At 42.8% G+C, this 72089-nt stretch overlaps 1 protein-coding gene across 1 annotated transcript; it reads left to right on the forward strand.

The window, feature by feature from the left end:
* Window positions 1-13594: 13594 nt before the first annotated feature.
* On the forward strand, window positions 13595-45010 carry RP1L1 (RP1 like 1). The gene is made up of 3 exons (XM_044290936.1): window positions 13595-14218; window positions 35433-35598; window positions 39756-45010. The coding sequence occupies exons 1-3, from the start codon at window positions 13595-13597 to the stop codon at window positions 45008-45010; spliced, it is 6045 nt and encodes a 2014-aa protein (XP_044146871.1).
* The last annotated feature ends 27079 nt before the right edge of the window (window positions 45011-72089 follow it).

The raw sequence follows: 72089 nt of genomic DNA on the forward strand, positions 1-72089 counted from the left end.
TATATATATATATATATATATATACACCCCCAAATTGTACAGTGAGTGTAGACAATATTGGGGGGTCATTTAATAAGGGTCTTGTGACTATTTTAGAAGAAAAATTGTAGCAAATTCCTTTTTTTAACCGGACATGCAACAATATTTAGTCGCACGGCTGATTTCGCACCAGGGATGGCACTTGGGTGGGAAAGGGCACAGCATTGGGGGCTGTGCTAATTTACTAACATTTAGGCGTAAATGTTGTGAAAAACATATTTTTTCTGCCAGGTGCAAGGACTGCCGTAAATGTGCCTAATTTATGACAAGGCATCCGTCTCCTCATAAATTACATGATTCTCGGTGGCAGCTCAAGTGGAAAACTAAGAACGGCATAAAAGCTATGCTCCTATGGCCCTGATTTATCATGCCTTCACTCCAGAATTATGGCTTCAAAAAGTCACAAAATGTTTTTTTTGCGACTTTTTGTCCTTACCTGCACAACAATTAGCAACTTTTTGCATTTTTAAATTGCTCACTCCAGTTTTGAAAAATGGGTGGGAAAGTAGACGTAGTTAGCTATGTTAATGAGTTTCACTCTAGATTTATCACTGAGACTTTTTTTTAAAGTCGCAAAAAAGTCGCAATTTCACTCCAGTAGGAGAGTAGAGTAGGAAAACTGGAGAAGCATGGGCATGTGCCGGCCCCAACAGATCAGGATGTTTTGTCCGGCGCATGTGCAATAAACGCTCGGATGCTGATGCTCATAATGGGTAATGCTGTACGCAGACGCGGTGATTCGGATGCACGGCGCAGGTGCGGGATTTCACACTGAAGGGAGAAGGTAATCAGAAGAACCTAGGGTGGGCCAGAGTGGTAAAAGGGGAGAGGTTTCAGATGAATAGCGACGAGGGCCCTGGGCACCGGCTGCTTGAACGCCGCCACTGGGCACCTTCTGACCTAATTTGCATATTGAATAAAAAGTGTTTTTTGAAGAAAATAAGCGACAGACAGCTAAACAGTAAGTAGCGCTCACATATGGGGACTATAATGCTGATAATGGTGTTAGTGTTCTATAACAGTCAGTATAGGTGAAAGACTCCCTTTCAAGTTATCCTCTCCACACCATAGGGCATAACTATATGATTAGTGGGGTCCGATTCTGCGACCCCCACTGATCCCAGGAACGGTCCTGTTCCCCCTTTTTGATGGAGTGGCATGCCCTGCTGCTCCATTTATTCTCTTTGGGACCACTGGAAATAGCCAGCGCTGTATTCTGCCATCTCCAGTGACCCCATAGAGAATGGATGGAGAGGCAGGGCATATGCTCGACCTGCTACTCAATCAAGAAGGGGGATCAGTGGGGGCTCCAGCGTTCATACCCCCACGGATCACTTAGTTATCCCCGATCCTGTGGATAGAGGATAACTAGAAAACTGGACACAGGCCCTTTAACAGGCGAGCATTTCTATTTTAGTTTGATACTGTCATGCCCTGCTCTGACTATGTGCGGAGGTCGGCCAGAATAGCAGCACGTGTTTAGTGTTTTGTTTTGGAGTCGTGCTGGATCCGCCTCCCATCAGGTGCACTGGGTGGGGTCATTAGTTTAAATAGCTCTCAATTCCAGTGCTCTGGGCGGGTTTTAGAAATCAGTCTGGCCTTGGAAGCAAGAAAGGAAGGTTGTCTGTTCCAGCTCAGAAAAGATAAGTGTGGTTTCAGTTTTTGTTGTTTGCTGTCTAGGTTGTGTTTGTGTCATCTCTCCCATCCAGGTTCTGTGCGAGCAGGCTGCTCCTATTTCCCCTTTTTCACCATTTCAGGGAATCTAGGGTGTTTTAGCCCAGGCACGGGGACACATCATTCCTACCACCAAGGTCTGAATGTGGGCTGAGCAGTGCAGGGAGAGAAGTCAGGGATTAGCTAGGAGGTGACCCTTCCCCTGCTTCTCACCTAGAGCCTGGTTGTTGGTTTATCTGTGTGTCTGAGTGCCCGTCCGCCGTGACATTATAACCCGCCAAACTTTGACTGTCATTGCTCAGCGGTTTTGTGATGGCGTCAATTGATGCGTTAGTTGACCGCATGCAGGGGCTATCCCTAGAGGTTGCGGAGCTACGTGGTTCGGTCACACGGCGTCAGAATGCTCTGGCATCAGGTGCAGGTCAAATTTGTGTGGAGCCTAAAGTGGCTCTTACTGATCTATTTGCAGGGGGTATGGATGACTTTATCCGTTTTAGAGAGTCTTGCAAATTGTATTTTCGGCTGCGTCCATCGTCGTCAGGTGATGAGAGTCAGAAGATAGGTATAATCATTTCTCTGCTTAAAGGGGACGCGCAATCCTGGGCCTTTTCTCTGCCGCCCGGTTCTCGGGCCCTCCGGTCGGTGGAGGAATTTTTTAAGGCTCTGGGATTAATCTACGATGACCCAGATCGGGTCTCGATGGCGGAGTCGAGACTACATAATTTATTTCAGGGTGAACATACTGCAGAGGCTTACGGTGTTGAGTTTAGGAGATGGGCTACTGAATCAGAGTGGAATGATCCCGCGTTACGTAGTCAGTTTTGTCAGGGGTTATCTGAGAGATTGAAGGATTCCCTCGCTTTTCATGAATACCCAGACTCTTTGGAGAATGCCAAGTCTTTAGCAGTACGGTTATTAGATAGACGTATCAGAGAAAGGTGTAGGGCTCCCTCCGCGCAAGGGATCCCTTCTGTGAGTGGTTTCGTCTCTACTGCCTCCCCGGGTGATGTTACAGGTAACTCTGGGGTAGCGGAGGAACCCATGCAGCTGATTCAGGTTTCTTGCCATTAGAGACTTTAGGAAATTGCACAAACTGTGTTACTACTGCGGAAAGAGTGGTCATTTTATTTTTGCTTGTCCTTTTGTTAAACCGCAGGTGGAAGAGAAAAAGAAAAAAAAAAAAACTTCCCTGACACTTAGTAGCGTGAATGGTGTGGTGGAGCAGGCAGGTATGCAAGCTCCCTGCAGTTCCCGTTTTCTCCTTCCAGCTGTGGTGGCGCTAGAGTCAAGAATTTTTTGTTGTTGAAGTATTCCTTGATTGTGGTGCTGGGGTAAACCTAATTGACTTTCTTTTTCTTCAAAATCTGGGACTAAGTACTTGCACTTTGGAGAATGAGATTCGAGTTTTTGCAATTGATTCTTCCCCTCTTTCTCAAAGGAGTCTTACTCACATTGTTCATGGTATTCACTTAGGGGTGGGTGATTCACATGTTGAGATTATTTCTTGCTTTGTCATGAAGGATTTGCCAGCTCCTATAGTTTTGGGGTTGCCATGGTTGGCAAGCAAGACAAATCATTGGTTGGAGTGAGTTTTGTTCGGATAATTGTCTTGGCACATCTATCTCTGGTGTGTCCACTACGGCTTTGCCTCAGTATCACTCAGATTTTGCGGATATCTTTTCGGAGGGTGGGGCTCAGGAATTGCCCCCTCATTGAGACTATGATTGTCCAGTTAATCTCATCCCAGGGGCTAAATTGCCAAAATCTCGGCTTTACAACCTTTCTCAACCTGAAAGAGAGGTCATGCGAAAGTATATCGCCGAGAGTTTGGCAAAAGGTCATATTAGGCCATCTAAGTCTCCGGTGGCAGTAGGCTTGTTCTTTGTAAAAAAAAAAAGGATGGATCGCTGAGACTGTGTTTGGATTTCCGGGAATTGAACCGTATTACGGTCCGGGATTCATATCCCCTGCCTTTGATTTCTGACCTTTTTGATCATATTGTTGGAGCCAAGGTGTTCTCCAAGTTGGATTTGAGAGGGGCCTACAACCTGATCAGAATCAAGGAGGGGGATGAGTGGAAAACGGCCTTCAATACGCACGAGGGTCATTTTGAGAATCTGGTTATGCCTTTTGGGTTGACGAACGCGCCAGCAGCATTTCAGCGATTCGTCAATGACATTTGTCATCATTTGGTGGGGAGGTTCGTGGTGGTTTATTTGGATGACATTTTAATTTACTCTCCTGATCTGAAGACCCATCAGGATCATGTGAGACAGGTTTTGACGATCCTTCGGGAGAATAAATTATATGCTAAATTGCAGAAATGTTTGTTTTCGGTGCAGGAGCTTCCGTTCTTGGGATATCTGCTTTCTGACTCTGGTTTTCGTATGGACCCCGAAAAGGTCCGGGCAGTTCTGGAATGGGACCGACCAGAGAATCAGAAAGCTTTGATGCGGTTCTTGGGGTTTACTAATTATTATAGGAAATTTATTTCGAACTATTCAACCATTGTAAGACCTCTTACTGATATGACTAAGAAGGGCGCTGACGTCTCTGTCTGGTCGGATGAGGCATTGCAGGCCTTTTCGGCTATTAAGGAGCGTTTTGCGTCTGCTCCCATTCTGGTGCAGCCCGATGTGTCTCAGCCATTCATTGTGGAGGTTGATGCATCTGAAGTGGGGTTTGGATATGTGCTGTCGCAGGGTTCATCTCCTGGCAAATGGGTCCCATGTGCTTTTTTCTCCAAGAAGCTCTCGGTCGCCTAGAGGAATTATGATGTTGGAGATAGAGAGTTGCTGGCTATCAAGTTGGCCTTTGATGAATGGCGTCACTGGTTGGAGGGGGCGTCTCACCCCGTTACGGTATATACAGACCATAAGAAATTGGCTTACTTACAATCTGCCAAGCGTCTGAACCCTAGACAGGCCAGATGGTCACTGTTTTTTGCCAGGTTCAATTTTGTGGTTACCTTTCGCCCAGGGATTAAGAACGTCAAGGCAGATGCCTTGTCTTGCAACTTTCCTGGGGGAGGTGGTTCAGAGGATCCTGCTCCGATTTTGGCTGATGGGGTGGTGGTCTCCGCTCTGTACCCGAATTGGAGATGGAGGTGTTGGGAGCCCAGGAGGGGGCTCCTGGTTCTTGTCCCCCAGGGAGGTTGTTTGTTCCTGAGGGCCTGCAATACAAGGTATTCAAGGAACATCACGATACTGTCCTTGCTGGACATCCTGGTGGTAAGTCCACCTGTGATCTGGTGTCCCGGAGGTTCTAGTGGCCAGGGTTGCGTAAGAGCATTGAGGATTACGTGGCAGCTTGTGAAACCTGTGCTCGGTCAAAGGTTGCTCATACTCGACCGGCTGATTCACTTCTTCCATTGTCTATTCCGTCTCGTCCCTGGATGCACTTGTCTGTGGACTTTATTACGGATCTGCCGAGTTTCTCCGGGAGAACAGTAATTTTGGTGGTAGTTGACCGTTTCAGTAAAATGGCTCACTTTATATCTTTAACTAGTCTGCCTAACGCCAAGATTCTTGCGCAGATTTTTGTGGATAATATTGTGAAATTGCATGGTATTCCTTCGGATGTGGTCTCCGATAGGGGCACGCAGTTTGTCTCCAGGTTTTGGAGGGCGTTCTGTTCTCGGCTGGGCATTCAACTTTCGTTTTTTTTTCGGCTTTTCATCCGCAGTCGAATGGACAGACAGAGCGTACTAATCAAAACCTGGAGACCTACTTGAGGTGCTTTGTGGCTGAGAATCAGGAGGACTGGTCCTCATTCTTGTTTCTAGCAGAATTTGCTTTGAATAACCGTAGGCAGGAGTCCATGGGTAAGTCGCTGTTATTTGGCGCATACGGCTTTCATCCTCAGTTTGGTACCTTTTCTGGGACTGGTTCCTCTGGAATGCCAGAGGAGGAGAGATTTTCTTCTGCCTTGTCTTCCATCTGGCGGAGGATCCAAGGGAATTTGGAGAAGATGGGTGAGAGGTATAAGCGAATGGCTGACAAGAGACGTGTGACTGGTCTGGACCTGTGTGTGGGTGATCTGGTATGGTTGTCCACTAAAAATATTAAGTTGAGAGTGCCATCTTGGAAACTGGGTCCAAGATTTATCGGTCTGTACAAAATATCTGCGGTGATCAATCCAGTAGCTTTTCAGGCTGGATCTTCCGCAAACTTGGAGGATCCATGATGTGTTCCACAGGTCTTTACTAAAAAAATACGTGAAACCGGTGGAACCATCGCCATTGCCTCCTCCTCCTGTTCTGCTCGATGGAAATTTGGAGTTCGAGATCTCCAGGGTTCTCGATTCTAGAGTTCTTCGGGGTTCCTTTCAGTATCTGGTACACTGGAGGGGATATGGCCCTGAGGAGAGGATGTGGGTTCCGGCGCTGGATGTCAGTGCCAGCCGTCTGGTGAGGGCGTTTCATAGATCCCATCCGGATAAGGTGGTCCGGGGTGTCCCGGAGTCGTGCTGGATCCGCCTCCCATCAGGTGCACTGTGTGGGGTCATTAGTTTAAATAGCTCTCAATTCCAGTGCTCTGGGCGGGTTATAGAAATCAGTCTGACCTTGGAAGCAAGGAAGGAAGGTTGTCTGTTCCAGCTCAGAAAAGATAAGTGTGGTTTCAGTTTTTGTTGTTTGCTGTCTAGGTTGTGTTTGTGTCATCTCTCCCATCCAGGTTCTGTGCGAGCAGGCTGCTCCTATTTCCCCTTTTTCACCATCTCAGGGAATCTAGGGTGTTTTAGCCCATGCACGGGGACACATCATTCCTACCACCAAGATCTGAATGTGGGCTGAGCAGTGCAGGGAGAGAAGTCAGGGATTAGCTAGGAGGTGACCCTTCCCCTGCTTCTCGCCTAGAGCCTGGTTGTTGGTTTATCTGTGTGTCTGAGTGCTTGTCCGCCGTGACAGACACATATTTTGGGCCAGATTTTTATTTATTTAGTTTATTTTTATTTTTTTACACCCAAAGAAAACCTTTAAGGATAGGGAATGTGAAAAGGTCCAACAGCTATGACACGACAGGTGATAAGTGTCTGATTGATGAGAGTCTGACTCCTGGGACCTCCATGATCAAGGGAACATGGTCTTAAGACCCTTGTGTACATAGATTGGTGGTAATGTAATTGAATGTCTCAGGAACCCTTTTTTCATGATCAGTGGGTGTTCCAGCAGTCAGACCCCAACATTCTGATATTTATCATCTATCCTGTAGATAGGCAATAGGTCATTATGGTAGGACTACCCTTTTAATTATAATGTAGATCATATACAATATGAGGATGTTAAGATTTGGTAAATTTCATTGATTGTCCGTATTACCTCCTTTCCATCACATTATACACAGCACGTATCCGTGGTTATTACTACTGTGAAATCCAGCAGCGGTGGCCGTGCTTACACAGTATAGGAAAAGGATGGAAGTGCTTATAGGCCAACACCTTTATCTATAGTGTGTAAGCACGGCCACCGCTGCTGGACTGTAGAGTGGTCAAAACCATGGATACGTGGTGTCGCTGCACGTGTCTTGTTTCTGACTGACTTAAGTGCAGGATATCCATATATGTGTAAATTCTGCCACATGTATGTTTGTGCATTTTGCTGTGAATGTCTGCCATCATACTTCATCTTTAATATTTCTGTTATTACTGTAAGTGCTCCTGAACACGACCGTTGGATGTTTTGAAGTCTGCAAATTGCGTATCCGCAAAACATGGATACTGGGTTTGTGCATTCCACATTTTGCGGAACAGAACAGCCGGCCTCTGATAGAACAGTCCTATCCTTGTCTGTAATGCCGACAATAATAGGACATGTTGTATCATTTTGCAGAACGGCCACGTGGACATACAGACACGGAATGCACACGGAGTCATATTTTTTTGTGGCCCCATTGAGGTGATGTGAACGGTACAGACACAGAAATTAATTGCCAAAGAGAGCAAAACTAACCCTAAAATGTTTTTCAATTATATAAATGGTAAAAAGTATAAATCTGAAGGTGTCGGCCCTCTACAGAGTAATAGGGGGGGAGTTGCAGAGAGCAATGAGGAGAAAGCAAAGCTATTAAATATTTTTTTTCTCCACTGTAGGAAAATAAACTGTCAGATGAAATGCAGAATGTAAAAGTTAATTCCCCATTAAGAGTGCCCTGTCTGACCCAGAAGAAGTACAACAGTGACTTAAAAAGATTAAAATAGACAAATCGCCAGGACCGGATGGCATACACCCCCATATCCTAAGAGAATTAAGTAATGTCATAGCCAGACCCTTATTTCTGATATTTAACTTCTTAACACAAAATGCTTTGCATGTTCAGCGGTGGATGCTGTGCCAGAACACATTCCGCCGTACATGCACGGCGGGCTGATCGGGCGGGTGCAGGAGCTGCACCCGTCCAATCACCGCAGGGGTCCAGCAATCCCTGGTAGCCGGGGCCCTGCTGTATCCACCGTTATCGCTGTTTACAGCGATGCCAGTGGATTAACCCCTTCTATGCCGCGGTCATCGATGACCATGACATAGAAGTGGTTTGCGGCGGGTGAAGGAGCCCATCGGCCCCCGCGCTGCTGTGGCAGGGACCCGATGTGTGACAAGGCAGCCCGATGCCGTGCAGAGGCTGCCCAATGCCTTGCCCACGGCATCGAGACTTGCCTTTTATGGCTTCTGAGGAGATCCAGCCTCAGGCCCTGTCTCCTAGGCAACCTGTTAGTGTATTGCTCAGTGTAATCCACTAACAGGAAATGCATTATAATCCAGATGTATTGTAATGCATTGCAGAGGGGGTCAGACTCTCAAAAGTTGAAGTCCCAGAGTGGGACAGAAATAAAGTTTAAAAAAAAAAAAAGGGTTTTCAATAAAAAAATTAAGTTTCAAGTTGAAAAAAGAAAAAAACGCCCCTTTCCCCTGATTTTATAATAAACACACACACATATTAGGCATTACCGCGTCTGTAACGCCCGTAACGGCTGACTCGATAAATATATCACATGATCCACCTCATCCGATAGACACCATAAAAAATATAAAAACAGTGTCAAAAAAAGCCATTTTGTCACCTAAAAGTGCAACACCAAGTGATCAAAAAGGCGTATGCCCCCCAAAAAATAGTACCAATCTAACCGTCACCTCATCTCGCAAAAAATGAGCCCCTACATAGGACAATCGCCCAAAAAATAAAAAAAATATGGCTCTCAGACTATGGAGACACTAAAACATGATTTTTTTTGTTTCAAAAATACTTTTATTGTGTAAAATGTAAAAAAAATAAAACCCCTCATGTGAATACCGTAAAAAAAAAAAACGATGTAAAAAAAGCTATTTTTTGTCACCTTACATCACAAAAAGTGTAATAGCAAAAAATATATTATTGTGTAAAACTTAAATGAAAAAAAGTATACATATTAGGTATTGCCACGTCTGTAACGACCTGCTCTATAAAAATATCACATGACCTAACCCCTCAGGTGAACACCGTAGAAAAAAAAAAGAAGTGTAAAACAGTGTCAAAAAAGCAATTTTTTTGTCACCTTACATCACAAAAAGTGTAATACCAAGCGATCAAAAAGTCATATGCACCCTAAAATAGTACCAATCAAACCGTCATCTCATACCCAAAAAAAAGTCCTTAAATAAGACAGTCGCACAAAAATTAAAAAAAGCATTCAAAAATGCTTTATTATGTAAAACTGAAACAAACAACCCCCAAAAATAGTCATATTTGGTATTGTCGCGTCCATAACAACCTGATTTATAAAAATAGCACATGATCTAACCTGTCAGATGAACATTGTAAATAACAAAAAACTGCTATTTTCTTGTTACATTGCCTCACAAAAAGTGTAATATAGAGCAACCAAAAATCATATCCTGTAGTTTCCAAAATGGGCTAACGTTTTTGGAGTTTCTCCTCCAGGGGTGCATCGGGGGTCTTTAAATGTGACATGACAAGGTAAACTTATTCCAGTGAAATCTGCGCTCCAGAAACCATATGGCGTTCCTTTCCTTCTGCGCACTACCGTGTGTCCGTACAGCAGTTTACGACCACATATGGGGTGTTAATATGCACTACAGAATCAGGGCAATAAATATTGAGTTTTGTTTGGTTGTTAACCCTTGCTTTGTTAGCGGAAAAAAATGATTAAAATGGAAAATCTGCCAAAAAAAGTGAAATCCTGAAATTTCATCTCCATTTTCCATTAATTCTTGTGGAACACCTAAAGGATTAACAAAGTTTGTAAAATCAGTTTTGAATACCTTGAAGGGTGTAGTTTCTAAAATGGGGTCACTTTTTTGGAGTTTCTACTCTAGGGGTGCATCAGGGGGTCTTCAAATGGGACATGGTATCAAAAAACCAGTCCATCAAAATCTGCCTTCGAAAAACCATATGGTGTTCCTTTCCTTCTGCGCCCTGCCGTGTGCCTGTACAGCAGTTTATGACCACATATGGGGTGTTTCTGTAAACTAGAGAATCAGGGCAATAAATATCGAGATTTGTTTGACTGTTAACCCTTGCGTTGTTACTGGAAAAAGTGGATTAAAATGGAAAATCTGTTAAAAAAGGGAGATTCTGAAATTTCATCTCCATTTTCTATTAATTCTTGTGGAACATCTAAAGGGTTAACAAAGTTTGTTAAAATCAGCTTTGACTACCTTGAGGGGTGTAGTTTCTTAAATGGGGTGGTTTCTATTATGTAAGCCTCACAAAGTGACTTCAGACCTGAACTGGTCCTTAAAAAATGGGCTTTGGAAATTTTCTGAAAAATTTCAAGATTTGCTTCTAAACTACTAAGCCTTCTAATGTCCCCAAAAAATAAAATGGCATTCACAAAATGATCCAAACATGAAGTAGACATATGGGGAATGTAAAGTAATAACTATTATATGAGGTATCACTATCTGTTTTAAAAGCAGAGAAATAGAAATTTGGAAAATTGCTAATTTTTCCAAGTTTTGGTAAATTTGGTATATTTATATAAATAAAAATGAAATATTCTGATTAAAATTTACCACTGTCATGAAGTACAATATGTGATGAGGAAACAGTCGCAGAAATGCCTGGATAAGTAAAAATGTTGTAAAGTTATCACCACATAAAGTGACACATGTCAGATTTGCAAAAATCAGTCTGGTCCTTAAGGGGAAAAAGGCCCGGTCCGTAATGAGTTAAGGACTCTATACTGACAGGGAATGTTCCACAGGATTGGCGCATGGCAATTGTAGTGCCAATATTCAATAAGGGTCCAAAAACAGAGCCCGGAAACTATAGGCCGGTAAGTTTAACATCTGTCGTGGGTAAACTGTTTGAAGGTTTTCTAAGAGATGCTATCTTGGAGCACCTCAATGAAAAGAAGCAAATAACGCCATATCAGCATGGCTTCGTGAGGGATCGGTCATGTCAAACTTATTTAATCAGTTTCTATGAGGAGGTAAGTTCTAGACTTGACAGCGGCGAATCAATGGATGTCGTGTATCTGGACTTCTCCAAAGCATTTGACACTGTACCACATAAAAGGTTAGTATATAAAATGAGAATGCTCGGACTGGGGGAAAACGTCTGTAAGTGGGTAAGTAACTGGCTCAGTGATAGAAAACAGAGGGTGGTTATTAATGGTAAATACTCAGATTGGGTCACTGTCACTAGTGGGGTACCTCAGGGGTCAGTATTGGGCCCTATTCTCTTCAGTTTATTTTTTAATGATCTTGTAGAAGGCTTGCACAGTAAAATATCAATTTTTGCAGATGACACTAAACTGTGTAAAGTAATTGACACAGAAGAGGACAGTATACTGCTACAGATAATAATAATAATAATAACATTTATTTATATAGCGCCACCATATTACGCTTTACAAATTCATAGGGTTCATGTACAAAACCAAAGTAACTGGCTAATATGCAACTGAAACACTGGGAGTCAGGGCCCTGCTTGCAAGAGCTTACAATCTATGAGGAATTGGGGGTGACACATAAGGTAGTTGATTGTGATAAGTAGGATTTGAGCCATTATTGAACTGACAGGAGTGGTGCCGGCCGATCTGCTTCGGGTTTGGGATTACTAGAGGATCGAGTTTAGGAAAGAGGAGTTGGTGGGGGAAAGGTTTAGTCTGGGAAAAGTCATTTTAGGTAGCTTGATAAGCCTGCCTGTAAAAATGTGTTTTTAAGGCACGTTTGAAGGTGGAGAAGTTGTGAATTGACCTAGTATTCCGGGGAAGAGTATTGTAGAGAGTAGGTGCAGCTCGAGAAAAGTCTTGAAGACGGGAGTGAGAGGTACAGATTATGGAGGTTATTAATCTTAGGTCGCTACTCGCTAACAGAACGGAGAGCATGAGTAGGGTGGTAGATGGAGATGAGGGAGGAGATGTATGGAGGTGCAGCACTGTGGACAGCTTTGTGGGTGAGAAGTTTGAACTGTATTCTGTGGTGGATGGGCAAACAGTGAAGTGACTAGCACAGACTAGTAGCATCAGTGTAGCAGTTGGAGGGATAGATGAGCCTAGCTGCAACATTTAGAACAGACTGAAGGGGGGAGAGTTTAGTGAGCGGGAGACCGATTAGTAATGCGTTGCAGTAGTCAAGACGAGAATAAATCAAGGCAACAACAAGAGTACAGATGGATCTGGATAGATTGGAGGCTTGGGCAGATAAGGTTTAACACTGACAAATGTAGGGTTATGCACATGGGAAGGAATAATGCAAGTCACCCGTACATACTAAATGGTAAAACACTGAGTAACACTGACATGGAAAAGGAATTTTAGTGAACAGCAAACTAAGCTGTAAAAAAACAGTGTCAGGCAGCTGCTGCCAAGGCCAATAAGATATTGGGTTGCATCAAAAGGGGCATAGATGCCCGTGATGAGAACATAGTCCTACCACTTTACAAATCACTGGTCAGACCACACATGGAGGACTGTGTACAGTTCTGGGCTCCTGTGAACAAGGCAGACATAGCAGAGCTGAAGAGGGTACAGAGGAGGGCAACTAAAGTAATAACCAGAATGGGGCAACTACAGTACCCTGAAAGATGATCAAAATTAGGGTTATTCACTTTAGAAAATAGACTGAAGGGAGATCTAATAACTATGTATAAATACAGTATATCAGGGGTCAGTACAGAGATCTCTGCCATCATCTATTTATCCCCAGGACTGTGACGAGGGGACATCCTCTGCGTCTGGAGGAAAGAAGGTTTGTACACAAACATAGAGGAGGATTCTTTACGGTAAGAGCAGTGAGACTATGGAACTCTCTGCCTGAGGAGGTGGTGATGGTGAGTTCACTAAAAGAGTTCAAGAGGGGCCTGGATGTATTTCTGGAGTGTAATAATATTACAGGCTATAGCTACTAGAGAGGGGCATATTTTTTTTTTTTGCCTTCCTCTGGATCAACTTGCAGGATAACAGGCCTTATATACTATGTTACTATGTAAATATTCTCATCATGATAAATTCTCACTATGAATGCGGAGAACATGTTATTAGTTTTGAAGTGACATAACTAATGAAAAATCTAATGTTTGTTTGTCCTGGAGGCCAAAAATGACCTGTTCATGAAGGGTTAAAAATAATCATGAAATATTTTTGATAACTAAAAAGGATAAAAAAAATCTGCCCAAAATACAAACTTCATACTCACCATGTTAAACATCCAGGCCTAAAAGAGAGAAGTTCTTGTGATTTATATTTTGATTATAAATCCATCAGTGCGGCGGGCAGTAGGATGCTGTGAAGATCTAAATGGTGATCATTCTTCCCGGGGGCTGGAGAGGGGTATCTCAATAATTTATCTTGACATTTCATTGTGACATCTGGATATAAATTTTTGTAACTGATATGACAGTAATCACAATTTTTTGTAAATCCCAATTCCAGATTAACCACCAGAATGAATCCATCTACAGCAGAAGGTTACTCGGCCCCTCCAACCTGTCCAGAACAGCCTTTTCCACCAGTGGTTCGATCACATGCAGTCTCTGAAGTGACCCCAGCGAAGAAAATAACCTTCTTCAAAAGCGGAGATCCTCAGTTCAGCGGAGTAAGGATGGCCATTAATCGTCGCAGTTTCAAAAGTTTTAGTGCCCTCATGGACGACCTTTCAAACAAAGTTCCATTGCCGTTTGGGGTTCGGACGATTACTACTCCTCGAGGTACACATAATATAAGCAGACTGGAGCAGCTTCAAGATGGAGGAAGTTATATATGCTCTGACAAAAAATATGTGCAACCCATGGCTGGACGCAAAGTGGGAAATCAAAGAGCCAGTCGTCCAGTCAGTGCCCGAAGGCAAGGTCAGCATGAGGACCCAGACGAGGAATACTCTACAACTCATTTTCAACAGGTACCGAAAGTACGGAAGAAACTTGTTCTAGTAAGGAATGGGGATCCGACCATTAGACGGTCTATCATCCTCAATCGGAAGAATGCTCGGAACATCAGGACCTTTCTCGAGGATGCCTCAGATCTCTTGCAATACACTGTGAAGAGGTTATATACTGTAGATGGAAGAAGAGTAAGTAGTTAGTTGGTTCTATAAATCAATTAATAAATGGTTCTTAGCTCTGAAATTTCTTAAGATGGCTACATATGGTATAACATAATACAATATACAAAATATGGTCAAAGTATGGTCTTTCCAGTTGCGGGTTCTTTGATCGCTATGTGAAGCTACTAAGAGACCCTTGATTGCTCTTCAAGTAAAAGTGGGTATTTTGCTATTTGCCTTACTACAGTTTAGTTTATTGTCAACTTGGTAGTGGTGGTAGTAGTGTTGGAGGGTCATTCTTCAATTGTATTATCTACTGTATACAGGGGTGGACTAGAAACTTAAAGTAGCCCTGTAAACAACTAACAGTGGCCCTGTGTTGTAGGCAGGTCCAAACTGTCGGGAGGCAGGGACAACACAAGCAAGTGAGGCCAACACAAGTAGGCAGTGTCAACACAGGGTCAGCAATACCATAGTGCAGCACAGTAGTGGCCAGAGCTAGCTGCCATGTTCTGTCCTCCTGAGGAGGTGAGACACTGGCCACAACCCCGAGCTAACCCTGCCTTTTAACCTCCTGCCTGGTCTTTCAGCACTATCAAACATACAGGAAAATACAGCACTACAAACTCACACCTATTTAATCATCCTCTCCATTCGGCCAAGAGCGCCATAATGAATTCTTGCAGCCTTGTCCTGTCTCTGCAGAGCGTGGCACACAGATTCCTCACTTTTCCATCATCTTCCCCACTTTTTAAACTCAAACTCCCAATCCTGGTGCCCCAATAGTGTCGTCCTGCTGCCACCCCCAATACTGTGTCTGTTGTGTTCCCCAATGCCCCCAAATACTAGTGCATCAAGTAGTAATAGTGCTTCCCTATTGTGGAAATATGCTCCCCCAGAGTAGCTTCATTAGAAATAAGGCCCCCTATAGTACGTCCATTAGAAATAAAGCTCCCCATAGTGAACCCAATAGTAATAATGCCTCCTATAGTGACCCCCAATAGTAATAATGCCCCCTATATTGGCCCCAGTATTCTAGTATTGATGATTCCCCCTATAGTGCCTCCAGCAATAAAAATGCCCCCTATAGTGTCCGGAGATACAGTTAAAATCAGGAGGCCACCTGCTGCCGCTTGCCTGATGCTCCCAGTGTTAACTTATACTGTGGTTGTCTGGCTGTTATTTGCCTGGCCAGCAGCCATGAGGAGGGTTTGGGCGGTCTCCTGGTCATTGGTCCATCAGAAATTTTCCCAGTATGGTCTATGGCCAATCCACCGCTTATTGTATAACAATCCTACAGACCAATTATTGCATAGGGTGAGTAGTGTCGGCCAGAGGCATTGCTAGACTTTCCTTCACCTGGGCCAAAGATTCAGTTGGCTGCCCTAAACCTGTTTCTGAATACCCTGAACAAGACACTATGACTTCTTGATGCCCCCCCAGCACAAATGCCATGCTAGGCCAAGCCTCTGGGGTGCGACTTCTGGATCGGGATCCTCATCTCTTGACCACATTAATTGGTTGCTGTGTCCATAGTGCTTGTAGGGTGTGATTCAACAATGTCACTTCTTTCTTTGCTGTCCCGGGACAGAACCTCTTCTGAGCATGCACTGAACATGTCCAAGAACATGTCCTAGAATGACACCGAAAGCGGCGATGTGGAAAGAAGCATGTGACAGCTGCCATCTTGCATCATATAGACGCAGCAGCCAATGAATGTTGCAGTTTATAGATTAAACAGATTGGATCTGAGACCTTTTGCTGCACGGCAGAAGGTCTGCATGTTATGGTGTTATATACAGATGTATGATACACCAAAAGTAGGAAACATTTGTCGAAATTGGCCAACCCCTTTAACATGAATGAACACTATGTGCTTTGTGGTACTGTACAGAAAGTGAACACTTACTGCCGATCTCATTAAAGGGGTTCTCAGGGCAAAAACAATATGGACAAGAAGCCTCTATGGCTACAAATAAAATATTGTACTATATGTCATGTAAATTCTATGCTATGGCTTTTTGTTATTGCAGGGTGACAACGTTATGTCCAACTGGTGGCATAACATTTTTTCCCAGAGTGTTACAGTTCAGAAAACCCCTTTAATCCTAGGAGTGTAAGTGATTTCATAAAAAGTTATGGCAAGTACAAAATATATTTTCGTGTGGCACAAAGACATTTTGTACAGAGCCGTAATTGGGCTCCCATAGTGCTGCATGAGGCCTCAGCTGTAAGGCTGGCTATACCCATTTGATGGCTCTCACTCCCGGCACCTCCATACACAGGAAGACCACTCAACTTTGGAAAAATGTAGAGTGACAACGCCAGTATTGTGCCACGTTCGTTTTTTCATTGAGCCGCACCTGTAACCCCACCCAATCCCTATCCAAACATATTTAAGTCCCTTTTGTGCCCCCGAATAGTAATAGTGCTCCTTGTGCACCCCACAAAGTTATGATCCCCCTTAGTGCATCCTACACAATGTGATGCCCCCTTAGTGCTTCCCTACACAGTATTATGTCAACATAGTGCACCCACCTAGTATGGCGACACAGTATTATGCCGCCTTAGTGCCCCCCATGTAGTATTATGACTCCTTTAGTGCCTCCTCATACAGTATTTTGCCAATTTAGTGCCTCTCACCTAGTATGATCCCGCTTATTGCATAAATTATTATTGGTGTTCCCACAACGAATGGAGCTAATCCCTCGGTGCAGGCCTCTTCTGGCTCTCGGCAAGCGCAGTGACGTCATGGCACCGTGCCTGTGCCAAGCTGCTGACAGCAGGTGTCGCAGGGTGAATGGTCCTTGCTTCATCATTGTACTCAACTGTATCTACATCTGGAGGATGCAGATACAGTTGAAATTGGGACATGCTGCAGCCCTCCTGGGGCAGTGCTTGAACTTTGGGACTGTCCTAGTGGATCTAGGACGGTTAGTAGACATACACATGCATGTTCAGCTCAGCCAAGCATGCATGTTTGCCTTGAGCAGGTAAAGGGGAGAAAGCAGCTGCCAGACTCCTCTGGAAGCGCCTTATCTCCCCGAAAAAAAAATCCTGGGGAAGTTGAAATCCAACTTTACAATCCTTATCTCCTCTGATGACCATAGAAATTCAATGGTTGGCTGGTCTGAAGAAATCGTTGGGTTGAGACAGTTGACAGTTACCTGCTGTTCATGTTTAGCTTAAGGCCTCATGCACACGACCGTTGTTTCATTCCGTGTCCGTTGTTCCGTTTTTCGTGATTTTCTGCGGTCCCATTGACTTTCAATGGGTCCGTTGAAAACTCGGCTAATGCACCGTTTGTCATCCGCGTCCGTGATCCGTGGTTCCAGTCCGTCCAAAAAATATAACCTGTCCTATTTTTTCCACGGAAAACGGTTCGCAGACCCATTCAAGTCAATGGGTCCGTGAAAAAACGCAGAGGCACACAAGATTGTCATCCGCGTGTCCGTTTTTTTTCTATCATTTGCATGGCAAACTTGACTTAGACTTTTTTTTACTTTCCTTCATGTCTGGTGATCCTCCAAAAATAAAGGAAGACACACGGAAACAAAAACAAAAACGGATCACGGAACAACGGAACCCCATTTTGCGGAACGGAACACAACACAACAACGCTCGTGTGCATGAGGCCTTACTCCAATTTCATACAGAGAATTTATCAGTAATTTTCTAGGCAAAACAACATGCACTGCTTCTTGGGTAGAATAGCTCTGTACATACGTCATCTGACAGAGGCCATGTGGCCCCATACCCGGGAACCGTACAGGCTTCATGCTGGGGTATTGCGGCAATCAGCAGCAGTTCTGTTTGGTAGTTAGTGATTAGTATTACTACTGTCATGTGAAAGATAGAGAATAAAGGCCCTTTTACATCTCCAGTTCACAGGCAACTATCGGGAACGAATCGCTCGCTCCTGATAATTGCCTGATCAGGAGATCATTTACATGCTGCAGTCTTCTCCTCTGTATGGGAATGAATGATCTACTGCGATCATTCATTCCCCATTATGTTTCTGAGCAGCAGGATGGTCCTGCCGGCAAACGCTGATTTATGGTGCTGCATTAAAGAGGAAATCACACAACAAAAGTGTGCTCGTTCATTGAATGATCAGTGGTACATTTACATGGGGGCAGTTATTGTCAACAAGTATTCCTAAAAGGGCTCGTTCTCGATGACTGCATTGATTCGCAGCCCATGTAAAAGGGACTTAAGAAAGAAAAAAAAGAACATACCGGGGGGCACTAAAAGTTTTTTTTTGTACTGGAACACATCTTAAGGGAGCATTTTTTGTATTGGCACACATTGCAAGGGGGAATCATTTTACTGGCAAACATTATAAGGGGTCATTTTCTGTACTGGCACACATTATAAGGGGTCATTTTTTTGGACTGGCACACATTATAAGGGGTATTTTTTTGTACTGGCACACACTACAACGGGGTATTTTTTGTACAGGCACACATTATTGGGGTAATTATTATTACTGAGGCACTAAAAGTTTTTTTTTTTGTACTGGCACACATCTTAAGGGAGCATTTTTTGTACTGGCACACTTCTTAAGGGAGAATAAACCTAGCCAACACAGGCAGAAGACCGCCAAATTTATTAAGTGGTGCATGCAGTGTGATAGATTTGATGCATCTTGTTTGACATGTTCAACACTGGCGCATGTAGTAAATTTTAGGACTCCACTTAGTCACCTCCCCTTTTCCAGAAACTTTGGTTTTGTGTCTAGTAAGGCACAAAAAATGTCTAAAACAATAACAAATCTAGTCCATGGCATGGATGCCAATTTTTTTTCTTTCACAATTTTGTCATAGTACATCTGACCCGTTGCACATATATTATATATTATCTAGACCACAATTAGAATTGTTTTAGGGAGTGTTCTCAAACTTACAAATTTGCTTGACCAAGTTCAACCATTGTGCACTAGACACTGTAGGGATCTGCCCCAATGGTAGCCTTCAGATACAGTAAGTAAGAGGAAAAAAACAGGAGGCTGCGCCTCAGGTGTGGTGCTGTTTGGTAGTAGAATAGTAACATCAGAAATAGTTGAGCTTACCCTTTGTTGTTGTGACCAGTCACAACGCTTCGCTGGTAATTATCCAACCAGCCTACGGAGTGCCTGCGCTGCTGCCTGGGTTTCTACCCGTGGCGGTAATGCGGACGTCGGGATGAAGCGGTCAGTGAAAGAAATAGAAGAAAGCTTGGAACCTCTGTATCGGTGCTGTCAGCAGGGATGCAGTACCCGGTAAGTATTGGTAAAAGCAGATAGTAGTTTATTTGCGGTCAACGCTTTTCAAGGGCGAACAGCCCCCTTCCTCAGGACTATTACATTAAAACACACATGCTACATTTTTAAAAGCAAGTTTTTGGGCACGCAGGCCGTGGTTAGGGGAGGAGAAACGGAGTGGCTTAGTGAAAAATCCTTCATTGTGGGCTGCTGTGGGTTTCAAGTGTCCATCGATCCATGCAGGGGCAACAATGTATCATATTTGTTTCTAGAATGTCTCAGGCTCAATAGTAATATAAAAAATATAAAAAATGATAATTGTTACAGCAGATAGAACATGTAGATAGAGATAAATTAGTCCAAAAAGGAAACATAATCAAAGGCTGTGTATATTGGTCTATTATAATTTATCTATCTCTGGTCTATCTTAGGTATAGTTGTAGTATAGGTAAAATGTAATAATAGTATATCAAATAGTATAATAAAAAAATAAATAAATATTGGATTATGTAAAAAAATACATTAAAAGATAGTTTCATTGCTTTCATTCAGCCCATGTGGCGTAAGGGTATCCAATTGGTAGATCCAGTATACTTCTCGTTTTTGGAGGCTACTGAATCTATTGAACTGTTTTCGGGTATGTAATCATTGAGCACATTTTTTAGCTAATGTTTCTCTTTGTCGGGCATGGACGCGCAGTGTCTAGAGACACTGTGTTTTTGATATTGTCGTTGGATGTTGTACTTGTGTTGTTTAACACGACAATGTAGTGCTTGTGTCGTGCGACCAACATATTGAAGGCCAGGGGCGTTGCTAGGGTCTCAAAAGATCTGGGGCACAAGCCCCAATGAATATGGCCCAATTCTCTCAGTCGACCCTCCGTCCCACACACCGCCATTTGCCGTACTTTCTATACAGCAGCACGTACCTCTCACATCCAGGGCCTGCCAGGTGACATTTCCTCTGATGTAGATCTTCTCTGTCATCATCTTCTCCATTCGGTCCGTACAACTTCTTTTAGCCGCCTCATCTCTGTAGAGTGTGACACACAGACATTTTAGCTTCCTCACATCATCACTCCCCTACCTAGAGCCCCTCAGTAGTAATAAGGCCCCCATAGGGTTAGTAGAAGATCAGGGCCCCGAGCCTGTCTGCAGTTCTCTCCAGCAGGCTGTGCCTCTCTTAGTAGAAATAAGGCAGATCTCTAAGTCCCTCCTATAGCCCCCAGTAGTAATAAGAACGCCTATAATGTCCCCTGGATTTAAAATACCCCTACAGTGCCCCCAGTATTTATAATGCTCCTTACTGTAACAATGCTCACCCTGAAGTGACCCAGTATTTATATCGCCCCCTCCTGTTATAATGGTACTACAGTGCCCCCGGTATTTATATCGCCGCCTACTGTTATAATGCTAGCCCTGAAGCGCTCCCAGTATTTATAATGCCCCCTGCAGTGCCCCCTGTAGTTATAGTCCTCCCTTTAGTGTTCTCAGAAATTTTAATTCCTCAGTCCCTCCACCATACAGTCCCATGTAAATAACACTATTTCCCTCCCTCCACCGTAGAGTCCCATGTAAATAAAACATCATGTCCCAGTAGCCATAGGCCCCCCTATCATGTGCCAGTAGCCAGAGCCCCCCATCATGTGCCAGCCCAGTAGCCACCAGTATTGACAACAACAACAACAAAAAAATACTTATACTTACCTCCATGTCAGCGATGCGATGCAGGCCTCTTCCGGCCTGTGTCCCGCGCTGTACGGCTCAGGGCTCAGGTGACGTCATTGCGCCGCCTGCGCCGGCCTCTGATAGGCTGCTGGTACTAGGCCGGCAGCCTATCAGAGGAAGGGACACACCTCTCCCTCCCCTGCCTTGCTGCACAGCCATCTGTATTGCTGTCCTGAGGATGGCGATACAGATGACTGGAGATGAGCGCTTCCACAATGGAAGCGCTCATCTCCGTGTGACACGTGTCCTGCCTATAGTTAGTTGCGGGCCGGTGCGGGGGGCCCATAAGGACTCTATGGAAGCGCTGGCCCTGCTTACTAGAGCGGCGGCGCAGCATGAGGGGCGCCGCCGGCCACTTAACCACACGGTTCCGGTGCCCCTCTGCTAAATTGCGCCCTAGGCGGCTGCCTAGGTCGTCTTACAGGTGGCGCCGGCCCTGACTCCGATACAACCTGTATATCACATAAAGGAGGGCCTCATTCACATTGTGGTACGATTGTTCAGGTATTGGGACTCCTACACTCATAAAGCCTATACACTAAGTGAAAGGGCTGCCAAAAATTACAAGGAACCGTCACTCCAATACAACCTTTATTACACATAAAAGAGGGCATCATACACACCCTTGAAAAATTATGATTGATGGTCTGCTAGTGACCCTCAAAAACATTAGTAGCAAGGGCCTGCTGGTGACCCTCTAAAACAGGTATCCTCAAACTGCTGCCCTCCAGCTGTTGTAAAACTTCAACTCCCACAATGCCCTGCTGTAGGCTGATAACTGTAGACTGTTCGGGCATGCTGGGAGTTGTAGTTTTGCAACAGCTGGAGGGCCGCAGTTTGAGGATGCCTTCTCTAAAACATTAGGGGCGAGGGCCTGCTGCTGATCCTACCATCTAAAACATTAGGGGTGAGTGCCTGCTGCTGAGCTGACCATCTAAAACATTAGAGGCGAGGGCCTGCTGCTGAGCTGACTATCTAAAACATTAGGGGGTGAGGGTCTTCTGCCGAGCTGACTCTCTAAAACATTAGGGGCGAGTGCCTGCTGCTGATCCTACCATCTAAAACATTAGTGCCTGCTGCTGATCTGACCATGGAAAAAATTAAGGTTGAGGGCCTGCTGCTGAGCTGACCATCGGAAAAATTATGGTTGAGGGCCTGCTGCTGAGCTGACCATCGAAAAAATTATGGTTGAGGGTCTGCTGGTGAGCTGACTCGCTAAAACATTAGGGGCGAGGGCCTGCTGCTGATCTGACCATGGAAAAAAATATGGGCGAGGACCTGCTGCTGAGCTGACCATCGAAAAAATTATGGTTGAGGGTCTGCTGCTGAGCTGACCCTCTAAAACATTAGGAGCAAGGGCAGCCTAAGGCCTCCTGCACATGACCGTTGTGTGCACCCGTGGCCGTTGTTCCGTTTTCCGTGATTTTCTGCGGACCCATTGACTTTCAATGGGTCCGTTGAAAACTCGGAAAATGCACCGTTTGTCATCCACCTCCGTGATCCGTGTATCCTGTCCGTCAAAAAAATAGGACCTGTCCTATTTTTATGACGGACAACGGTTCACGGACTCATTCAAGTCAATGGGTCCGTGAAAGAACACGGATGCACACAAGATTGGCATCCGTGTCCGTGATCCGTATCCGTAGGTTACTTTCATACAGACGGATCCGAAGATCCGTCTGCATAAAAGCTTTTTCAGAGCTGTCACAGACCTGTCACTTACCAGTAGGAGGAGCTCCCGGCCGGATACAGACATCGCAGCAGCCAGCAGGTAAGTATGATGCTTCTACTATTGCTAAGTAACCATGGCAACCAGGACTGCAGTAGCGTCCTGGTTGCCATGGTTACCGATTGGAGCCCCAGCGATTAAACTGGGACTCTGATCGGAACTCCGCTGCCACTAATGATCTTATTACAATAGAGGGAGGGAGGGGGGGCCGATGGGGGGCGCACACTGTGCCACCAATGTTCTTATTACAATAGAGGGAGGGAGGGGGGCCGCACTGGCCACCAATGATATTCAAACTGGGGAGGGGGGGTCTTCCCCCTGCTGCCTGGCAGCCCTGATCTCTTAAAGGGGGCTATGATACGCACAATTAACCCCTTCAGGTGCGGCACCTGAGGGGTTAATTGTGCTGATCACGGCCCCCTGTAAGAGATCGGGTGCTGCCAGGCAGCAGGGGGCAGTCATGTACACAGTTTGTAGTATATTCTAACTAGAAGCGTCCCCATCACCATGGGAACGCCTCTGTGTTAGAATATACTGTCGGATATGAGTTTTCACGATGTAACTCATATCCGACAGTATATTCTAACATAGAGGCGTTCCCATGGTGATGGGGACGCTTCAAGTTAAAATATACCATCGGATTGGAGAAAACTCCGATCCGATGGTATAATAGGGACTCCTGACTTTACATTGAAAGTCAATGGGGACGGATCCGTTTGCAATTGCACCATATTGTGTCAACGTCAAACGGATCCGTCCCCATTGACTTGCATTGTAATTCAGGACGGATCCGTTTGGCTCCGCACGGCCAGGCGGACACCAAAACAACTTTTTTTTTATGTCCGTGGATCCTCCAAAAATCAAGGAAGACCCACGGATGAAAAAACGGTCACGGATCACGGACCAACGGAACCCCGTTTTGCGGACAGTGAAAAAATACTGTCGTGTGCATGAGGCCTAATAAGCATGTTGATATGGGGAGGAGGACGAGAAAAGGAAGATTGAACCATATACCCTTTTTTGTGGTGGAAGGGGTGCATGGGAATACAGTGTATTTAATACACCATAAAAGCCACATTTAAAGTGCCTTTATGTTCAGTCACTTTCCTCTGGTGGAGTAGAGAAGTCAGGGGCAATCCAGGCCTTGTTTATTTTGATAAGAGTCAACCTGTCAGCATTTGACAAAACGCTGGTGGCAGGGCAGGCCAGCTCCTCCAAGGCGTAGAGCACCAGTTCGTGCCTCGTGTCCAGCTTGAACACCCAATAGTTGTAAGGCACAGAGGGATCATTGAGGATGCTGACACGGTCTGCTACGTACTCCTTCACCATCTTCCAAAACTTTTCTCTCCTTGTGACACTAGGCCAGGCATCAGGGTAAGGTTGCTGGCAGGGTGTCATGAAACTGTCCCAGGCCTTGGAGAATGTTGCCTTGCCTCTGTTGAAACTGCTGTGTGTTCCCCTCCCCTCCCCTCCTCCGTTGCCCAAGGAACTACGTACTCTGCTGCCAGTGTTGTCAGCTGGAAATTTTTGGAGCAATTTTTCCACAAGGACCTTCTGGTATTGCACCATTTTGCTAGTCCTCTCCACCACAGGAATGAGAGATGAGAAGTTCTCTTTGTAGCAGGGGTCGAGAAGGGTGAACAACCAGTAATCGGTTTTGGCCAAAATGGCCATGTGGTGAGGGTCACGGGAAAGGCAGCATAACATAAAGTCAGTCATGTGTGCCAGAGTCCCAACAGACAAGACTTTGCTGTCCTCATCAGATGGATGACTCTCAATCTCCTCATCCTCTACCTCCTCTTCGGCCCATCCACGCTGAACAGATGGAATAAATCTGCTGTGGGTACTATCCTCTGTAGCAGAGGCAACCATCTCCTCCTCTTCATCAACATCCTATTCGCGCTGAGAAGACGAATGGAGGGTGGTCTGGCTATCACCCTGTGTACTGTCTTCCCCCATTTCCACCTCTTTCACATGCAAAGCGTCCGCCTTCACAAAGCCTGGCCAACATCTGGAACTGGCCACACACACAGCGCACCTTCACCAGCAGCTCAGGCAAATTGAGGTAGGTTTTGAGAAACTGCTGAACCACTAAGTTGAACACGTGGGCTAGGCATGGTGTGTGTGTGAGCTTGCTGAGCTCCAAAGCTGCCACCAAGTTACGGCCATTATCAGACACAGCCATGCCTGGTTGTGGGTTGAGTGGCGAGAGTCACAGCTCAGTCTGGTCCCTTATACCCTGCCATAGCTCTGCGGCGATGTGCTGTTTGTCACCTAAGCAAATTAGTTTCAGCACGGCCTGTTGCCACTTCCCCACTGCAGTGCTACACTGCTTCCAGCTACTGACTGATGCTTGACTGGTGCTGCAAGATGATAATTCATAGGTGGAAGTGGAGGAGGAGGTGGAGGAGGAGAAGGGGGGTTGCAGCCACTAATGTAGGTGGTGGCGGAAATCCTGATGGAAGTAGGACCCGCAATCCTTGGCGTTGGTAGCACCTGTGCCATCCCAGGGTGCGACTCTCTCCCGTCCTCTACAACGTTCACCCAGTGTGCTATCAGGGAAATGTAGCGTCCCTGGCCAAAAGCACTTGTCCATGTGTCAGTCGTTAAGTGGAACTTCCCAATAACTGCGTTGGTCAGGGCACGGATGATGTTTCAGGACACATGCTGGTGTAAGTCGGTGGCTGGGTATTTGCGCTTTCGTTCAAAGGACTGGGGTATGGACATCTGTATGCTACGCTGGGACACAGAATTGGATGTGCTAGCTTATGGTGCTTGCGAAGGTCCAGGTGCAGGGCGGGAGGCATCCGGGCCTGCGTCTTGAACAGGGGATCGGCCAGCACGTAACAACACAGGGAAAGAGGAGGCAGTGGTGTGACCCGCAGACACTGATTGTGGACCCAGGCGTTCAGACCACCTATTAGGGCGCTTTGATGCCATGTGGCGGATCATGCTGGTGAGGTTGCTAGTGTTCACGCCCCTGCTCATTTTGGTTCAACACAGGGCTCAGGTTGCAAATGACAATTCTTTTATCGTCCGCGCTTTCCTCAAAAAAGCGCCAGACTGCGGAACACCTACCCCTTGGCAAGGGAGATTGCCACAAGGGGGTGCAACGGGGAACAGTTGCGGGCCTGTTTGGTGTGGCTGCCTTCTCCCTTTTGCCACCCCACTGCTTCTTCCAGCCTGTTGCGGTGCTGCGGATCCCTTCCCCTCTGTACTGCTGTCTTTGCTCGGCTTGCCACCTTCCCAGGTTGGGTCAGTGATTTCATCGTCCACCACCTCCTCTTCCACTTCCTCACTCTGGTCATCCTCCTGACTTGTTGACCTAACAACAACCTCACTTAGTGACAACGGTGTCTCATCCTCATCATCGACCTTTTGAGACACTAATTGCCATTGACTTATTGGCAACTGTGTCTCATCATCATCATCCACCTCGTGAAACACTAATTGCCATTCCCCACCGTCATCTTCTTGTAACTGTGGATGCTCAAGAGTTTGGGCATCAGAGCACACAATCTCCTCATGTCCCTCTTCAAGCGGGCTTGTCGAGAGGCCCAAATCAAGTAATGGCGATAAAAAGAGTGCAGAGTCCCATATCAGTGTATAATTGGGACACTTTAAACATCTGATTATTTATGTTTTTATCTAATGTATGGTATTTCACATTATCAGTCCGGCATTGTCATTCCACCCATTCACCCCTAGATGCAGCTGGCACCACACTATATATAGCTTTGGGTGTGTCTAGCTTAGAGCAGAATGTAGAGTAGAACAGGAAATGAAGTAGTTAGTGAGAGGAGAAGCAAGTTCATGGAGGAGAGAAACAGGCCTAAATCAACATGTAGCTGTTTTACTTTCCTCTGGGCCCTGATCAAGCCTGGAGAAGACAACCACAGCAACCAAGCACCAGACAGTGAGTCTATGTCTAAATATGAAGAAAGCCTAGTGAGGGTTATAGCTGAATCTAGCTTATGGACCTCATCAGCACAAGTGCCTGAGAGTAACTTTCCAAGTGCCGGGACACGTATGGATAATTAGTGCACAGAATTGTCCTTATTCACTAGATGCCTTCCGGGATATAGTGGAAACCTAAACCTTTTTAGAAGAGCGTCCTGCAAATAATGTAGCAGAAGACTGATGCCTGCCAGGAGGGAGAACTCCCTTATAGGATAGCTCAAAGTAAACCGAAACCAGCATATTTAGTACTAGAGTGCTATAGATTAAGCGTAGAACTATTATAAGAAGTCTTGCCTGTAAAGTGTTAACCCTAAAGAGAAAACTTCTCAACTGACAATTGACTAAACCTGATAAGTGGAATACAATTGAACTTATTTCTGAATCATCACTTATGTCATATGAATTCACTTTATTGATGGACTGTAACATCTGCCTTGAGACTGTTGATTTAAGTAAAGGTTGAAATTGTTTTACAACTGACTCTTCATTATTACTACTACGCTCAACATTTGCACCTTACGGTGCTGGCGTCACGAACACAGGGGCCCAGCCACTAAAGCACCTTAAACACCTACACCATCAAGGGCACCTCAACTTCCATCTGGCTGGTGTTCCTTGCACCCGAGAGTGCCCCGGAGGATTTAGTGCTGTCTTCCCATCCACTGCACTGCCGGCCCAGGGAGGCTCTGCTAACAGTGAGTACATGAACTGCTACTCCCATCGGCCCACCGTGAGCCTCACGTGTTTCCCTGCGGTCCGTCTAGCTGCATAGAATTGGCGTCACGAACAGGATCCAAAATCCTCTGCGCCATATGCAAACTATGGATGAACAGGATCAAAAATCCCTTGCGCCTTATACAAACAGGATACAAAATCCCTTGCGCCTCTTGTGAACAGGATGCAAAATTGTAATTGACTGTGTGCCATAATATTAGTATCAAAAGATATACCTATGATATTGTCACGTAGCCCAAATCGGTCCACTTACCGAATAACTACTTCAGCCATCTGCTCACCAGTGCCTTTCAGGGCAACAGGTACACCAAGAAAATGTTCAAAATCTTTGCCAGGCACTAGAACTGCAACTCTATCTTCCAAAGTTTTGACACTCCCATGGGCAACTGAGGGCAACAGTTTACTATCCCAATGCAAGACCAAATGAGGAGGATTTTCAAAGTGACTCTTCGATTTTCTTTGCCATTTTACTTCTATTAATCGCCCGAGCTCGGTAAACGGTAGATGGAGATCTGGAAATTTTTGAAACATCGTGGCCAAGGCTCTTTGCAGTTGCTATAAATGAAGTACTTGCTTGTCGAACCCAAGTAGACGTGAGTGTCTGATCAAGAGGTTTTAATGTAGGATTTGAAATTAATTTTTTGGTTGCTGGAGGCAAAAACTCAGCCTCTTCCTCACTAGGTGCTAATGTCTTATGTCTAGTGGCTAATGTCTAATGGCTAATGTCTTCCAGTATAACTGTCTTATTGGTTTCAGCGATAGCTTTGTAATGTTTATTCTTATATGAATCATTTTTTTCTTCTTTTGCACACTTCGTTCGTTCTTATTTTCGAGGCGAAAACCTTGTCTACTCCACTCATTGATGAACTCATATGATCTTTTTTTTGTGACCTAAGAAATTCTTTATCTTCTTGTGATACGCTAGTCATGTCCATCACATTTTGCTGGGAAATGTCAAATAACTCGATGAGATTACCTTTCTAAATCTGCAGTTTCACATTTGCTTTATCCGTGTTTCTCGATTTCAGGGATACAGTATTTGCTTTCCTCCACACTTCCTGCAGTTTAGTACTGGTAGATTTAGCAGCATCCGAAAGTGTTTCTTTCATTTCCTTGTGATGGTAAATAAAAATTAACAGTACTTGTTCCTTTGAAGAGAGCCGAGCTCCTAAAAAATCACTAATTGGCACCTTTTCTAGCAGCCAAATTCCTCTTTTGGTTCCCATTTTAAAGTTCAATTACCTGCAAAAGATGAAACAAATACATGAGAAGCAGGGCCGGCCTTAGGTGTTCAGGCGCCCTGTGCGAGCTAACCTTGTGGTGCCCCCCCCCCCTTACACTAGTGCTGAATAATGTGGTAGTGTTACCTGCAGTCCTATGTAAAACCACAGATAACACTAGTGTAGATCATGTGGAAGTGTTACCTTCGTCCTTAGTGTGCCTCCCTGTGTCTATCGCACGGACTCCATGCTGGCGGCGCTGCCTCCTCTTCCATCTTCTTCTTCTTGCCCCGCACAGAACGTTCTGAAGCAGCTGCATCAAGACATAGGAACACTGTGGGCATGGTGATACACACAGGGATGGACACACAGACACACACACACAGGGATGGACACACAGACACACACACACACAGGGACTGACACACACAGGGACGGACACACATACATACAATAAATATGATCACCACACGGCTCCTGCCTGTCTGCTTTGGTAAAGCAGGGCATAGCTGGGCTATGCCAGGCTTTAGCAGAGTGGGCACAGGACAGTGGACACAGGGCATGATATGTATGCGAGCACAGCCAGCTGAGCGAGTGCAGGGCAAGGGCCCGCATACACATCGCCCCTCCTGCCTGTCATACCACCCCCCCACTGGGCATTTTGGGGGGGCATTAGGGGTTGGATGATGCAGAGTGTGCACATAGCCACCAATCATATCCCCCCCCTCCTAAAGGTAACTGATGTGCTGGGGGGAGGGGAATATGATTGGTGGCACGCTCAACATCAGCAGCAAGGAGTTAAAGTCCAACCCTTAAAGGGCTTCTGTCACCCCACTAAACAGTTTTTTTTGTGTACTTATAATCCCTATACTGCGATTTATCCATACATAATGTGATTAATCATTTTGGTTCAGTAGATTTTGCTAAAAACGTACTGTTATAATATGTAAATTACCTGTCTACCAGCGAGCAGGGCGTCTACTTGCTGGTAGCAGCCGCATCCTCCTATCATAATGACGCCCCCTCCGCATTTTGATTGACAGGGCCAGGGAACGGGATCGTTCTCTGCTGGCCCTGTTTGCATTCAAAATCTGGTGCCTGTGCCGTACCTGTCTTCAATCGGCGCAGGCGCACTGAGAGGCGGATGCTCGCTCGGCCGCTCCATCCTCAATGCGCCTGCGCCGATGACGTCACATCTGGGGGGGGTTGATGTAGTAGCAGGAAAGCACACTGTCCCCCTGTCATCTATGAGCCTCCCCCCCCCCATGGCACATTTCTCCCACTCCATGATGGGCCAGTGGCAGATGGGATCCATCCAGTTGTTATCTTTGTACAAAATTGTACTACTAAATACCTGTAACTTATGGTGGAACTTGGCTCAGGCTGTGGCTGCTGGCTGGCGCTCAGGCTCACTCCTTACTTCTTCTCTCTGGGCCCTGGGGGCGGAGCTCAGTGGCAACATCAAAAGCTGTGCGGCAGCTGCGTTACGCTCCAGCAGCCACTGGTCTGCTCTCTTAAAGAGACAGGAGGCCAGGCAGCAGGGCGGAGCTGAGAGCGGCCCCGGGCCCCGCCCCCTCCTCACTCTTTCTATAGTCTGTGCTGTTAGTTGGCCGGCGGGCGGCCGCAACAAAATAGTAAGTAGATTTAGTTTGCGGCGGGCTGTCGGCCGCCCGGCGCCCCTGTTGCTATGGCGCCCTGTGCGGCCGCACAGCCCGCACACCCCAAAGGCCGGCCCTGATGAGAAGCCCATTACTACAAAGCACTTCAATATTAGAAATTTCACTAGTTTGAGATAAACATGATCAATGTGTGCAACCCCTAAATATTATCCAATGTTCTTGAAATTTGGCATATATATATATATATATATATATATATATATATATAGAAGAAAAAATCCTGAGGGAGCACCACCCTCAATGTGGGTGCAAAATCCACAAGGGCAGCGGCAAAGCCCCAATAATATAGTTGAAGAAAAATAGGACTGCACTCCGAATAAAAGTGAAGATATGTGAAGCTTTATTCACCCATGGTATGGCAACTCAGCGACGTTTCGGCTCACAAGAGCCTTCTTCCAGCATAGAAACAGTGAAAATGACGACATATAAAGGCATGTCTAGGATAACTAACCAATCGTATTGTGGTTACAATCATGAATAAATTAAACACATGTGATACATATAAATAAAGTGCAAGTGCATGATTATATAAGTGCTTGAGAGATATACATCACAGGAACTTTCTCCCTATGTGCTAATCATATAAATAAATAATATATAAATTATACAGTGTGTACAATAAAGTGAGTAGTACATTGGATAGAGATCGTAGATATCGCACCTCTCGATGAAATGGCGTCCGCTTACAACTTCGTGTTTCCTTGAGCGTCTCTATTCATTCACTGCGCATGCCTGGAAACACGAAGTTGTAAGCGGACGCCATTTCATCGAGAGGTGCGATATCTACGATCTCTATCCAATGTACTACTCACTTTATTGTACACACTGTATAATTTATATATTATTTATTTATATGATTAGCACATAGGGAGAAAGTTCCTGTGATGTATATCTCTCAAGCACTTATATAATCATGCACTTGCACTTTATTTATATGTATCACATGTGTTTAATTTATTCATGATTGTAACCACAATACGATTGGTTAGTTATCCTAGACATGCCTTTATATGTCGTCATTTTCACTGTTTCTATGCTGGAAGAAGGCTCTTGTGAGCCGAAACGTCGCTGAGTTGCCATACCATGGGTGAATAAAGCTTCACATATCTTCACTTTTATTCGGAGTGCAGTCCTATTTTTCTTCAACTATATATATATATATATACACTCACCTAAAGAATTATTAGGAACACCTGTTCTATTTCTCATTAATGCGATTATCTAGTCAACCAATCACATGGCAGTTGCTTCAATGCATGTAGGGTTGTCTCCTGAACTCCAAACTGAATGTCAGAATGGTAAAGAAAGGTGGGCTACAACAGCAGAAGACCCCACCGGGGACCACTCATCTCCACTACAAATAGGAAAAAGAGGCTACAATTTGCACGAGCTCACCAAAATTGGACTGTTGAAGACTGGAAAAATGTTGCCTGGTCTGATGAGTCTCGATTTCTGTTGAGGCATTCAAATGGTAGAGTCCGAATTTGGCGTAAACAGAATGAGAACATGTATCCATCATGCCTTGTTACCACTGTGCAGGCTGGTCGTGATGGTGTAAGGGTGTGGGGGATGTTTTCTGGGCACATTTTAGGCCCCTTAGTGCCAATTGGCCATCGTTTAAATGCCACGGGCTACCTGAGCATTGTTTCTGACCATGTCCATCCCTTCATGACCACCATGTACCCATCCTCTGATGGCTACTTCCAGCAGGATAATGCACCATGTCACAAAGCTCGAATCATTTCAAATTGGTTTCTTGAACATGACAATGAGTTCACTGTACTAAAATGGCCCCCACACTCACCAGATCTCAACCCAATAGAGCATCTTTGGGATGTGGTAGAACGGGAGCTTCATGCCCTGGATGTGCATCCCTCAAATCTCCATCAACTGCAAGATGCTATCCTATCAATATGGGCTAACATTTCTAAAGAATGCTATCAGCACCTTGCTGAATCAATGCCACGTAGAATTAAGGCAGTTCTGAAGGCAAAAGGGGGTCCAACACCGTATTAGTATGGTGTTCCTAATAATTCTTTAGGTGAGTGTATATATATATTACATCACTGAGACTTGGGGCGTAAGCAAAGTCATATGATAATCACATCTTTGGAAAAATGAAACACCCTAATGTCCAAACGTTATACAGGAGATGTAGCGCAGGTAATGTCGCTGCTGTCACCAGCGGTTAATAAAAAAATACAGGGAATGTCACAGCTATTTGGGATGCACAAACGTTATACAGGAGATGTAGTGCAGGTAATGTCACTGTCCGCAGCGGACACCGTCTACGGAAAAAGTACACTGGATGTCACAGATATTTTTAGTATGCGCACACGTTAAACACGAAATTTGCGCAGATAATGTCGCTGTCCGCATCGTCTACGAAAAAAGTACCCTGGATGTCACAGATATTTTTAGGATGCGCAAATGTTATACAGGAGATGTAGCGCAGGTAATGTAACTGTCCGTAGCGGACACCGTCTACGGAAAAAGTACACTGAATGTCACAGATATTTTCAGGCTGCGCACACGTTACACAGGAGATGCAGTGCAGATAATGTTGCTGTCTGCAGCGGCCAAACAATTGCAAGCTATTTAGTGCAGGTTGCGCTAAAAATATATATTGCTGCCAGATACAACAATAGTCCTTAAAAGGACTTTTGGGTCTCTAACACCAACCCTGCCTAACAAAAAAATGTAATTCAATTCCCTACACTATCTGTCCCTTCTACAGCACAGCTCTCCCTGACTAAGACTGAGCCGAACGACGTGTCATTGGGTGCTTTATAGCACCCGATGACGCGTTCCGTCCAGCCAATCACTGTAATGCCAGTAACCAACATGGCTACGGCATTACAGTGAGTGGCAGTACCTGCCTGCACGTTTATTGGCTGCGTAGCAGCCAACAAACGTGCGCGGAGGAGACTCGAGCATCGTGCTCGAGCACACGCTGTATTCGGCTGAACACCACGATGTGCCGAGCATGCTCAATCAACACTACTTAAAGTGCATAACAGTATTTGCATGTTTTGTTGTACACATAACACGACAAACCCACAAGTACAATAAACTTTATGAGTTTGCTGAGGAACAGAATAAGAGAGGGCCCTAACCTTGGAGTCCTAGATTCGACGAGGAGACAGCCTGGGGCGTAACTACCATAGCATCAGACCATGCGACTGCTATGGGGCCCAGGGCAAGAAGAGGGCCAGTCTTAGTTGGGATTATCTCCTCTTCTACTGGAGACACAAACTTGGTCAGGACTCTACCCTCTAAAGGAACAACTTTTAGCAAATGAGGCAGTGGAAAAATGGCGCAAGGGTCATTGAAAAGGGTTTAGGCAGAGATTTTTCTGTCCTGTTTGGGGGCTCCTACTTTTTTATGTACGCCACTGGAAATAGCATATACAGTTGTGAAGTAGAGACAGATTATTGTAGGTGGAAGCTTTTCTGAAGACGACACTTTTCAGGTTGCATTTAAAAGTCTAAAGGGTGGGAGAGTCTGATTTATTGGGGTATCGCATTCCAGAGTATGGAGAAAGCACGAGAGAAATCTTGGAGATGATGAAGTGAGGAGGAGCAAAGAGAAAGTAGAGAAAAAGGTCTTGTACTCTTCCAAGTCAAGCGGGCCTTAGCCTGCGTGGAGTGACAGAGCGAGCCTGCCTGGAAGGTGGTAGAAGGAGGGAGATCCAGACCACAGGGTGAGTTTAACACAACAGCGGCTTGCTGCTGAAACACTTGCACTCTCTACGTAGGTTTAAACAGGCCCTGCTGTTGTTCTGTATGACTGCCGGTATTCAGGGAAACATAGGAAGGGGCAACACCTTTACTAACCCCTGGCCCCTTTACCCAACCTTGACCCATAACAAACAACACCGACAACTGTGTCACTTTTATTGCTGGGTGGTGATCGGCCACAGCTTATTTATTAAAGCGGCAAACCTTAATAAACCATAATATCGGAGCAGTATGTCAAACACTGGACTCCCAGCGGGCAAGTTAAACCGTAATCATCAGAGCAGTATGCCCACAGCTGGACTCCCAGTGGGCAAGTACGCCATCTGCTCCCACCATATCTCCGCTGTACTCAAATGCCGCCAGCTGTGACTTCATAGACTCAACCAGAACTTGCGGCTCTCCAAAGCCAAAATCCTCGGAGCGATATCCAAACTGCTAGACTCCCAGTGGGGGCTCTGAAAATAGAAAAAACAAAACAGAATAACCAAGTATCCATAACTGATCACAACCGAGCACCTCGCCCGCCTCTCAATGATAACCGCAAAGGGAGGGAGGGACAATTTTGCTTCCACTTGCAAGAGGAAGTACCGGAACAGGGGAGGGGTATATGTAACCTTCAGGATTCCTGCACCGCCCCCATCCTGTCTAAGGAGGATCCCCCCAGAGAATTAACCCTTAACAGCCCCCTGATCTACCACCTTATTTAACCATTAACATGCGGGGCGATCTCACTGAATGCCCTGAGGGGAAAAGGGGCAATGGGGGTGACCATCAGTCCCTAAGCACCCTCCCTATACAGTCGGGCGCTTGCAAAAAGGACCTTCACAGGAGGGTCATGCGACCAAAAGGTCCTAATGCATGTACCAAATGCAATAACATAACACAGTTTGGGCACTAGATGGCAGCATAGCAATGGACATAACAAACCATACATACCCCAGGCTCTATGAAACAATAAAGCTCATTTACTGTAAGAAAGAGCTTTCCAGAGGAAGATGGCTACCAATTTAAAGTCACAATGACATATAGACCACCTATACATGTGAGTTTAGTCTCACACCATTGGAAACAGGTTTACAGCTACCCGTGAGGGGTGAAAATAGTACATTTTTGTTTAACTTTATATATTGTTTAAAAAAGGATTTAATGTTTTTATGTCCATATACGATAAAATTGATAAGCATTGTGCCTGTGCTCTGTGCCCAACAGATTGAAAACATACAAGGCGTTCTGCAGTCTGCCGGCATCCTCATCTGTGCAAGGAAGGAGCCTTTTAAGTCCATCCACATGGAAGATGTGCATAAAAGTGACAAGCTTCCAGGCCTCCGCTCTCATCCAAGCACCAATACCGAGGTGATGGACAATAAGAAAAATGGTGAGTGCCTGTATAGTAGTCGTGGCCTTGTGGTCTGAGATAATAGGAGGTTTGACCGGCGTATTTTCATCTCTCACATCAGTGGCACGTAGTACACCACGTCTCTTATTCACAATGCTGCCGGTTGTCCACTCACCGTACACTTTCACCACAGCAGCAGAGAACAGTTCACACTGCGCAGTTTCACAAATCTGACAAGCCAATAACTATCCCTTTTTACAGCTCTAATAAATCTCCTCTTTAAACCCATGACAGAAGTAAGGGATATGTGTGCAGACAGTCTATCACACATCTTATATACCCACCAAGCCAGCTCAGCACACGGGACTTCCTTCATGAGCTACGCTCTTCCAAAAACTGGGAAGTGGTCAGACTAATGGGACTGGACTGTGTATATACTGTACCTCATGGTGCAAAAAAACACAACATTCCCCCTTCCTCTAAAAAAAAAAGTATAGTTTAGCTCAATGAAACTATGTGTCCCTGGACTGCCTGAATATTTAATGGAGATAGACACCGGCGCACAGTATCTCTATCATAGCACCAGTGCTATCTGGAGCGGCTGCAGTCCACTTCTCACACTAGGTCGCTGCTACTCTGCCAGCGGTCAAAATTTAACATTAATTTAGTCCCCTTGACATGTTTTGCAGCTTTCTCAGGGTTCTCGGGACTACACTAGCCTGTTATGCACACATACGTACTATGTCTCCATATGGTAGATTCAGTGAAGATCCATAATGTTGCCTGCTCCAGCTTGTGCTGTACTATAGAGACATTCTTCCGATTCCTAGAGCCATTTCTTCCACATGGTTAATGGTGAAGGCACGACATTAAGTGCAATGCAAGTCCAAACTGTAGATTAGTTGTGCAAACCACACATTACTGTATGAGTTTGTGCACACAGAATTGCCAAGGCCTAAGGTTACGACTAAGGTCTAGGCCAGTGATGGTGAACCTTTTAGAGACCTAGTGCCCAAACTGCAAACCTACAACCCACTTATTTAGCGCAAAGTGCCAACACTACAGTCCAATATATCTACCATGTACTTTATCATGTAGCTATAATACCCTGCCTACACTCAATGTGCTGCCTGTGCTGTTCATAGTGCGCCCTGCGCTGATGAATGGCAGGAAAAGTCTAAGGCATACTGGTACAACTTAGACTTTTTCCAGTCCACGGGTGCCCACAACTGGTCTAGGCTATAGTCTGAAACTCATCAGCGTTAAATGATATGCACCTCTAGATTTTAATTATTGAATAACTAAAGCTTGCATGATTTTACTCCTACTGATAGCTCCTGGATATTTTGCCTATGCAACCATAGGGACTCTCACGTTTTCCTTGGACAAGAACAACTTTTCAATCACTGCAAAAAACCTGTTCACCACATGGCCATTTGCAACTTTCTGGGCCAAAGAGAAACACTGAAGTTAAGGCGTGGAAACAGTACCCCCATGATTTTACAGTTGCCCTAGGTTAGGGCACCATGGCGACATTTGTACAATCGATTGCTGCAAACTCAAAGCTTTGTGAATCTTAGAAAGGCTTGCACCTGATACATATCTGTATCCCCTGTCTCTATGCGGCAGTCAATAAAGGTTTATTAAGAAGACAGTGAAACATTTATGATGAAACTAAAGATTTTACAAGTCTGGTAGTTTATCTTTGATGCCATGAGCTTCATAATCATGTTATTAGTTAACGCATCACCAGATTTTCTAATGTTTGCAGTCAAGAGCCATAAAATGTACAAAAATATCACAAACAAAGCCTAAATATGTTGATCAGAAAACCAAAAAAGCTGAAAAATTATTTTTACATTTTGGACAATAATAAATTTTGCATTTTGACTTTGCAATAAAGCTACATGCTACTTTATAGACTGACACCTTGAGATGTTGAGTCTAGGAGCTCAAGTCGGGATTTACTTCCAGGAAGGTTTACACAAGAACACCATCTTTTACTGTCTATTTCTTGAGCTTCTCCATCTTCAGTTAATCCACGGTCCCTGAAATAGTGTTTGATCCTAGGCAGGAAATAGCTTGTAGAAATGCACTTCAAAGTTATTGTGGCCAGAAAAGAGGAAGACCATCGTGAGAACTCAACTAGGAGAAGAAGGACATGATGATTTTCAGTCTTTTAACATGTATCCACATAAGCCGCAGTGACTTCTGAGCATCTTGCAAGAAATCATTTAAGGTGTAAAGACTTTGTGAGAAGGTGAAGCAGATGACCTGTGATACATAAGGTCATTTTCTGGATAATCGTAGCTATGGCGTTTTTTCAACTAACCAGAAAACAACAGAAAAAAAAAAGTGAAAACGGTTTGATCTTATGATGCCACAAGCTCAAAACCTGGAGTCTGATCTACTGAGAGAGTCTCATGCCAACATATCCCCTTCTGATTTCTGTCAGGTGCGGTTTTGTCATGAAGAACTTCCCACTTTATAGTTTCCATGTTCATGTGAAGGTGAGGTGAATATGTTGTCATCAGAATCTCTTAGTAGTGCAGGCTCAGGCTTCGGGCCTTTGAACAAAAACAATTAAATCTCAAGATATGGAAAATTGTTTCGATAATTCATTTCTTGTATTCCACCTTTGACTGCAACCCTAAAGAACATCTTTATGGACACGTGTATTAAAAAAAAAATATATACCCTCCACCCCTGAGAAACATAACTGTAATGAAACTTGCAGTAAAACCAAGTAAGACACAACACAAATATTATTTTGGCAAACAAAATGTGTACAAGGTCAACTCTCCAAATCGAGAAGGGCCCTTGTAAACTTTTCCCTGACTCTGCAAACCAGAAGTCCCTGCAAAGACCAACGATGAAAGCCTTCCTCTCACCGAAGCTTAGGCAGAGCCATCTTGTTCATAGCTTTTGCCTGAACTGTCATCTTAACATCTACCAGACGCCATAGTCAAATGTTTTGCTCCTCCGGAAGCAGGAGCTAGGGTAGAAGGGAGGTGAAGAACCTAATGGCCACACACACCCTTAGACCTCCCGGCAGGACATCCCATAAGGGCACTCAACCGTGAAAAAATCCTTTGACAAAAAAACATGTAAAGGGAACATACGGTGAAATGCAATATTAAAAAAATGAATTGAGACACTATGTCATGATAGCCTGGACATTTATAAAATTCCTCACTATTTTCTCTGCTGAGAAGGCATGTGCAAATAGCAGTGTATGCACTAAAAAATGAGAAAGTGAAGCCCATGCAAATCAATGGGACCCCCTACCCTACAGAGATTAGGCCCCCCAATTTGCTACACCTACTTACAGAAACCACCATTGATCAAGAGTCCCTGAAAGATAGTTTTTTCTTTGATGTTTTTTAATCCCTGTTTTTGGAAGGTACTGGTTCTTCTTGTGGAGAACCAGTGGTGCAGGGAGTCTAACAGGCTTACAAATTAGCTCTCCTTCAGAAGATCTTTCTGGACGAGAGCTAATTTGCTTATTGAATCCCTGTGTCAAACTCTTCCCTCTCACATCCTAAACTAGGCATCACAGTGTATCAGATTTACGCAGATTGCTCCCTTAAGTAAATCAATTTGTTGACACATGTGTTTAAAGGAGTCATCCCTTGAAAAATATTCTACATTTTTCAAACCAGCATCTCGTTCTGAATATTTTTGTAATTGCATGTAATTAAAAATTTAGTATAGACACTGAGCTGTTTAATAAAATGTATCTGTATAGCGCCACCTGCTGTGTTTAGTCTTTTCATTATTTCTCTGTCCAGCTCACTTAGGTGGTCACACACTCTCAGTTTAAATATTCAACTGTCATCAGTCATATCTTCTGTTAGAAGCTGTGACAGTTACAGGGAAACAGCTGCAGCAGAAAGGATCGGCCCTTGAGAAAGGACATGCCCCTGAGCTGTGGTAAGGAGAGAGCTGCAGCAGAAAGAACAAACCTCCTGATCTGCCAACCTGAGATAAATCTAGCAGAGTTAGAAAAATCTAGCTTGTTAGAGATTGTTTTATACTATAGGCTGTCTTTTTTACATCAATCATGGCATAACACATTTAATCTTCATTATGTTAAAGCATCTTAAATTCTATCAAATATACTTTGCATAACACAACACTGTTGTTTTTATTTCTATAGTGAATTGACATATTATTTTCTGTTTATGTCTGCACAGCAAACTTTGGACTAAAAGCCAAAAAGAGTGTGATTCACCCACGACCATCATCAAGCACCAAGACAAGGCTCTCTCTGTCTTCTGAAAGATCATATCCAAATGGCGTGAATATGTCACCACTGAACAGTGGCTTTGGTTCTTACCCCAATATGTGTCCTCATGGAAAATCAGAAGACAGAGGACATTCCTTACTCAATGATGACATTGAAAAAAAGGTTCATGTAAACAAAGATGGCAGCCTTTCAGTAGAGATGAAGGTACGGTTTCGCCTGCTTAATGAAGAAACCCTTCAATGGTCCACACAAATAAAAAAGTCCAGTACAATAGGTAAAGCGAAGTGTGAAGAACTTTGTTTATTCAATGAAAATAATAAGATGGAGGAGATGAACACTGAGAACTATTCCGAGACAGATGAGTCATTCTATCCATGTGATGCTGACTCGTGTAGCTCTAAGATAAATGATACGGGTATAGAGGACATATATTGCAGTCACTGTGGCATGCAATGCCAAGAATATGATATCTGGAAAAACCCAATGCATGTCAACCAACAAGAGGACTATGTGAAAAGAGCTACATGGCAAACACGGTCATCTGCTTCAAGTACATCCTCACGCCATAGATTTATGTGTGATGAAAAGACATCTGTCGATAGTCTACATTCTGTGTCCTCGGAGGAGTACACAGAGCATGTTGTCCACAGGTCTTCACATTATTCAGAAACCAAAGAAAATGGAGATACAGTGGTGACATATTCAACAGTTAGCCAGTGTGCAAGTCGTAGTGGTCGGTCAACTGTAGCCTCAAATGTGGATGCCGCTTCAGATACTGAACCAACAAAAAGAGGCAAGAGTCGAAACAAGTCAAGATCAAGCTTAAAGAGTCAAGGTTCTTTGCAAAAGCAACAGTCTCAGCTTTCTGAAGAACAACACAGCCAGAGAAGTCATGATGGTAGTTTTGAAGAGTGTCTCGAAGCATCGGCCACTCCCTGTTCTGGAGGTGAAAATTGTAGTCAAAGAGTAAGTGTTGTTTCGCAGTCATCATTACATTCTATAAAGAGTCAGAGTAGAATGCTGAAGAGAAATAGCATGAACACAAAAAGCTTTGCATCCAGCCTTAGTTATAATGAGGAAGATGAAGAAACACACCAATGTAGTTGTAAGGGGTCATTGAAGAATATGCAAGGTTTATCAATAGAAATGGGAATCTCACAAGATTCCTGTGGAAGTGAGCCTGCAGAAGATACAAAGAGCTCACATCATAATGAAATGCATGATAAAATGACTGAAAATGCATTGTCTACTGATCCTGTGAAATCTAGTCTTGCCGATTATGATAGGCATTCAACAGGAGGATCTTCCAGATCTTCAAGAAAATCCAAATCTTCCTCTAAAAAAAGTGTGAAAGTCAATGGACATAATGGAGATGATACTTTATGTAACTCTCCTTGCTTGTCTTCCATTTCCAAACAAAACAATGAAAGAGTAGTGATAAAACAAGAAAGTCTAGATATATGTGACAACATTAGTGAAAGCGACGCTACCCTGTCTCAGTCCAAGAGAAGATCCTTCACAGAACATCAGGAACAGAGCTTTCAATCCACAAGATCGGGTCAGTCGATGTCATCAATAACTGAATCAGTACAACCAAATTTTGTTCAAGATCAACATCAAATTCTAAACCATCAGGAAAGTTGCGATAAATCATTAAGCTGCACAGAAAAATCTGATGACAGAGCATGTATTAAAAATAAAGATAGTGAGTGTAGTCCTTCCATTTCACGGGCATCAAGTAAATCTCTTAGCTCTAAATTCAATAGTGCCAGCTGTCAGGAAAATGAACACGTTTTCAATGCTAGTTCAAGAGTGTCTTCAATATCTGAGACGAAGAGCATAGTTAAAAGTTCCTCTGAAAAGTGTGACCAGAACTCTTCACCTGATACTGCCAGATCAATGTCACAAGAAGAGGAGCCAGTCAATGACAATGTGGTTGCTGACTCAAGTAGTCAAACAGAAGCTCTTGAAATGAACTGTATACATAGCCCATCACCTCCTGAAGGAAAACCAACCCATAAACATTTAAGGTTAGCACAGTTAAAATTATCTAGCACTAGTATATTCAGTGAAAAAATGAAGACCATGAATGGGGAACAGACAGTTAACTCAAGAACTTCAACACCAGGATCAAAGGAAATGCTGGCATCTAGAACCAGTACAGAGACCTGCAAGAAGACAAAAACTGTAACAAGTCATAACAGTGGAGAAGACATCCACAGTACCAAAAAACGTAAAAATAGTTCTAGCTCTTCCAAGAGAAAACTTAAGGGAGAACCTTTAGATGCAGAGAACAATATAAACAGTGAACTTATTCCATCTGCGTTACCAAATGTGACCCCAGAAGAAGTAGTAAATGAGTGGCTAAGAAAGATTCCTTCACAAGCAATGGTTGTTGACTATGAAGTGGAAGAATGCCAGAAAAAAACACAGACAGAGGTAGGAAAAGAAGCATCAAAAACAGACATTTATAAAGTACAGGAGGAAGAAGATTTGCATGGGGTGTCTGTAACAAAAGAGCACAACAGCAATGAGGCTAAAAAAGAGATATCTCAAGATGAGAACTGCATTAATAATGCAAATGACGTTCAGGACTCAAATGCTCCTGATGGAAAATATAATGATGAGTCTGTGTTATTAAGTAAGGTAGCAGCAAATAATGTTAAAAATGAGAGAGTTCTACACCAGACTGCTTGTGACAAAAAGTCACTTCCAAACAACATACAAACTTCTGTGCAAATAATGAAAGCATTGCTAACCCCCACACAAGAATCAAAATTTGATCGTTCAAATAGTTTGCCGGAAGTATCACAGACCATGAGAAGTAAGCTCAGTAATTCTGCCATAGTACTGATATCATGCCTAGCAAGTCTACAGCTTCTGGATGAAGGTCAAACAGAGATCACAAAGAATACAAATGACTTTAAAAAAACTAAGTACTTCAAATTGTTAAACATATTGCAGGCGTTATGGACGGAGGTCCCAACTAACAAGAGTATTACAAACAGTAAATCTAGAAAACAGTACTCTAGAGATGACGAACTAACGCCTGTTTCATCTTCAGGAGTTGATATCAATAGTGGTTTTGAAGGATCTGGTGATGGAAGCCTAACCGGTGGAGGTGACCACATTGCGGCAAATGGAAGGCCAGAAGAAGGAAAGCTGTCTACAGGCACTAAAGATGTAGACTGTATGCAATGCTGTCAAGAGAATAGAGTCATTTCTGGAGAAAATGATGCAGAGAATGAGAAAGAAACTACAAATGAGGTTGATGTGGCTAGCTTTGCTGAGGGTAAGTCATGTGCCATGGATGAAAACATGAATGAGAAAAAGTTAGACAGCGATGATAGTACACCTGAAGTAGAAGTAAAAGAAGAAACAAAAGAAGAAGGATCTTTTAACTCAGTAAATAATGTAAATCATGTTGAGTGTATAGAAACTGTAGATGAACACAGGTTTTTAACTAATAACAGCATGAATATCCTTAGCCATAGTGGAGAACCAAAATTCAGTGAGCCCAACTCAACAGAAACAAACAACATCAATTCTTCAAGTGATTGTCCATCAACGGTCATTTCTACTTCTGATTCTAATGGGAATAAGGAGGATAAACAAGGACAGGATGTCGATCCAGTTTGGGTATTAAAACTGCTGAAAAAAATTGAAAAAGAATTCATGACTCATTATGTAGACGCAATGAATGAGTTCAAAGTCAGGTGGAATTTGGAAGACAATGAAAATCTTGATGAAATGATTGCAGAACTGAAAAATGAAGTAAGTCAAAGAATCCAAAGGAGCATTTCGAATGAACTCAAAAGCATAAACACTCAGACGGGAAGTAAGGTGCCAAGACCTCCAGTTGAAGGCTCCAGACGCAATTCTTCTATGCAAGCAGAAGAACGAAGAAGACGTTTACAAACAATGCAAAGGGTATCCATCTACCAATATGCAAATGGAGAGAACAGGGGTGTTGGTACAAATGATATCTCATGCGAAACAGATGAAGAAGACCTATCCTTCAGTGCTTCATTTGGAGATGATGGCAGTGGGCAGCCTAATAATGACTTTTGCCCATGTGAGAAATGTATATTGCAAAAGAGAGCATTAAAATTAGCTAAACCACAAGCAGTTGCTATCAATGCCCCGATCATTAAAGCATTTGACCTTCAACAGATTTTGAGACTGAAACGGGAGAACGATGACCCTGAAAATGATGCAAGTGATGGTGTAGCCAATCCATTATTGACAGAAGAAAGAGAAGAACCTGAACCAAGCATAGCACATGACTGTTCAACTGAGAATGAAGAAGGCCTCAATGAAGTATATGCTGGAGAAGAAATCGATAAAGAAAAATCAGATATTTCAAGTGAACGTGGTAAAGTTCATGGTCAAGAAGTCAAGTCAGTAACGGATGAATGTGAAGGCTGTGACTCAAGTGATTTTCAGTCTAGTAGCCCACTTCAGGAAAAAGAAAGTGTCCAACTAGAAAGTAACGGCCTTATTGAAGAAATCAATCATGTAGACGATTTGGAGGATGATTCGGATAAAAATTCTGCCATATTGAAAGACATGGGTGTGGAATGCCCTGATGCACATACATCAGTTTGTGAAAACAATGAGAATGATGATGAACATAGTTCTGATGGCCTACCCACGGGTCAACAATTAACAAACAATCAAGACGAAAAAAATGAGAGTGAAGAAAATGAAAGTGAGATAAATAAAACTGATGAAGTTCATATAGCAACAGATAAATTGTCAGAAGATGAAGATCACATTGTTGATGATGAAACAACTAACGCTGCTATCAACGCTGAGGAAGATATCCAAGCAGAAGACACTGAGGTTTTTCAGACTAATGGCTCATATTTAAACAAATCTTGTTTGGTTCAGTGCTCTCTCATAACACAAAATGGTTCTGATGAAGATGCCAAAATAGAATGCAAAGAAGACCAAAATGTAGGAGAAACATCACCAAAAAGACAGTCGGATAGTTCATCTGGCAAAAAGTCACAAATGTATCCCGACAGTTCCTCTGAAGATGAAGATACCTCATTACGGGGTAGTCCTGTCAGTGTATCTAAAAATGAAACCATTGGTCAGGTGTATGCAAACAACAAAGAAAGCTTTGAAGAATGTGACAATAAATCAAAAAAGGGTATCGATGAAGATATCATAGATCAAGATGACTTGGACTTCTAGGAAAAAACAAAACATTAAAGATCAAATACTATGAGAGCTCAGGACATTATGGAAGTTGCATCATACTGAAATGAGACTATACAATTGTATGTAGATTATCCAATTCTTCTGATATCTGTTAGATGAGTTGCCTAAATGGACAACCCCTTTGATGTTGAAGCGCCAGGAAATAGGATCTGCACTGCTAGGTTCTACATTTTATTGGATGTGGAAAACACTTAGTACAAAATCTCTGCAAAATGACATGAATTGTAGCATATTCATCCTAAAGAGTGGTTTCATCTCCAACAACGCTTTACAGTTTAGTTAAGGATATCACCTATGTAAAAAGGTTGAGTAACTCTTTGTAAATGCATAAATGCAACTGTCTTATACCAGAGTTACAACCCGTATTACAACGTATTCTTATTCAGAGCTTTATTGACAATTGTGCAGACTGAAGAGCTCAAACAACCTAAATTCCTTTCTTGTTCAGGGTCTATTCATAGCCTGGTTTGCATCCTGCAAAGTTTACACTTTACAACAGGTACTCTGCAGAAATCTTCTCCAAGAAAACCTCCCTTAACCTAAACTTACCAGAATGCAGTGCCGCAAGGAGCAGTGCATTACAGATAAGGCATAGTCACTTCCGTTTATAACAGAAGCGCTGTGCCGGACACCAGCTGCTCCGGAGACCTACCATTGATTTATAATAGGATCATTTTTTATTTTTTTTGTGTGTCTGTCATTCTGATGGAAAAACATCTTTCTCTCTCTCTCTTTCTATATATATATATCTATCTCAATAAAAACATCTCTCTCTCTCTTTCTATATATATATATATATATCTATCTCAATAAAAATATATTTACAATATATTTATCTATTTTTCTCCTATCTAAAGTGGTGCTTGAAAGTTTGTGAACCCTTCAGAATCCTCTATACTTCTGCATACATTTGACCAAAAACTACTTTAGATTTTCACACACATCATGAAAGTAGATAAAGATAACCAAATCAAACAAATGAGTGAAATTAAAGTCAGGTGTTTTCAATCAATAGGATAACATTTAGGTGTGAGTGGGCGACCTGTTTTATGTAAAGAACAGAGATCTATCAAAGTCTGATCTTCAAAGCATGTTTGTTAAAGTGTATCATGACACAAACAAAAGGAGATTTCTGAGGACCTCAGAAGAAGAGTTGTTGATGCTCATAAGGCTGGAAAATGTTACAAAACCATCTCTAAAGAGTTTGGATTCCATCAGACAGATGCACAAATGTAGGAAATTGAAGACCATTATCACCCTCCCTAGGTGTGATCAACCGACGGATGTAGCAGGGTTAACACACATGCTTTATGAGACATGTTATCTAAACTAAATGCAACTAAATACGTTAAGTAATTGCTTTTCAATGGCTTTTGTTTCAAGATAACGCGATGAGTTAAGAAAGTAAAGTTAAGAGTGTGTGTGTGTTACCCCTGCTACATCTGTACAAGGATTACACCAAGATCAAGATGTGTAATAGTCCTCGAGGTCACAAAGGAACCCAAGGTAACCTCTATGGAACTAAAGGCATTTCTTACATTAACTAATATTAATGTTCATGAGTCCTTCATTAGGAGTCCTCCATTAGGAGGACACAGAACAACAATGGTCTGCATGGCAGAATTGCAAGGAGAAAGCCGCTGCTCTCCAAAAAGAATATGGCATCTGCAGTTTCCCAAAGATCACCTGGATGAGCCAGAAGGCTATTGGAACAGCAGGGAAGACTGATTAAAGCGGTTACAAAGGAAATTTGGTTTGGTTGCCCATAGCAACCAGATCCCACCTTTAATTTTTCAGAGCTCATTTTGAAAATGAAGTGATCAATCTGATTGTTTGCTATGGGTAACTAAGCCAGTTTTCCTTTGCACTACATCTAATAAATCGTTCCCATATTTTGTTGCCGGATTAGACCAAAATAAAACTTTTTGTTTATTTTTTTGTTTGGAGAAAGAAAAACCCTGCATTGCAGCATAAAAACCCCATCTCATCTGTGAAACATGGAGGGGGTAGTATCATAGTTTGGGCCTATTTTGCTACATCTGGGCCAGGACTAGGATTATGAATTATACCTGCAAATTCTAAAGTAAAATGTTGGGACATCTGTCCATGACCTGAGTCTCAAGAGAACGTGTAGCAAGACAACAGTCCTAAGCGCACACGTTGTTCTGCCAAAGAATGGTTAAAGAATAGAGTCACGGTTTTGGAATGGCACAGTTTTGGAGTCCCAGTCCTGACCTTAATCCAGTAGAAATGTTGTGGAAGGACCTAAAGTGAACAGTTCATGGGAGAAAACCACCAAAATAGTACAGGTGAAACTGTTTTGTATGGATGAATGGGCTAAAGTTTCTACAAGCCGATGTGCAGGACTAATTACTGGAAACGTTCAGTTGTAGTTATTGCTGCACAAGGCGGTCATGCCAGATTCTGAAAGAAAAGGTTCACATACAGTACTTTTACCGCTCACCGATGTGATATTTGATCATTTTTCTCAATAAATAAATTTGTAGTAAAACGTAAAAAAGTAAAAAGTCTAGTATTTTTCACTCATTTGTTTTGATTTGGGTCTTTATCTACATTTAGGACTTGTGTGAAAATCTGATGTAGTCTTAGGTCAAATTTATGCAGAAATATGCAGGGTTTACAAACTTTCAAGGACAACTGTATCGATCTGTCTATCTATCTATCTATCTATCTATCACATCTATCAATTATGTAGAATTTTTTTTTTCTATCAATCTCATATCTAGCAGTCTCATATGTATCTATAGAAATCTATCTATGCAATTAAGCTTGAATCATTTCTGTCTACAGTATATACTATATCTCAGTCATATCTTTATCTGTGGTGAAATGATTGACAATGAATGCATGCTTTTAATAAATTAGTTATTGTTACATGTATTAACCATTTGCACCATTTACTGAATATGAAACTTTAGATTGTACATAAACCGGAAGAAGTGGGGTACAAATCTACTCATTCTCCAAGGGTCACTGTATTCCTTTGTGTTTGTGGTAATAATTTTACTTAAAATCTTGGTTTTCCTACATGACATATCTATCACTGATCTGGATGGATTTAAATGTAAACTGGAAAAAAAGAACAATTTTGTTGGTCTGCAATCGCTGGTGCTAGGAACGAGCGGATTTAACACTTTACCAGGATTTATCCAGGGAGACGCACAAGGAAAATCAGCTTTGTGATGTAACTTGGGTTATGTAAATGCTGATCTCTGAAGTGTAAGCTAATGTACAGTTAGAGTGAAGGCGCTGGAAGCATTTTAATGTATCACACAGAATTTGACATGTACTTGATGTATAACATGTAAAAAGCAACGCTGATTATGATGTATCTGGAAATAATAAAAATATTAAGATTCATTTAATTTGTATTGATAGATACCGTTTTTAACAAGATTGAAAATGGGTCAAGTCCATCCTATGACACCTTCAAAGGGGTTTTCCAGGTTCTAGATATTGATGACCTATCCTTAGGATAGGTCATCGATATCAGATCAGTGGGTATCCAACCCCTGGCGCCCCCATGACCACCTGTTCTCAGCAGCTGCAGTGGACAGAACTGGAAGAAGAAAGCTCAGTCAAACTATGTAGTGGCTAGATATCATACCATTTGTTCACAGCCTAGGTGACCTTTACTTAAACTTTTTATGCACCTAAGCCTTATGAAGCCTATTTTATTCCCGGATCTCAGAATTCACAGTAAAGCAATGGCATATCCTAAGGATAAGCCATCAATATTTTAATGGGTATATCAGGTATACACAGGATAGGGAATAAAAATTAGATTGGTGGTGGTCCTGTTGCTGGAACTCCTACCAATATTAAGAATAGGAGCCCCATAACCAGCAGGGCTGCTTGAAACAAATGGAGTGGCAAGCTGAACATAAACGCTGCTTTTCTAATCATCTCTATGAGACTGATGGAGATAGCCAGCAGTGTGCATGCTCTGGGTTCTGCATGGTACTGGGCCCCTGCTGTTGTGACCCAAGGATCCCCAATGTAATGGTTATCCCAAATGCTGTGGATAGAGTGTAATGTCAAATGACCAGAATACCCCTGTAAGTCCCAGAAATTCTTTAATAAGGTATGGCATTTTCTTTTCCTGCAAATTTTGGAAAATTGTTGTTTATTATCTACAGTATTTCCAGTATACTAATGTCCAAACCCTTAGACCTTAATGTAGTAACAGCCGTAAGAGAGAGGACTATAGAAGATACACAGAACAGAACAATAACCATAATTGGAAGTGTTAAGTATTTCCTATAACTACGACCTTGATCACCCCCCAAAAAATGTTAATAACATATTGTAATGGTTTCCTGTTGTTGTGAGTCACTGGGCTCTGAGGACATCTCAGTTTTGGCAAATCAGATGACAAAATACATTGTTGACATTAAGCTACGGTGACAAAATAATAGGCGACAAGGAAGTCAATGTTACTGCAAAGTGAGGACCAAGACCTCCTGTGTTCTTAGTTACATAGAAAGGCAAAATTCTACTTTGCTAGATCAGTTGGTCAATAACAAATCAAAATAATACAAATCTGAGGCGTCAGATGTAGCCTTTGAAATTTACAAAGGTCTTAATAAAATCTGTAAAAAAAAAAAGAAAATCTGCAAAAACACTAAATGAAAGGCAGGTGGCCAAAGAGAGTAGAACAAATCCCCAGAAATTCTTTATATAAATCCTAAAAGACAGGGGTCAGAGCAGGTAGGAATCCTAAATAATGGTAAAGGGGGGGGGGGTCACTGAATATCAGGAAAAGGCGGATCTACTAAATGTTTTTTCTTTTTTACCTCTGTATGTACAAAAGAAGAGAAAGGAGATGACATTAGTGGTGCCAAGGCTGTTATTACATTCAGTACTGCCCATAATTATTCATACCCCTGGCAAATTTTGACTTAAAGTTACTTTCATTCAACCAGCAAGTAATTTTTTGACGGGAAATAACATAGGTGTCTCCCAAAAGATAATAAGACGATGTACAAGAAGCATTATTGTGGAAAAAAAAAACATTTCTCAGCTTTTATTTACATTTGAGCAAAAAGTGTCCTGTCCAAAATTATTCATACCCTTCTCAATAAGCCAGAAAAGCCTTTATTGGCTATTACAGCGATCAGACGCTTCCTATAATTGCAGACCAGCTTTTTGCAGGTCTCCACAGGTATTTTTGCCCATTTATCTTTAGCACTGAGCTGCAAATCTTTCAGGTTTAAGGTTCTTCTTGCCATCACCCTGATCTTTAGCTCCCGCTACAGATTCTCAATTGGATTCAAGTCTGGACTCTGGCTGGGCCACTCCAAAACGTTAATGTTGTTGTCTGCTAACCATTTCTTCACCACTTTTGCTGTGTGTTTTGGGTCATTGTCATGCTGAAATGTCCACTGGTGCCCAAGGCCAAGTTTCTTTGCAGACTGCCTGATGTTGTCGTTGAGAATCCTCATGTATTGCTCTTTTTTTATGTTGCCGTTTACTGTGATTAGGTTCCCTGGTCCATTGGCTGAAAAACACCCCCAAAGCATTAGGTTCCCACCACCATGTTTGACAGTGGGGATGGTGTTCTTTGGGTTGAAGGCTTCTCCTTTTTTATGCCAAATGAAGGAAACACCATTGTGACCAAACAATTACATTTTTGTTTCATCTGACCATAACACAGACCAGAAGTCTTCTTCTTTGTCCAGATGAGCTTTCTTTTGCAAAGGCCAAGCAAGCTTTTGTGTGCCTTATCTGGAGAAGTGGTTTCCTCCTTGGTCTGCATCCGTGGAACCCAGCAGTGTAAAGTGTCCGTTGGATTGTCTGCCATGAGACATTGCCACAAGCAGAGCCCAGATTCACCAGAATGGCCTTGGTGGTGATCCTTGGATTCTTTTTCACCTCTCTAACTATCCTCCTGGCCAGCACAGGTGTCACTTTTGGCTTCCGACCACATCCTCTGAGATTTTCTACAGTGTGGAACATCTTGTATTTTTTAATAATACTTTGCACTGTAGCCACTGGAACTTCAAAACATTTAGAAATGGCCTTGTAGCCCTTTCCTGACTTGTGAGCAGCCACAATGCGCAGCCGCAGGTCCTCACTGAGCTCCTTTGTCTTAGCCATGACTGTCCACAAACCAACCGCAGAGAGCTGCTGTTTTTAATCTGTTGAGTCAATTAAAACAGCTGTTCCCAATGAATCAGGGTAATTAGGATGCTTTAGAACAGCTTGGACTATTTGGAATGGTATAGAACTTTTGATTTTCCCACAGATTGTGACAGTTTGTAAAGGGTATGAATAATTTCACTGGACTGAGAATTTTTTCCCCCCAATAATGCCTCTTGTACATCATCTTATTATCTTTTGGGAGACACCTATGTCATTTCCTGTCAAAAAATTACTTGCTGGTTGAATAAAAGTAACTTTAAGTCAAAATTTGCCAGGGGTATGAATAATTATGGGCAGCACTGTATGGTTCAAGCTAAGTTAAATAAGGCAAATGTAAACAAGCCTCTGGGTCCAATTACACCCAAGAGTTCTTAAAGAGTTCAGTTCAGTCATTGCTGTGCCCCTGTTTGTAATATTTAGAGATTCTCTAGGTACTGGTATAGTGCTAAGTGACTGTCACAAGGCAAATGTGGTGCCCATATTCAAAAAGGACTCTAGGTCTTCCACAGGTAATTAAAGACCAGTCAGCTTAACTTCTGTTATGGGAAAAATGTTTGAAGGACTCTTAACAGACTATATATAGGCGTATGTGACTGTAAATAATATCCTAAGTGATAGCCAGCATGGGTTTACCAAGGACAGAAGTTGTCAGACTAACCTGATCTGTTTTTATGAGTAGGTGAGTAGAAGCCTGGACAGAGGGGCAGCTGTGGATGTAGTGTTAGGTAAAATAAGGTCTAATTGGATTGAAAACTGTCTGAAGGACTGTGTCCAGAGAGTTTTGGTCAATTATTCTTATTCTGAATGGTTCAGTGCTGGGTTCTCTATTACTTAATTTACTTATTATTGATATAGAGGATGGAAGTAGTAGTACTGTGTCTATTTTTGAAAATAACACCAAGTTATGTGGTACTGTGCATTCTATTGAAGATGTCCATACATTACAAGCTGACTTGAAAACTCTGAGTGATTGGGCATCAACTTGGCAAATGAGGTTCAATGTACTGTAGATAAATATAAAGTTCTGCATCTTGATAGTAATAATCTCTGTGCTTCATATGTCCTCGGGCTTGTAACACTGGGAGAGTCACTTATAGAGAAGGATTTAGGTGTCCTAGTAGATCGTAGATTAAATAACAGCATACAATGTCAATCAGCTGCTTCTAAGGCCACCAGGATATTGTCATGCATTAAACAAGGCATGGACTCGCGGGGCAGGCATGTAATATTACCACTTTACAAAGAGCTGCTGCGGCCTTATCTGGAATATCAAATATTGGAGAACAGCGGCTCAACCTATAGACCGGATGGAAATGGGTGCTCACCTCTTGGTCCACCCAGACCGTAAATAGACAAAAATAGAATAAAAAGTAGAGGGGCACTCCTTAAATGGGAACAGAAAACGGCAGTCAGAATAAAATTTTATCTAAATAGATATTTAATATACGCATCACATATAAAATTAAAAAACCACATCAATTAATAAAAATAAAACAAAAAGAACTGAACAGTGGGGTCCTGATTATAATACAAAGTTCAGGGGTTCATAGGACACTGTCCTCAGTGGAAATCAGTCTCAGGAAATCCACACACACCTAGTAGCGATATAAGAGGCGTGTGATTAGATTGATTGAAGCAAATTGCTACACAATGTCCAGCTTCAGGCCTCCAGAGCAGGGAAATCGATGATAAAATCAAGTCCTGGAGAGATTGGCAGTAAGCGCTTCTTACCGTGAGCCTGCAGTAGTCTCGCTGTGGTTGAGAGGAATGTCAGCCTAGCACAGCTGAACGCGGCGTCCCACGTGATTCAGAGTCAAAGCGTGACGTCTCACGTGACTCACCAGCTGAAGCTGTTGTAGCTGTAGTAGCGTCTCTCTTTATGTTTCTGAATACCACCTCAGATGCGAGACTGGTTCAACGAATCACCCCGGCCGGCGTTGTCACTGCTCGGTCACTTGTAGTATCGGGGGAAAAAGAAGACTCACTATCCCAACTTGCCCAAACGCGTTTCAGGGTATACACCCCTTCCTCAGTGGTCACTGAGGAAGGGGTGTATACCCTGAAACGCGTTTGGGCAAGTTGGGATAGTGAGTCTTCTTTTTCCCCCGATACTACAAGTGACCGAGCAGTGACAACGCCGGCCGGGGTGATTCGTTGAACCAGTCTCGCATCTGAGGTGGTATTCAGAAACATAAAGAGAGACGCTACTACAGCTACAACAGCTTCAGCTGGTGAGTCACGTGAGACGTCACGCTTTGACTCTGAATCACGTGGGACGCCGCGTTCAGCTGTGCTAGGCTGACATTCCTCTCAACCACAGCGAGACTACTGCAGGCTCACGGTAAGAAGCGCTTACTGCCAATCTCTCCAGGACTTGATTTTATCATCGATTTCCCTGCTCTGGAGGCCTGAAGCTGGACATTGTGTAGCAATTTGCTTCAATCAATCTAATCACACGCCTCTTATATCGCTACTAGGTGTGTGTGGATTTCCTGAGACTGATTTCCACTGAGGACAGTGTCCTATGAACCCCTGAACTTTGTATTATAATCAGGACCCCACTGTTCAGTTCTTTTTGTTTTATTTTTATTAATTGATGTGGTTTTTTAATTTTATATGTGATGCGTATATTAAATATCTATTTAGATAAAATTTTATTCTGACTGCCGTTTTCTGTTCCCATTTAAGGAGTGCCCCTCTACTTTTTATTCTATTTTTATTCTATTCTTATCTGGAATATGCAGTCCAGTTCTGGGCACCAGTCCATAGAATGGATGCACTGCAGCTGGAGAAAGTACAGAGGAGAGTGACTAAACTGATAAGGGGCATGGAGGGTCTTAGTTATGAAGAAAGATTAAAATAATTGAATTTATTTAGTCTTGAAAAGAGACGTCTAGGGGGGGACATGATAAACCTATACAAATATAAAAATGGGCTGCACAAAAAAATATGGTGAAAAACTGTTCCACATAAAATGCACTTAAAAGACAAGGGGGCACTGCCTCGGACTGGTGAAGAAATAGTTCAGTCTCCAGAGGCGTCAAGGCTTCTTTACTGTAAGAACTGTGAATCTGTGGAATAGACTTCCTCCAGACGTGGTCACAGCAAGAACAGTGGACAATTTTAAAAAAGGGCTTAGATGAATTCTCAAAATTATATAATATTTATGCTTATGAAATTGTGTTTATCTGGTTCCCTTCCCTTAATTCCTATCCCCACCAATCTCTTGGTTGAACATAATGGTCTTTTTTCAACTGTACTATGTAACTATATCCTACTGATTAGCCATTACTTTATATCGGAAACCCATAGTTCTCAGGATTGTTGGTGGCTCCAGAGGTCAGATCCACACTCATATCCTACTGGTAACCCATTACTATATAACCCTTGAATTAACCCTATGCAAATAAACAGAAACATCAAAATGTCTTCTCCAACAAAAACTACTAGTCCCAGTCACCCAAATTATTTGTGTCATACGGTAACAGGAAAAATAATCTATTTTAACAGTCTTTTTTCCCCGAAAACATTCTTTGAGATTTTATATTATTTATGTAAAAATCATATAAAAGTAAAGCTCTATTTGTTATTAAAAAGATTCATAAAGCATATGGATGGCCAAAAAATAAAAACTGTTTGGTTCTTGTTAAAATACCTTGTTCCTTAAAGGGATTGTCCAGTATTTTATTTTTTTTTGCACCAGAGTCTGAAATACCTGTAGAGTAATCCATCCCTGCCTCTCCGATCTGGCTCCCTGCTTCTCTTTTCTGGTTTTCAAGTCCTTGTCTGCCAACTTAGTTATGAAGGTGATTACGTGCGCCGGCTTGAGCCAATAGCAAGAGACATGGCAAATGAAAAAAAGGTGCTCATAGGGTAAATTAGTACAGATGTTTCCCTTTGAGGGGTATGTTAGTCGTGCTAACCTATTTGTGTTGTGCAAGATGTGGACAACTCCAATAAGTGCTTGTGGTGAATTGGCAGGCGGTTGGTGCAGCTGATGCTATCTTGGACTCCAGGGTGGATGCCAGCCCACCACGGGAGTGAAGGAGTGCAGCTGAAGAACAAAGCGTGGACTGGTTGGGTTCCACTTCAAGATGATAGCTCACTGGTGCAAATTCACGACCTGAAGGATGTGGATGAAAATATTTTTATGTGTAATATTCACAATGACAACATGTTTCGGTGTCCAGGGAACTCCTTTATCAAGTCTAAAAAAAAAAAGATAAAATGCCACAATAAAGTAAAACATGTTTTTGGGAACGTAAAATGTCCTGAATCGCTGGACTGGAGTATGTGTAGATAATGGTGTAGCATTAATTCTACTAGATGGTCAATGTAAAGCTCCAGGGGGGCTCAAGGAGCCGAGGAATAGCTCCTTCCACTGTCTAGTTGCCTCTGTATTCTACAATAGTCCCATCTGGTCACGTATGTTCTGCTCCCATTTAGGAAAAATGTTTCCACCACATTCCTCAGTTGTATGGATTTGTCACCAGAAATGGAAATATGCCCTTTTACTTTGATATTTATATCAGATATGGAAATGTGCTTTTTATTCCCGTATTTATTTTCATATATATGGTATTTGGTATTTATTTATTCATTTATTGCCAATTCATGCAATCATTTTATATATATATATATATATATATATATATATATATATATACACTCACCTAAAGAATTATTAGGAACACCATACTAATACGGTGTTGGACCCCCGTTTGCCTTCAGAACTGCCTTAATTGTATGTGGCATTGATTCAACAAGGTGCTGATAACATTCTTTAGAAATGTTGGCCCATATTGATAGGATAGCATCTTGCAGTTGATGGAGATTTGAGGGATGCACATCCAGGGCATGAAGCTCCCGTTCCACCACATCCCAAAGATGCTCTATTGGGTTGAGATCTGGTGACTGTGGGGGCCATTTTAGTACAGTGAACTCATTGTCATGTTCAAGAAACCAATTTGAAATGATTCGAGCTTTGTGACATGGTGCATTATCCTGCTGGAAGTAGCCATCAGAGTATGGGTACATGGTGGTCATGAAGGGATGGACATGGTCAGAAACAATGCTCAGGTAGCCCGTGGCATTTAAACGATGGCCAATTGGCACTAAGGGGCCTAAAGTGTGCCCAGAAAACATCCCCCACACCATTATACCACCACCACCAGCCTGCACAGTGGTAACAAGGCATGATGGATACATGTTCTCATTCTGTTTACGCCAAATTCGGACTCTACCATTTGAATGTCTCAACAGAAATCGAGACTCATCAGACCAGGCAACATTTTTCCAGTCTTCAACAGTCCAATTTTGGTGAGCTCGTGCAAATTGTAGCCTCTTTTTCCTATTTGTAGTGGAGATGAGTGGTACCCGGTGGGGTCTTCTGCTGTTGTAGCCCACCTTTCTTTCCCATTCTGACATTCAGTTTGGAGTTCAGGAGATTGTCTTGACCAGGACCACAACCCTACATGCATTGAAGCAACTGCCATGTGATTGGTTGACTAGATAATCGCATTAATGAGAAATAGAACAGGTGTTCCTAATAATTCTTTAGGTGAGTGTATATGACTAGTACATTAATTTCATGCTCCATCCGCTTGTATGTACTTGATAATGGGGTCCCATGTACCCCGAAACGCGTTGTCATTGTGAATATTGGCAATAAAAACATTTTCATCCACATCCTTCGGTTTATGAATTTGCGTCAGTGAGCTATCATCTTGAAGTGGAACCCAACCAGTCCACACTTTGTTCTTCGGCTGGAGCCAATGTCCTCAGTGGTGGCTTGTTCTCTTAAGTGAGGCACCTGACCCCGTCCATACGGAAGTTGACAGATGAGCACTGTAAGACCAATGAAGAGAGGCAGGGAGCTGGAACAGAGCATCGAGGAACAGGTGAGTGGGAGTTTCTCCACAGGTATTCCACGCTGGGGTGAAAAATTTAACAAAACAATCCTGGACATCTCCTTTAGGGGTTAATGACCACTAATGAAAAAAATTATGCCCTTATTTTAAAAAGTATTGGTTTACGGTTGAATTCATGGCAAATGTTCCTGAGCATTTTCAGTTATAGATTTTTTAGTAATTTTTTTTTTCTGTTGACTACTGGGTTTTCAATAGATTTACACATTTTGATGACAATTTTAGATTTATGGTTGAACTTACTAAAAGAGTTCAAGAGGGGTCTGTTCTACTGTAGATGTATCTCAAGTTTCTGATGGCAAAAAAGTGTCTACACAAACCATCAGAAGACATTGGGCTACGAGCTAGAAGTTCAGCTACATGTGTCCCACTGACCTGACACCACCATTCTCAAAGGCTACTATGGTGCACAGCCAGTCATCAACTGAGGCGATAATGGGGTCTAACTTCTTCTGCGATGAGTCTTAATTTTGTCTCGTTCACAATGATAGCCGGAGATTGGTGTGGAGACCGCGTGAATAATGTACTGAAGAGGCCTTCACAAGGGAACGTCACACCGATCCTACTCCTGGGATTATGGTGTGGGGAGGAGTAATGTACAGTAGATGAGCCCCTCTAGTCTTTATTTCAAGTACTAACAGCTCAGTGTTACACTGTACACTGATTTAGTCGTGGAACCAGTGGTACGGTCATTTCTCCAAAGTGTCCCAGGAGCCGTTTTTCAACAGGACAACTCCAGGCCGCATGTTGCTTGTGCTACTGTGAGCAGCCTGCATGGCCTAAACATGCTACCATGGCCTGCAGCGTCTCCGGAATTGTCTCCAATTGAGCACATCTGGGACGTCATTGGTTGGCAATTATAAAGGGAGCTGCTAGCAGCAGATCTTGATGATTTTTGTGCCCGAGTGCATTCAGCTTGGCAGAACATTTCTCAGACATCCATTAATAACCTCATTGATAGCTGGCAAGGTGTGTAAGTGCAGGTATTTTTGTGGGTGGTGCTCATACTAGATACTGAATTTTTTTTCATGATTTGAATATTTTGTTTCCATTTCTAATTATGTGCTTATCATTAACATGTCTACCGATCCTGTGATTTCCATAATTCCGCTTCTTTTTCTTTTTTGGTGTTGCAATTTAAGTGTGGTGTACATCCTTCAACTTAGGTCCCAAACTGCAGTGTTTTCAGCCTGACAGCCCAACAGTATCTGTCCTGTAAAGCTGTGCCAGACCGACGGGGACCAAGACGGCACTGCCCTCTGAATAACCTCAGCTTCTTTGTTGTAGCGATCAGTGGGGGTCTCCGCACCTGTATTCAGAGGCACTCATTCTCTTTAAGGCAAAATTTAAATTTGTCGTATTTACTGGAGAACCCCCTGAGGAAGGAAAAAACAAAGTAAATAGGAAGTGTCGAGCGGAGAAAGGATCTGGAGCAGAGCTGGATGCGTGCCCACATCATCATCTCATAAAAAACACCCGGAGACAATAGATACCTGGAAGTATGTATTTCATGTGCATCTTTCTATGCGTCATATAAATGGCATTTCCGCAAGTCCCTTGAACACAGTGACACAGTGAGAGCAGCAGCTGCAATACACATCACATGTGTCTGCTGCATAACAGGAAGATATGAGGTCACCAGGAAATGATGCACTGGGATCAATGCACCAAAGATCTGCACAGAGGTCAACTGCAAGTCCTGTACAGAAATGTGCAAATTCATAGATAAATAGATAGATAGATAAATAGATAGATAGATAGATAGATAATGCAGACATCCTATATCTTGACTGCCGCCCCTCCCCCCCTAAAATAAAGATGTGACCATTATGATAGGTGATTGTGATTTTTATCTTGACCGATGGCCACCTCGAAAATAACAAACAAACCTCCGCAATAACAAAACGTAACATTGTTTCTTCTGAAAGGTGGAACAACCTCCCCGCTGACCCCTGCCACGGTAAACACCTCGCCTCTTGAACTATTCCCCTGCGCCCTGGCAGATTCTTGCAAGATTTATGAAACTGGCGGAAAATTGCTAACTCCTGCAATACCCTGATCAAATTTAGAAGGCAGGGGTAAATCAAGCGGCCGTCTCTGCGGACCCCTGACACCGGCTCCCCCTCGCTGATAGAATGTCGGGGGCCTTGGTGGTCACCTTACAATTATTTTTCTCTGACACTCACTTTGTTCGGCTGCGCTAAGTTCCTCTCCATAAGTGACAGGCGCCATAAGTGCAGCTGGTTTGTTAGTGGATTTTAAACAAAGGTCTGGTGGCCTAATGGATTTTTCCGCCCACGCTCCACCCAGTGGGAGTGCAGGGCTCATATGTATGTCGCTGGCAGCTCGTGGGCGGACGGCAGCATCTGTAATGCCAACTAGACAGCCCATTAATCCACTCCTTAAATGAGGATAATTTAAGCCTCAAAACCATAGAGCCGCCTGTCGCTTTAAGTCCATTTATTGCATTGCGAGGGCTCGAAAGACAAAGCTCGCCGGTCATGTAAACCAGACACTAACGTGATTACAGGGCTAATTAGAGAAAGAAATGGCGGACAGAGAGCAAGTGCACAAAGTAATGTCCTATGCCTCATGTTATCGGTGACTGTGTCTGTATATGGGGGGGGGGGCGGTTGCTGTAATAATATTACAAGTCAAATAATATTTTTTATTTATTTCCAAATTTTTGGGTCAAATCATATCTTTTTCTTTTTTTACTAGTTACTTTTTTCATTGCTATCAATTATTTTTCACAATTTTGAAAAATGAAACAATAATTGTACACACTATTATTCACCTGATAGCGAGAGTCTTACATGTTATAGATGTACTTGTGTTTGTATTTATAGATAGATTTTATAGAATTTTTTTGCACTTTGCACTTTTTTGACAAAAATGTAATCCTGAATGTAATTTACCTTTGACTGCTATAAATCCATGTAACAATGTATTACCAGACCCAATAGTCCATATAATACCAGACACAGCTTATATAATAGCAGCCAAACAACACATATAACACTGTCTATAATACCCTTATAATACCAGACGGCTTATATAATAGCAGCCATACAGCACATACAATACCACTATAATCAGTGGCGGATTACAATAGGGATGCTCAGGTCGGCAGCCCCGGGCCCAGCACCGCCGGGGGGCCCAACTCTGACCCGAACGCCCACATACTGTGGCGGGGCATGGGAGCGCATAGTTCCCTGCCTCGCCGCCAATCACCGCCATAGGCTTCAGGTCTAGTAGGTCAGAGGCCTAGGCGGTAGTGAAATCCCGGCGCAGGCGTGCGTGATGTGTCATCGTGTGCGCCTGTGCCGGGACGCAGCACAATGAAGTGTGCGTGCCTGCCATCGGGCGCCTGGACATAGGTGAGTTTTTAGCTTTTTTTTATTTTATGTGCCAACTTTGGGGGACATGGAGGGGACACACAGGAGGACATGTGAAGAGACAGTACATCGGGAGGAAATTGCAGTATGGGGCAAATTACTATGTGGGGGAAAAATATTATGGAATTACTGTGTGAGTGAGGTTATAATGGGAGAGATTACTATGTGGGGGCAAATTACTATATGGGGCAGTGTGGGGGAAACTACTGTGTGGGGGCAGTTTAGGGTAAATTACTGTGTGGGGTAAACTACCGTGTGGGGGCAGTGTGGGGTAAACTACTATATGGGGGCAGTGCGGTGGAAATTACTGTGTGGGGGAGTGAGGGGCAAATTACTATATGGGGCAGTGTGGGGGAAATTATTGTGTGTGGTGGCAAATTACTATGGGGGGATTACTATGGGCGGGCAGAGTAGGGGGAATTACTTTATGGGGCCAGCATGGGGGGCCTTGCTATTGGGGAGGCACTGTAGAGGCCAGTCTATTATTTCTGAGGACACTATAGAGGGATCATTACCTGGAGCACAATAGAGGGTGTTATCATTACTGGGGGCACTCTAGGGGACATTATAACTGCTGTAGACACTGTAGGGACATTTGGGATAATTTATTAAACTGGTGTAAAGTAGAACTGTCTTAGTTGCCCATAGCAACCAATCAGATTCCACCTTCCATTTTTGACAGATCTTTTGGAAATCCAATTCTACTTTATACCAGTTTGATAAATGACCCCAATCATGTCTACTGGGGTCACTATTTTTCTTTTAGCAGTTTAGTACCTGGGGCATTGGGAAGCACAACGGGTACAGTATTGGGAGTGGCAGCAGATGACACTGTGGGGACACCAGGATGGGGAGGTTGATGGAAAAACCTTTTTTTTTTGTCTGAAGATGTCATATGGCCTAGGAAGAGGCTGTGGTGCTTATTAAGCACCACAGCCTCTTCATCCAAAAACAAAACAAACAAAAAAAAAAATTGAGGGAGGGGCCCAATTTGGTTAGACAGCCCCGGGCCTATCATTCACTTAATTCGCCCCTGACTATAATACTATATAATAACAGCCATATAGCTCATATAACACTGTCTATAATACCCATATGATACCAAACATAGCTTATATATTAGCAGCCATACAACACATATAATACCACTATAATATCCATGTAATATCAGCAGCCACAGATAATATAATAGCAGCCATACAACACATACAATACCACTATAATACCCATTGTAGGAAAGCACAAGGGACCATCGTTGATGATAGACATGTGTCACCGAGGTTCCTGGCCTCTGTGAAGTAGGAGCCAGTATTTCAGGTGTCAGGCAGTAGCTGGTTGATACATTGTTATTTATTATAGCTGTGAATAGCTGATGTGATAGCTGATGTGGGACGGCTCTTACTGGGAGTAGTCATAGTGCTGGGTGGGTGACTACTCCCCACGTTCCAGGCCGGGTCTTGACTGGGCTAAAAAAAAACAGCCAGCAGTGTCTGGTGGGGGTGATTGCCTCTCTGACTGTGGAGCTCTGTGGAGGGCTGTGTGGGATCAGAGTCTGAGCTGAAGGTGCTGTGCCTAAAAGACTGAGAAAAAAGCGAGGTCCACATACACCCCGTAGGGTTACGATACTGTGCAAAACCATACCTGTGTTGTGCTATAGATACAGGACTTTATTGTTTCTTTAACGCCGGCTGTAGCAAGCCGGTCACTGCTGTTTACTGCCGTTTTCTGCCTTATTGTTTTCACCGCTAAAAGGCTGCTGCTGTGTTCTTATCTGAAGGGGCAGATCCCTACACCATATAATACCATATAATATCAGACATACCTCATATAATAGCAGCCATACAACACATAATATAACACTGTCTATAATACCCATATAATAACAGCCATAGCTCATATAATAGCAGCCATACAACATATACAGTGGATATCAAAAGTCTACACACCCCTGTTAAAATGTCAGGTTTCTGTGATGTAAAAAAATGAGATAAAGAAATCATTTCAGAACTTTTTCCACCTTTAATGTGACCTATAAACTGTACAACTCAATTGAAAAACAAACAAAAAATATAAAAATAAAATAATATGGTTGCATAAGTGTGCACACCCTAAAACTAATACTTTGTTGAAGCACCTTTTGATTTTATTACAGCACTGGGGGCTGCCAGGAAGCCCGGTGACATCACAGGCACTGATGGGCAGGATTTAGCTCTGCTCTAGACAGTAAAACAGCTAGGGCAGCGCTAAAGCACGCCCATCAGAGCCGGTGACGTCACTGAACACACTGCCGGGGCGGAAGTTTCTGCCCAGCAGTGTGTTACAATAAACATAAGAGCCTGTGCCCTGCGCTATCTAGCGCAAGGCAAGGGAGCGCATCGGAGCAGGAGATGCTCCGATGCTAGCCTCAGGGGGGCTGCCGGGGTGAAAATAAGGGTATGTACGAGTTCAGCTCTGAACCCGGAAACCCCTTTAATCTTCTTCTGGTGAAGCCATTCCTTTGTTGATTTGGATGTATGCTTTGGGTTGTTGTCATGCTGAAAGATGAAGTTCCTCTTCATGTACAGCTTTCTAGCAGAAGCCTGAAGGTTTTGTGCCAATATTGACTGGTATTTGGAACTGTACATAATTCCCTCTAGCTTAACTAAGGCCCCAGTTCCAGCTGAAGAAAAACAGCCCCTTGGCATGATGCTGCCACCACCATGCTTCACTGTGGGGATGGTGTTCTTTTGGTGATGTGCAGTGTTGTTTTTGGGCCAAACATATCTTTTGGAATAATGGCCACAAAGTTCACCCTTGGTTTCATCAGACCATAACACCTTTTCCCACATGCTTTTGGGAGACTTCAGATGTGTTTTTGCAAAATGTAGCCTGGCTTGGATGTTTTTCGTCGGAAGAAAAGGCCTTCGTCTTGCCACTCTACCCCCATAGCCCAGACATATGAAGAATACGGGAGATTGTTGTCACATGTACCACACAGCCAGTACTTGCCAGATATTCCTGCAGCTCCTTTAATGTTGCTGTAGGCCTCTTGGTCGGCTCCCAGACCAGTTTTCTTCTCGTCTTTTCATCAATTTTGGAGGGACCTCCAGTTCTTGGTAATGTCACTGTGGTGCCATATTTCTCCACTTGATGATGACTGTCTTTACTGTGTTCCATGGTATATCTAATGCCTTGGAAATTATTTTGTACCCTTCTCCTGACTGATATCTTTTAACAATGAGATCCCTCTGATGCTTTGGAAGCTCTCTGTGGACCATGGCTTTTGCTGTGGGATGCGACAAAGAAAATTCAGGAAAGAGCAACTAGAGCAGCTGAACTTTATTTGGGGTTAATCAGAGGCACTTTAAATGATGGCCGGTGTATGCTGACTCCTATTTAACATGATTTTGAATGTGATTGCTTAATTCTGAACACAGCTACATCCCCAGTTATAAGAGGGTGTGCACACTTATGCAACCACATTATTTATTTATTTTGGTTTTCTTCCCTCCACCTAAAAGATTTCAGTTTGTTTTTCAATTGAGTGGTACAGTTTATAGGTCACATAAAAGGTGGAAAAAGTTCTGAAATAATTTATCTTTGTCAAAAAAAATTTACATCACAGAAACCTGACATTTTAACAGGGGTGTGTAGACTTTTTATATCCACTGTATAATAAAACTATAATACCCATGTAATACCAGACATAGCTTATATAATAGCAGCCATACAGCACATATAACACTGTCTATAATACCCATATTATACCAGACAGCTCATATAATAGCAGCCATACAACACATACAATACCACTATAATAATACCACTATAACATCCATATAATACAGCCATAGTATTACTATAGCACATATCTTCTCACCCTAGCTTTAAACGTCATAATCATATCAGTTGCTTCCAGAAACCTGTTGAGTAGCTGTAAGGTGTCTAGTTCTGCAATATTTATTTATTTTATCAATTAATATGGCGTCCACATAATCCATAGCGCTATACTATGAGGTCATAATCAGTGCTCTCTGGGGCTCAGAATCTGAATTCCAAATTATCTTACCAGTATGTTTTTCGAGCGTGGAAGGAAAATGGAGAACCTAAAGGACATCAACCCAAACATGTGGAGAACATACATGCAGATAATGGCCTTGGTCAGATTCAAAGCCCAGGACCCCAGAGCTGCAAAGGATCTGAGCTACTGTGCATTTCATCTGCTGGTTGAACTGAGGCAGAAAACTGTGTCAGGAAGTCTTGAAGTCATCTAGCCAGATCAGGATAAATCAGTAGATGCCTGGTCAGCCAGTCATAGACTCGTCTCAGCCAGGCTCCTGAGCAAGCACCTCCATGCACTTGGTGGAGACTCATCATCCAAGAAAATGCACCATAAGCTGAAAAATGGACTCCACCTCACCTTCAGTTGCCGCCGCATATAGAAAAAGTTGGCAAGCACATGGTCCTTTCCACTGGAGTCTATAGAAGATACGTAGGTGGCAAAGAAAATATTCCCATATGCTTCAAATGTAATTTGCATACTTTTTCCCCCCATGAACCATTACCTGTAAATAAGTCTCCATACAGTAAAATGCTGAGTCTCTTCATTTTGAGCCAATACCCCCAAGCACCCTTAGGTTTCAAAGATAGCTGCATGCATGGGAGACTACCTCCTCTTGGCTGACTAGGGTCACCAAATGACCATTAGAGTTGGTGGAGCTCCCCTAAGAAGCAGAGGCCACAAGATACATTCAGTATGTCTCCTTCCTACAGTCTTCTGATGGTGGGGTGACTTGTTTTAAAGTCTCTGTGGCATAGTGTTCCAGTGGTGACCGACCTACCTGCTTAAGAAGTCACTCTTTTCTCTGCTGGGCTCCCAGGTAAATCTCCAATTACATGATAGAAAGGAGCAACTGACATCTGACAGTAAATCTCTCCTCGAAAACTAGGACAATTAACTATTAACATATAGCTGCTTGTTTCTCTGCAATTCACAGGAGCTTTATGGCAATAATGGTGGTAGGTATGACTTGAGCTTTTGCTATAATTTCTTGCAAAGTCTCTGTAGCCTAGTGTGCTAGCAGTGACCAACCTATGGTACCTGCTCTTGCAGTGACTTCTCTGCAGTGTTCACAGGTAAATCTTATTGTCACCTGACAATAACTCTGTCCCTCAAAAACAAGGACGACCAACTATCAATATACAGCTGCTTATTTCTCTGGAGTTTTATGGCAATTACATTGGTAGGTATGACTTGAGCTTTTGCTATTTTTTTAATCCCTGTGTCAAGCTCTGTCCCCTAAGGCTCCTCATTAACACAGTATATCAGGTTTGTTTTTCAGAGTGTTCCTTTAGTTGATTCTCTCTGCTCAGTTTTCTGCTTCTGTTTTTGTGAAATTATGACCGTTCCGAGTTGAGGAAAACAATCCTAGATCATCAGATTAAAGGAATTTCACTTTATATAAATGTATCCAAGTGGATACATAGTTATAGGTTATTTCTCCATGGTAACATTTAGTATACAAAGTTGATCTGTTTTTTATTCATTTATAACGATATATTGCATAGGGCGTGCTACTAGCGAGTTTACATCGAGTGGCTGCATCCAATGCTTGCTAAATGCTATAGATTCCTTAAAGCCGTGCACATAGATTATTATACTCTTCATACATCATGCATAGAAGCCTGTGACATAATAAATAACTAACCCCAAATTTTAAAGGTAAAAACGCACAAGTCATTAATAATACCGGTGCCACCATATATCACCATGGAAAGCAGCCATTATCCCATATCGGACAACACAGATGTGCAAACTGTGCAAAATGCAAAAACATGCTGCCTCCAGCTAATTGACTGCCTCTGTAACATGATATTTGTATGCAGACACCTCCGAATGCAATGGTACATGATATCTATAGGTTACATGTAAACTTATGACGCTTCAAGGGGAGGGACCTCTTTACTGAGGCCATCCATGGAGTTCCTGGGCTCCACGAAAAGATAAAATTTGGAGCCTCGATTCTGCTGTTATAAATTTTACCTGCAGAATGTTCGGATTCATAAAAGAGAAAGCAAATCTGCTAATTCTTAACAATACCTCTTTAATGCCTTACTTAAGGGGGTTAGTGTTCTGTCCAGTATTAGAAAACTGTAGCTGCTTTCTTCACAAAGGCTTGTCCACAGGTTGTATAAGGTATTCCAGCTCAGCCCTATTCACCACAATGAAGCTGAGCTGCGATACCAGGCAAAGCGGAAAGATGCGTTTTTTTTTTTTAAAGAAAGCAGCCATGTTTTTTTTTTTATTCTGAACATATAATTTCCATAGCAATACAGAATTTCCTAGTGATATTGTACAGTGTAAGTATATTTCACATGGCGGCAATATTGTATGACCATCTTTTTGGGTCCGTATTACAGATGCAAACCCTAAACCTGTCACAGGGCGCCGGCTTCGCTCATTCTCTTCGGTGCCACCGGCGCCCTGCGATAACTTCAGAGCAAGGAAATGCGCTGCGTCCTCGTCTCCAGGGCAACGGGGGCGGGGAGGACCGGGCCGACACGCCTCCTTAGCGTGGTCGGCGTTCTCCGCTCCCGTAGCTTCGGCGAAATGTCTGAGCGCCGAACTGGGCACTCGGCGCTCAGCAGAATGCAGAGGGATGGGTCATGTGACGCTGGCCACGTCACATGACTCCCTCTCTCTCCTATTTAACAGATGGCCTGCTGGCCACAGGATGCCTGTGATTAAGGTCCTATTCCTTGAGAACATTCCGTTAGCATTTAACTTGGTATTTGTATTTCGGCTCGTTACTTGACTTTGTCTTTTGATTTCTCCTTGTGTCCTACTGCTTCTCCTGATATTGACTCTCTGATTGTACATTGATGCTGATTCTGCCTTTTTCCTGGTACCGCCTTGACCTCCTGGTTTTGACCTTGCTAGTTCAACCTCTCTTTGTCTGTTTGTTTGTCTCTCCGCACTTACGCAGGTTAGGGATCGCCGCTCAGTTGCGCTCCGTTGCCTAGGACGGGTAAGTGCAAGTAGGCAGGGACAGAGGAGTGGGTGGAGTCAGTTTGCACCTATTCCCCTTCTCTACCAAAGGTAGATAACCATAGAGTCTTGATTTAGGTTAGCTTCAGTAGATCTGTGGGAGGTCTGGGTTAGCTATAATATGGACTCCGATATGGATCCTAATGACCTACTTTAATCTAGAGGTTGGCCTTCAATTTCCTGGTGGTATAGGTTAGTGAAGAGGTTCATAGAAATATCACTGATGTTCTAGGGTACTAAAAAGGGTTTATTGTAACATGTAGTGAAGGGGCAATGATACCATTCCATATTCTAATATGGCAAAGGGGTTAAAAGAAGTATCCCTGATGATCAGAGTACTAAAAAGTGTTCATGGTAGCATCCCTGGTGGTGTAGAGTAATAAAATTGGTTAATAGAAATGTTCCGTAGCGGTCTAGTGTAGTGAAGTGATTAGTGGTAAACTTACACATTCTAATGTGGTGAAGAGGGTAACAGAAATCTCATTGGTGGTCTAGAGTACTTGTAAAAGGGTTAATGTTAACATCCCTGGTGGTCTCGGGTATGGAAAGGATTCATGGTGGCCTAAAAATGGCTTGAAAGAAATTTTCCCAAGTGGCCTAGTGTAGTGGAGGAGAATGGCACATTGTATGGACCCATCTATCACCCACTAACTTCGCTGGTGAACTTGCTTGTCACAGCCTACATCTGTGATGGACTTTAAGGGGTATCATGGGGAATGTCCATGCTTCTTGGTGCTCTATTACTATAGCAACTCCATTTAAAGGGGGAGATTCATGTAATTTCCTAATATGTCTGGACACATGTTTGTTGACAGCATGTATGAGGATCAGGGTCTGGTGTGTAGCTACTGGAGGTGCAGAGGTAGAAGTGAACCGGGTTCCTGGCCAGAAGCTCCTCTGTTACACACTGTAAGAAGACGCCAGAATTATCAATGTCACTTGACAATGATTTTTCATTGGAGCCCAGGAGTTTTAAGTTACACCTTTAGTGGGAGGGAAAGGTTCTTGGTAACATATCTGGTGGTTTAGAGTATGGAAAGGGTTCATAGTAACAGTGGTGGTTTGGGGTACTGAAAGGATTCTGCTAACATTCCTCATGGTCTAGTATAATGAAATACACTCACCTAAAGAATTATTAGGAACACCATACTAATACGATTGATAGGATAGCATCTTGCAGTTGATGGAGATTTGAGGGATGCACATCCAGGGCACGAAGCTCCCGTTCCACCACATCCCAAAGATGCTCTATTGGGTTGAGATCTGGTGACTGTGGGGCCATTTTAGTACAGTGAACTCATTGTCATGTTCAAGAAACCAATTTGAAATGATTCGAGCTTTGTGACATGGTGCATTATCCTGCTGGAAGTAGCCATCAGAGGATGGGTACATGGTGGCCATGAAGGGATGGACATGGTCAGAAACAATGCTCAGGTAGCCTGTGGCATTTAAACGATGGCCAATTGGCACTAAGGGGCCTAAAGTGTGCCCAGAAAACATCCCCCACAGCATTACACCACCACCACCAGCCTGCACAGTGGTAACCAGGCATGATGGATACATGTTCTCATTCTGTTTACGCCAAATTCGGACTCTACCATTTGAATGTCTCAACAGAAATCGAGACTCATCAGACCAGGCAACATTTTTCCAGTCTTCAACAGTCCAATTTTGGTGAGCTCGTGCAAATTGTAGCCTCTTTTTCCTATTTGTAGAGGAGATGAGTGGTACCCGGTGGGGTCTTCTGCTGTTGTAGCCCACCTTTCTTTTCCATTCTGACATTCAGTTTGGAGTTCAGGAGATTGTCTTGACCAGGACCACAACCCTACATGCATTGAAGCAACTGCCATGTGATTGGTTGACTAGATAATGGCATTAATGAGAAATAGAACAGGTGTTCCTAATAATTCTTTAGGTGAGTGTAGGTTAATAGTTATATTCCCTAGTGGTATATATTGGGAGCTGACGTTGCTGTAAGAAAGGGTATTTTGTATCCAATAGTTACATATTTATAATGAGCCCTGATGCAGACCCCTACAGGAAGATACTCAGGTAATTCCCGAAACTAGCAGAGTTTTCCTGGTGCTTGCTTTAGATCCCAACATGAAAGCAGCAAAAGATCAATGTACATTTTTACAAGTCAGATGAAAAGCTCGGAAGAAGGACAATGTTTGTACAAACCCAAATACAAGGTAAACCTGCAGCCACTGATCACTCAGAGGGATTACACGCCGTGTGTGCAGAGCTAAAGCTTCATGGGATTTGCTGTAAAAGAATAAAAAACAGATTAGCAGACAAGGAGGTGCGCATTACTACGACCAGTAATTTCCCAGTCTGCCAAACCACAACTGTGTTTACTATGAGTTTTACCAACCTGCAAAACAAGAGGAGGAGAGGAGATACCATCAAGACATATCAGATAGAGAGCCAATCATTACAGTCAGCCGTACCTGCGGGGAATGGGCAGCTACATATCGGAAGGGGGGGGGGGGGGGTAAAATAGACAGTGTAAGGCTTAATTTTCCCTGATGTGGTGCTGCACAGAAACTGAATACTACCAGGTTTTCCCTGTTTCCCTATAAATAATAGCTGATCAGCAAGTGGAGATTCTCCAAATATGAGAACCCTTTTAAAATAATTGTTTTACTGGGGATTCAGGTTGACAAGTCAAGTCAGAGGGCCCATAACCTTTTGGAAGTTAAAAACTGTTGCTTCTCTACCGCAATAATCTGAACACTACCACTAATTACATTGATTTTCATTATATTCAAAAGGTCAGACAGACCGAAAGAGTTTTCTTTACGTGCTCTTTTCTACATATTAAAGGTCAGTTTTTGCTGAAACTACTTCCATTGAACACTGCTAGAAAATGTTTTACCTTTATATTTTCCAGTATTTTAAACTTTGTTTACACTATAAAAATATTTTTTTTTCTTTCTACTAATCAATTTATCGATATGTCATGGGACAGAAAGGTCACCAAATCTCACACTAGCACAGATTAGGGCACTGGCTCAGCTAATTCAGCTCTATGGAATTACTATAATCCTGCCCTCTATGTATAAGAATATAACTACTATAATACTACCTCTTATGTTCAAGAATATAACTACTACAATACTGCTCCTATGTACAAGAATATAACTACTATAATACTGCTCCTATGTACAAGAATATAACTACTATAATACTGCCTCCTATGTACAAGAATATAACTACTATAATACTGCCTCCTATGTACAAGAATATAACTACTATAATACTGCCTCCTATGTACAAGAATATAACTACTATAATACTGCCTCCTATGTACAAGAATATAACTACTATAATACTGCTCCTATGTACAAGAATATAACTACTATAATACTGCCTCCTATGTACAAGAATATAACTACTATAATACTGCTCCTATGTACAAGAATATAACTACTATAATACTGCTCCTATGTACAAGAATATAACTACTATAATACTGCTCATATGTACAAGAATATAACTACTATAATACTGCTCCTATGTACAAGAACATAACTACTATATTACTGCCTTCTATGTGCAAGAATATAACAACTATAATACTGCTCCTATGTACAAGAATAAAACTACTATAATACTGCCTCCTATGTACAAGAATATAACTACTATAATACTGCTCCTATGTACAAGAATATAACTACTATAATACTGCTCCTATGTACAAGAATATAACTACTATAATACTGCTCCTATGTACAAGAATATAACTACTATAGTACTGCCCCTATGTACAAGAATATAACTACTATAATACTGCCTCCTATGTACAAGAATATAGCTACTATAATACTGCCTCCTATGTACAAGAATATAACTACTATAATACTGCTCCTATGTACAATAATATAACTACTATAATACTGTCTCCTGTGTACAAGAATATAACTACTATAATACTGCTCCTGTGTACAAGAATATAACTACTATAATACTGCTCCTATGTACAAGAATATAACTACTATAATACTGCTCCTATGTACAAGAATATAACTACTATAATACTGCCTCCTATGTACAAGAATATAACTACTATAATACTGCCTCCTATGTACAAGAATATAACTACTATAATACTGCCTCCTATGTACAAGAATATAACTACTATAATATTGCTCCTATGTACAAGAATATAACTACTATAATACTGCCTCCTATGTACAAGAATATACCTACTATAATACTGCCTCCTATGTACAAGAATATACCTACTATAATACTGCTCCTATGTACAAGAATATAACTACTATAATCTTGCTCCTATGTACAAGAATATAACTACTATAATCTTGCTCCTATGTACAAGAATATAACTACTATAATACTGCCTCCTATGTACAAGAATATAACTACTATAATACTGCTCCTATGTACAAGAATATAACTACTATAATACTGACTCCTATGTATAAGAATATAACTACTATAATACTGCCTCCTATGTACAAGAATATAACTACTATAATACTGCCTCCTATGTACAAGAATATAACTACTAT

Source organism: Bufo gargarizans, chromosome 4 (assembly GCF_014858855.1).
Source record: "Bufo gargarizans isolate SCDJY-AF-19 chromosome 4, ASM1485885v1, whole genome shotgun sequence".
NCBI classification, from domain to species: Eukaryota; Metazoa; Chordata; class Amphibia; order Anura; family Bufonidae; genus Bufo; species Bufo gargarizans.

What these genes read in the sequence shown, in the direction of transcription:
- RP1L1 (XM_044290936.1), top strand. Translation starts at nt 13,595, where the DNA reads ATGAATCCATCTACAGCAGAAGGTTACTCGGCCCCTCCAACCTGTCCA. An exon ending in ATACTGTAGATGGAAGAAGA is followed by an intron (nt 14,219 to 35,432) that starts GTAAGTAGTTAG and finishes TGTGCCCAACAG; the next exon opens with ATTGAAAACATACAAGGCGT. An exon ending in GATGGACAATAAGAAAAATG is followed by an intron (nt 35,599 to 39,755) that starts GTGAGTGCCTGT and finishes ATGTCTGCACAG; the next exon opens with CAAACTTTGGACTAAAAGCC.